Source organism: Lissotriton helveticus, chromosome 10, assembly GCF_964261635.1.
Source record: "Lissotriton helveticus chromosome 10, aLisHel1.1, whole genome shotgun sequence".
NCBI lineage: Eukaryota > Metazoa > Chordata > Amphibia > Caudata > Salamandridae > Lissotriton > Lissotriton helveticus.
In genome coordinates, this window is record NC_136071.1 from 1465084 (window position 1) to 1536673 (window position 71590).

The 71590-nt window shown below is 49.7% G+C and overlaps 1 protein-coding gene across 2 annotated transcripts; it reads right to left on the reverse strand.

Moving 5' to 3' along the window:
• Positions 1–14868: 14868 nt before the first annotated feature.
• Positions 14869–38110, reverse strand: SLC10A3 (solute carrier family 10 member 3). Of its 2 annotated transcripts, XM_078664494.1 has the most exons (3): positions 37994–38021; positions 35827–35895; positions 14869–18065 (listed from the first exon to the last, which is right to left on the reverse strand). In XM_078664494.1, the coding sequence occupies exon 3, from the start codon at positions 17767–17769 to the stop codon at positions 16417–16419; it is 1353 nt and encodes a 450-aa protein (XP_078520620.1). In that variant the 5' UTR covers positions 17770–18065; positions 35827–35895; positions 37994–38021; the 3' UTR covers positions 14869–16416. The 2 variants fall into 2 exon arrangements, with proteins under 2 accessions (XP_078520620.1, XP_078520621.1); XM_078664495.1 differs by lacking the exon at positions 35827–35895 and having other exon boundaries at positions 37994–38110.
• Between the last annotated feature and the right edge of the window lie 33480 nt (positions 38111–71590).

Below are 71590 nucleotides of genomic sequence, written 5' to 3' on the forward strand. Positions count from 1 at the left end.
ATACTGTTTATTACCCCCCAGTACAGTAGGAAGCTTCCCTCATCAAAGGACCCCCGAGTCAATCAAAGCCCCCACCCCATGAGATCCGATCGAACCCCACACATTCCGCGAATCGGCGGAATATCCAACTGCGCGATGATCACCACCTGTTGTGACCGGGGTGGGGACTTCAACTGTAACTATGTGTGGGAACGGACCTGAAGGGGAGATTCCGAGGATGTCTTTTCATACATCAAAGTATAAACAAGAATGCGTTTCATGCAATAAAGTGATTAACTTGTGTATAAGAGGCCAGGCCTCAGAGATGCGGGCAGAGCACCTCAGAACGATACCTGCTGTCTGTTTTGCTGTGTTCTCCTCCGGAGAGAATAAAAACCTTGTTTCCTGCCTTCCAGTCTCCAGCGCCTGCCTCTTCAGTAGTTTAAACTTCCTTGTGGGTTCAAGAGGCGACACCGCCGGGCAATACTTAAGGATCTTATATTCTGGTTGGTAGTGTCACCCTTTTACACCTGGCCCAGCCTTGCCCCCCCTGCCTTGCTGCATTCCAAGGACTTTCTCTGGACTTGGGCTGTCCTCTAGCGCTGGGAGCGCTGGAATTGCCTCCTAGCGCTTGGAAGCGCTTGATTTTCACCTCCAGCGCCTGGGAGCGCTTTACTTATCCCCCATAGCGCTGGGGAACGCTTTATCTGCTGTTACCGCTTGGGAGCGCGTTATGGTCTTCTAGCGCTGGGAGCGCTTCATTCTTATCTAGCGCAGGGAGCGCTTTATTTTCACTTGGGCCTTCGTTGTCCCATAGCGCTTGGGAGCGCTGCCATCGCTTTGGCCGGTGTCCACCCGGCATCCTTCACCCCATACTGGTGGTGGGAAACTAAGTGCACGGCTTCAACAGCGCGCCCCGGAGCTTGGAGGCTCGCTTGAGGGGCCGCGCTGCCATTTGCACCCACTTCAGCCGCCGAAGCTGCCCGCGCCTAAGGAGTACAAGTACGGCTCGTAGCTGCCCCGAACGTGCCGTCAGTCGCACTCCATTACTACGACTCGCACCGCCTGTGTGACTTGAGGCCCCTGGTAACCTCGAGCCGTGCGCACACCCTGCTGGCATTGGTGAACGTTCTTGGGCCCATCCGCCTGAAGGTACGAGTCGCACAGGCTTAGTACAACTCGTAACCCTTGTCTGGACCGGCTGCGGTGTACGCATCTCACGCGAGATGCATGAGATTTGGTAGGGCCCATTGCCGGTAATCGTACGGAGCGCACAGGAGCGTTCCAGAGGGCCCAGACTTTGAAAACACAGTACCTGGGCCCTAAAGATAGTGCCTAAAACATCAGAGAAGGGGTCATTGCCTTTTTGAGTCCCAAGGAGGGGGACTCCAGCAAAGAGGCTCACAGCAGCAGTTGTTGTCAGAGCCCTGAGAGGCTCCCCCAACGTGAGGTCATTGTTGTTTTGGAGCCCAGAGAGGCTCAGGGGGGCATTTCTCTGTTCTTGAGCCCGGAGGCTCCAGAGATGGCCGCATTTTGTGTTTGAGCCTGAAAGGCTCAAGGGGGCATTTTGATTTACTGAGAGCCCACCGAGGATCCAAAAAGGGGACAGTCATTTCTACAGAGCCTGTGAGGCTCCCACATCGTGTTTGCCCCATCATCTCCAGCTGCCCAGCACTTCGTGGGCAGCTGCCACGTTTAGGCCCCCTTGACTTTGGGACACAGGGCGTCCTAGCCCCACAAGGCCAGTTGGCCTAGGGACAGTCACAGGTGGTGACTTATGTGAGTTTGGCGCAATTGTTCTTTTGATGCACCTCTGAATGTGTTATTAATGCGTCATGTGCCTTCTTCCTTACACCGCTGAATGTTTTTAGGCATCATGTGTTTTTCCTTCCTTACACCGCTGAATGTATGTTTATGCATCATGTGTTATGTGCTTACACCCCTACAGGTATTGTGATACTTAGGTGGTTGTTTTTCTCCTAGTGCAGGTGGTGCTAGTGAGGTCCGGGTTACCAGTAGTTACTGGTTGTGTGCTATTTTGTGCTACAGTGATTTTACCTTCTATGTTTTATATTCTAAGTGCTATTTCTAAAAGTGTTACTTCTAAAAGTGCTGATTCCTGACAGTGGTCCATGTGGCCCTGTCTTGTACATATCCCCTGTAAATTCTGCCCGTGCCTGTTGGCACATTGTAAAGTGTGTGTTTTTATCTAATGTGTTTTGGTGTAATACAAAGGCTATTTTTTTATATAACCTTGTGTGGAGTTTCCTTTGTGGTGGGCCCTGGGTGTTGTTGCTGGCGGTGCATGCGCAAACACTTAACTCACATCGCCTCCGAGTTTAGCCTTGCTGTTCGCGCCACGTTACCTAGAGGGTGAGCAGGGGTTATCTTGGCGTGTAACTCCCTTGCCCTGACTTGGGAGTGGTGGTCTCTGACTGACTTTGGCGCAAGCCCTGGCCAGCCAGGGTTCCCATTTCTAACATTGGCGGCAAGCGGTGAGGATGAGGATTTGTGTTTGCGTTGTACCGCAGTGGCAATTGGCCGCACTACAAAACTCTGCATTTTGGGGATTATTGTTTTTGAAGTTCCATATTTCTTCTCCTGAAGGTATCATTCTGTAATTGTGTCCAGTACATTTGTCCCCCTCCCTGCGCCCAGAGTCGGTACCTGTATCACGTGTGGTCAGGTTGAGGAATCAGGGGTGGTAGAAACTGCCTTACCAGTCCGAGGGGAGGGTTGTGTGTGGATGAATGCTGTGTGGCACTAGACAAGTGAGTGTGAGTTCCCTGGGGTAGAGAGCTTGCTGAATCCTTTGTGAATTGTGTACTCCTGTTAAGCTCAGACCCCTAGGTTCCCTGTGTAATCTTTTCTCACGAACGTCCGCCAGAATTGAACCTGCTTTTGATTTCTGTGATCTGTTTAGATACAGTATGGGAGAGTTGGTAAGGTTCTGTGAAGAGAGAGACATAGGGGTGGATGAGTCAGACACTCAGTCCGAACTTAGGAGCAGCCTGATCCTATGGCAAAAGGGTCAGTGGGATCTTGAGCGCAGTGAGGAAAGGGCCCGGGCCACACGCCATGAGGGTGGTGGGTCTGTGGGGAGCCCTGAAGATTCAGAAGAGAGAGAAGATGACAGTACCTGGACGCCAGTAGAGAGTGAAGACCCCATAGGTAGGGAGTCCCTTGCTGGGTCCAGCGGAGGAGGTAGCGCCTCATCCCCTTCCCTTTCCCCAGAAGAAGATAGGAAGTTAGCCTTAGAGGAGAAAATGGCATTATGGGCTCATGAGTTGAGTCTTAGGACATTGGCCCTTGAGCAACAAAAGCTAGAGACTGAGAGGGTCTTAGCGCAGGAAAGGATAGAGGAGGCTGAGAGGGCCTTCACCAGAGAGAAGTTAGCTCTGGAGGGTAGACTATCCCCTGCACGCAGCTTTAGTTTTCTGGACTCCCCAGGGCGGGTTGAGTCCAGTGGTGGCAGCTATATAGATTTCAGTGTAGGAAATCCCAGTCCCAGTTCCCCCAGTCTGGTACCTGTTTCCCAAGAGGAGGAGTTAAGGTTGAAGTTCAGGGACAGTAAGAAACTGTCTCACCAGTCTTGGGAGGAGTTTGAGGATGACTGTTGTGATACACTGTGGGCTTGGGTACAGGTTCACACGAAAGATTATTTTGACGTCTTGTTTGATCTGATTGTCAAAGAGCACCTGCTCAGTTGTTGTTCACCAGGGTTGCGCCAACACCTGTTGGGGTGTGGATTGTCTGAGGCATGTGAGCTTGCAGATGAAGCAGACGGCTGGGAGAGTGCCAGAGGTTCTTTAGAGTCCCTAGTGAGTGAGTCCAAAAGTAGTGGTTCAGGTATCTTCCAGCCCAGCGTGGTGGAAGAGGCTCAGTGTAGCCCAGCTAGGTCCCAGGATAGCGAGGAGGGTGTAGGGGCTTACTGCCTGGCTCAGTGGAGCAGGAGTAAGTGGGTGACCGAGGGTCCCCAGACGCACGAAGCCCTGCCTCAGGACTTGGATGGTTTCTTTAGGGAACACCAGGTTGGGGACCTAGGCTGTCCTGTCACTCCATTTAAGGAGGATCTCCTAGTGAGTAGAGGACCTGGAGCGTCTGTAACCAGAGCTCCTGTGGTTCTAGAGTCTGGCAGTACCGCTCCGGTAGGGAGGGTACAGGAGTCCAGAGTGAGGAGTGATTGGGGGAGTTCCCCAGTGGAAGGACCAGTGGGTCAGGGACTACCCAGTTGGGCTAGGTTCCCGTGTAGTGATCATGGTGACACCACTTCTGTTCTGGGGGATCTTCGCCCCCTGTCAGGTGGACAGGGGACGGGAGATCTGCGCCAGACAGACAGTCACACGATACATGGGTCATGTGTCAGCCTCAGGGGGATGGCGTGTGAATCCCCAGAAGTCCTGGAGCGCCAGGCAACTATTCCACCAAAGGTTTTAGACCAGAGATTGGGAGGCCAGGTCCAGGATCAGCCTGACCTGAAGGGTAGGACGACTGTAACCAGTGTCCTGACCGGTTCTTCTTCCAGAGGTACCGCCCCAGTTGGTAGGGAGCAGGACTCTGGAAGTGGGTGCAGAGGGTGGGAGAGCCCACCTCTGACCCCGGTGCAACCTGAGTGGATAAGCCCTGGGTTGGAATGGCGTTCTAGGTGTACCCCTCGTCGGAGGTGGAAGAACCCTAGAAGAAGAGGTAGGGGGAGGAGAGCCTTCCCCGAGACTCCTGGTCCGCCTGAGGTTGTAGGCCCTAGGCTGGAGAACCAGTGGCAGTCTAGTCCTGTCTTGCTGACAGGATGAGTGGAGAATGGCTCCTATGTGCCAGGGGTTACTACCCCCCGCTCTGCGAATAGGCAAGGACCGGTGGCACCTGGGTGGCCCAGGGCCTGGTCCTGGCCGTGGACAGCTTGGGAGTACCAGTGGGGTAGCCCAGTTTTTCCAGACAGTGGTTTTAGAAGGAGTCCCATGGGTTCACCGTGGCGTAGAACAGGAGGGTGTCCCTGCAGTTGCGGGCCCGCGTCCGTGTTCTATCGCCCCAAGCAGGGAAGTCCATCACGGTGGTGATTGGTCTACCCTGCGTTTTGGCTGGAAGGGGGTTGTGTTGGACTTGGCCCTTCTGGCAGGTTCACCCCTAAACTTTTTGCTCTTAATGGTGACCTGGTGATGGTGATTTTTGGGTTCTGCGCACTTTCACTGTGTCCCAGTGGAAAGTGCGTGCGCACTCTGAGTGCATGTGATGAGGTAGGCCTGCCCTCCCATAGGAATGCATGGGGAATGTATGTGTCCCTGGTAGTTCCTGATGCGTGGGGTGTACAGGCTCGAGTCTGGTATGTGTGGACTCGAGTGATTGAATGCTTTGCAATGATGTATGTGGCATGATTGTGTCTTGTGCGGAAGTGCCACTTCTAGGAGTTGGCATATCAGTGTAAAATATGCCTGGCGTGTGATTGGCTGGAGCTGGCTGGTGAGCCTGGCTCCAGGAAGTCTGGATGGGTCTGCCCGGTGGTGAGTGTGAGATTAGCATGCTGATGGCTGGGGAGGAGTGCACCTGTGTCCTGAATGAGGCTGGGTTTTCCCCCACACAATGCTGGCTCCGCCCCCGGTGCGTCTAATGACCCTAATCCTGCCAGTGAATGAAAAGGGTGATTGAGCACATCAAGAGTGCTCACCAACCAGCTGCGACTGGTTTCTCCCCTCACCCTGTGCCAGAACAAAGGATTTACTAGTATAAGAAGGGGCTGTGTCCCCTTAGAAGTTGTTCTTTTTCTGATCCTACTTGAGGGGGGGGGCTGCTGCTGGGGCCAGGAGGAACCTCCACTTGGACCGCCTCCCTGACTGGAGGGCCAGTGAGCTGGCCCCTGGCCCAGCCTTGCCCCCCCTGCCTTGCTGCATTCCAAGGACTTTCTCTGGACTTGGACTGTCCACTAGCACTGGGAGCGCTGGAATTGCCTCCTAGCGCTTGGAAGCGCTTGATTTTCACCTCCAGCGCCTGGGAGCGCTTTACTTATCCCCCATAGCGCTGGGGAACGCTTTATCTGCTGCTAGCGCTTGGGAGCGCGTTATGGTCTTCTAGCGCTGGGAGCGCTTCATTCTTATCTAGCGCAGGGAGCGCTTTATTTTCACTTGGGCCTTCGTTGTCCCATAGCGCTTGGGAGCACTGCCATCGCTTTGGCCGGTGCCCACCCGGCATCCTTCACCCCGTACTGGTGGCGGGAAACTAAGTGCACGGCTTCAGCAGCGCGCCCCGGCGCTTGGAGGCTCGCTCGAGGGGCCGCGCTGCCATTTGCACCCACTTCAGCCGCCGAAGCCGCCCGCACCTAAGGAGTACAAGTACGGCTCGTAGCTGCCCCGAACGTGCCGTCCGCCGCTTCAAAAACCAAAGGTACTGTAATGAATCGCGGTACGAGTCGCACTCCATTACTACGACTCGCACCGCCTGTGTGACTTGAGGCCCCTGGTAACCTCGAGCCGTGCACACACCCTGCTGGCATTGGTGAACGTTCTTGGGCCCATCCGCCTGAAGGTACGAGTCGCACAGGCTTAGTACGACTCGTACCCCTTGTCTGGACCGGCTGTGGTGTACGCATCTCACGCGAGATGCGTGAGATTTGGTAGGGCCCATTGCTGGTAATCGTACTGAGCGCACAGGAGCGTTCCAGAGGGCCCAGACTTTGAAAACACAGTACCTGGGCCCTAAAGATAGTGCCTAAAACATCAGAGAAGGGGTCATTGCCTTTTTGAGTCCCCAGGAGGGGGACTCCAGCAAAGAGGCTCACAGCAGCAGTTGTTTTCAGAGCCCTGAGAGGCTCCCCCAACGTGAGGTCATTGTTGTTTTAGAGCCCATAGAGGCTCAGGGGGGCATTTCTCTGTTCTTGAGCCCGGAGAGGCTCCAGAGACGGCCGCATTTTGTGTTTGAGCCTGAAAGGCTCAAGGGGGCATTTTGATTTACTGAGAGCCCACCGAGGATCCAAAAAGGGGACAGTCATTTCTACAGAGCCTGTGAGGCTCTCACATCGTGTTTGCCCCATCATCTCCAGCTGCCCAGCACTTCATGGGCAGCTGCCACGTTTAGGCCCCCTTGACTTTGGGACACAGGGCGTCCTAGCCCCACAAGGCCAGTTGGCCTAGGGACAGTCACAGGTGGTGACTTATGTGAGTTTGGCGCAATTGTTCTTTTGATGCACCTCTGAATGTGTTATTAATGCGTCATGTGCCTTCTTCCTTACACCGCTGAATGTATGTTTATGCATCATGTGTTATGTGCTTACACCCCTACAGGTATTGTGATACTTCGGTGGTTGTTTTTCTCCTAGTGCCGGTGGTGCTAGTGAGGTCCTGGTTACCAGTAGTTACTGGTTGTGTGCTATTTTGTGCAACAGTGATTTTACCTTCTATGTTTTATATTCTAAGTGCTATTTCTAAAAGTGTTACTTCTAAAAGCGCTGATTCCTGACAGTGGTCCAGGTGGCCCTGTCTTGTACATATCCCCTGTAAATTCTGCCCGTGCCTCTGGCACATTGTAAAGTGTGTGTTTTTATCTAATGTGTTTTGGTGTAATACAAAGGCTATTTTTATATAACCTTGTGTGGAGTTTCCTTTGTGGTGGGTCTTGGGTGTTGTTGCTGGGGGTGCATGCGCAAACACTTAACTCACATCGCCTCCGAGTTTAGCCTTGCTGCTCGCGCCACGTTACCTAGAGGGTGAGCAGGGGTTATCTTGGCGTGTAACTCCCTTGCCCTGACTTGGGAGTGGTGGTCTCTGACTGACTTTGGCGCAAGCCCTGGCCAGCCATGGATCCCTTTTCTAACAGGGGGGGTCAGAGGGACAGAGACACTGGGGGAGCAGAGAGAGACAGGGGGGATCAGAGGGACAGAGATACTGGGGGAGCAGAGAGAGACAGGGAGGATCAGAGGGACAGAGACAGCGAGGGAGCAGAGAGGGGGGTCAGAGTGACAGACACGGAGGGAGCAGAGAGAGACAGGGGGGGTCAGAAGGACAGAGACACTGGGGGAGCAGAGAGAGACGGGGGGAGCAGAGAGAGACAGGGGGGGTCAGAGGGACAGAGACAGCGAGGGAGCAGAGAGAGACAGGGGGAGCAGAGAGAGACAGGGGGAGCAGAGAGAGACAGGGGGAGCAGAGAGAGACAGGGGGAGCAGAGAGACGGGGGGAGCAGAGAGAGACAGGGGGGGTCAGAGGGACAGAGACAGCGAGGGAGCAGAGAGAGATAGGGGGGGATCAGATAAAGACAGTGATGCGGGAAAGGGCCAAAGAGAGAGAACCAAGAGGATAGAGACATTGAGGGAGCCAAGGACCAGGAGAGACAGGGAGGATCATAGGGACGGGGACACGCATGAGGCAGAGGGCCAGAGAAAGGCATGGGAGGCTGAAGAAAAACAAAGCTGAGGACGGAAGGCAAAGTATGTTGTGGTGTAGAGAGGCCTGGTCTGGGTAGGGGGCAACAGATAGGCCGGGGGCCAGGGAGATGTAAGGGGGCAGTGTTGGACTTGGCCCTTCTGGCAGGTTCACCCCTAAACTTTTTGCTTTTAATGGTGACCCAGTAGTAGTGATTTTTAGTTTCTGCTCACTTTCACTGTGTCCCAGTGGAAAGTGCGTGCGCACTCTGAGTGCGTGAAGTAAGGTTGGCCTGCCCTCCCATCGGAATGCATGGGGAATGTCTGTGTCCCTGGTAGTTCCTGATGCGTGGGGTGTGCAGGCTCGAGTCTGGTATGTGCGGACTCATGTGATTGAATGCTGCGCAATGATGTATGCGGCGTGTATGTGTCTAGTGTGGAAGTGCCACTTCTAGACATGGCTGTGCATGTGCTGGCGTGTGATTGGCTGGAGCTGGCTGGGGTGCCAGGCTCCATGAGTCATGATGGGTCTGCCCGGTGGTGAGTGTTGAGATTAGCATGTGTGATGTGAGGGAGTGGTGCACCTGGGTCCTGAATAGGGCTGGGCTTTCCCCCCCACAATGCTGGCTCCGCCCCCTGTGGTGCGTATAATGACCCTAGCCCTGCCAGTGAATAGAGTGAGGGGCTGAGCACATCAAGAGTGCTCACAAACCAGCTGCGACAGGTTTTTCCCCTCACCCTGAAGCCAGACAAAGGAATACTATGTATAAAAAGGGGCTGTGTCCCCTTACAAACTGTTCTCGTCCAGGGTCCTAACTGAGGGGGCTGCTGCTGCTGCTGCTGCTGCTGCTGGGCGCCAGGAGGACCGCCACTTGGACTGCCTCCCTGCCTGGAGGCCCAGTGAGCTGGCTCTGGGCCCAGCCTTGCCCCCCTGCCGGCCTAAGAACTTTGCTGGAGCACTTTATTTTTGTCCCTAGCGCTTCATAGCGCTTTATTTCGCTTATAGCGGCTGGGAGCGCTTTTCTTTTAGCCTCCTGGCCCCCCTAGCGCTCGAGGGCGCTTCACTTGTTCTTCGCCGGTGCCCACCCGGCATTTGGCTTGTTTTTGCTGATTTCGTGCCCCTGGCAGGTGCCCAACCTGCCAGGGACCTGGTGCCGTTCTTGGGGACCCGAGCGAGTGCCAACCTCGCTTTATATTTTAATTAGAGAGGGTGCCTACCCCTCGTTCAGCAGAGATTGTCCCCGCCGCCCGAACCGGAAGACAGGCAGGCCGGGGGCGGAACCTCTGGACAACCGGAAGCAACTTCCTTCCCCCTGGGCTCCAAGACGAGAGGCGAGCCCCGGGGTGAAGCAGCCGAGGCGCGGCCGCCGGCGAGGCCCCGGAGGGAGGGAGCCCCGCCCGCGGCCCCTGAGGAGAGTCCAGCGAGGCCGGAGCCCCCAAGGAGAGCCCCGGGGACACTGTCTCCCCCGGCCATCAGAAGAGGAGCAACGCGAGGGGAAGCATCTGCCCCAGGAGTGCCGGTGAGTGCTGCTCCGGTTCTCCAGTGTCAGGACCCTTGCTGCATATTGAGCCCGGAGAGGCTCAGGGGCATAGCTTCGTTTTAGAGCCTGAGAGGCTCTTGGGGGCAGTCATTTGATATTGAGTCCCCTGAGAGGGACTCCGACAATCCAAGGGGCCAGTCATTTGTTTAGAGCCGAGCCAGGCTCAGAAGGCCCATTACAGTCAGAGCGAGAGGGAGGCCATCGGGGCGCATTGCCGGTGCCCGGCCCCCTCCACCAGTAGGGACGATTTTCCTGAGGGAGGCTGGGAGGGTAGAGCAGCCCCAGCAGTCAGCTCCCCCAGCAAGGCCGCATTCTTTCTTAGAGCTCCTGAGGCTCCAGTTATTGTTTCCAGAGAGGCTAGTGGGGGCATTTGTTTACTTTGAGCCTGAGAGGCTCCTGAGGGCCCCATCAATTTATCCCCAGCTGCCCAGCACTTCGTGGGCTGCTGCTCCGTTTAGGCCCCCCCTGACATTGGGACACATGGCGTCCTAACCCTAGAGAGGCCAGTTGGCCTAGGGACTGTCGCAGGTGGTGACTAATGTGAATTTTGCACAATTGTTCTTTTCTGCACCTCTGAATGTTCTTATGCGTCATGTGCCTTGTTCTTACACCTCTGAATGTGTTGTTGATGCATCACGTGTTTTCCTTCCCTACACCTCTGAATGTTTATGCATCATGCGTAATGTCCCTATACCCCTAAATGTATGGTGATACTTAGATGGTTGTTCTTGCTAGTACAGGTGGTGCTAGTGAGGTCCTGGTTCCCTGCGCAATATTCTCCTAAGCTGGTTAGGGTTGTGTGGGTGGTACTTACCTGGTACCAGTAGTTACTGGTTGTGTGCTATAGTGATTATATTCTATGTTCTAAGTGCTAATTCTAACAGTATTTCTAGTTCTAAAAGTGCTGATTCCGGACAGTGGTCCAGGTGGCCCTGTCGTGTATATATCCCCTGTAAATTCTGCCCGTGCCTCTGGCACATTGTAAAGTGTGTGTTTTCATCTAATGTGTTTTGGTGTAATACAAAGGCTATTTTTATATAACCTTGTGTGGAGTTTCCTTTGTGGTGGGTCCTGGGTGTTGTTGCTGGGGTGCGTGCGCAAACACTTAACTCACATTGCCTCCGAGTTTAGCCTTACTGCTCGTGCTACGTTACCTAGAGGGTGAGCAGGGGTTCCATTGGCGTGTAACTCCCTTGCCCTGACGTGGGAATGGTGGTCTCTGACTGACTTTGGCGCAAGCCCTGGCCAGCCAGGGATCCCATTTCTAACAGGCAGCAAGAGGCAAGAACGAATGAGCGTCACAGGGACACAAAGGGAGCAGAATGATAGAGAGAGGTGGGGCAGGGACAACAGATGTACAGTCCAGAGAAACCAACAATACATCCCAGGCAGAGGACAGAGAGAGGAAGAGATACACAGGACCAGAGAGGCGTAGACAAGCAGAGGAGCAGAGACAGGGAGGCCGGGGGTCTGAGGGACAGAGAGAGGGGGCCTGAGGGACAGAGAGAGGGAGGCAGAGGGACAGAGAGAGAGAGAGGCATGGGGAGTCTGAGGGATGCGGAGGGACAGAGAGAGGGGGTCTGAGGGACAGAGAGAGGGGGCCTGAGGGACAGAGAGAGGGGGCCTGAGGGACAGAAAGAGGGGGCCTGAGCGACAGAGAGAGGGGGCCTGAGGGACAGAGAGAGGGGGCCTGAGGGACAGAGAGAGGGGGCCTGAGGGACAGAGAGAGGGGGCCTGAGGGACAGAGAGAGGGAGGCTGAGGGACAGAGAGAGGGAGGCTGAGGGACAGAGAGAGGGAGGCTGAGGGACAGAGAGAGGGAGGCATTGGGAGTCTGAGGGACAGAGAGGGATGCGGAGGGTCAGGGAGGGACAGAGAGAGGGAGCCTGAGGGACAGGGAGAGGGAGCCTGAGGGACAGGGAGAGGGAGGCAGAGGGACAGGGAGAGGGAGGCAGAGGGACAGAGAGAGGGAGGCAGAGGGACAGAGAGAGGGAGGCAGAGGGACAGAGAGAGGGAGGCAGAGGGACAGAGAGAGGGAGGCAGAGGGACAGAGAGAGGGAGGCAGAGGGACAGAGAGAGGGAGGCAGAGGGACAGAGAGAGGGAGGCAGAGGGACAGAGAGAGGGAGGCAGAGGGACAGAGAGAGGGAGGCAGAGGGACAGAGAGAGGGAGGCAGAGGGACAGAGAGAGGGAGGCAGAGGGACAGAGAGAGGGAGGCAGAGGGACAGAGAGAGGGGGTCTGAGGGACAGAGATAGGGAGCCTGAGGGACAGAGAGAGGGAGACATGGGAGCCCGAAGGACAGAGAGAGGGGGTCTGAGGGACAGAGAGAGGGAGGCTGAGGGACAGAGAGGGAGAGGGAGCCTGAGGGACAGAGAGGGATGCTGAGGGTCAGAGAGGGACAGAGAGAGGGAGCCTGAGGGATAGAGAGAGGGAACCTGAGGGACAGAAAGAGGGAGCCATGGGTAGTCTGAGGGACAGAGAGAGAGAACATGAGGGACCGAGAGAGTTAGACTTAGGATCAGAGAGAGCCAGAGTCATGGAGAGCCTAAGGGACAGAGAGAAGGAGGCTGAGGGTCAGAATGAAACAGAGGCATGGGGAGTTTGATGGACAGGGAGAGGGAGGGAAAGGGAGAGGGAGGCAGAGGGACAGAGGGAGGCAGAGGGACAGAGAGAGGGAGGCAGAGGGACAGAGAGAGGGAGGCAGAGGGACAGAGAGAGGGAGGCAGAGGGACAGAGAGAGGGAGGCAGAGGGACAGAGAGAGGGAGGCAGAGGGACAGAGAGAGGGAGGCAGAGGGACAGAGAGAGGGAGGCAGAGGGACAGGGAGAGGGAGGCAGAGGGACAGGGAGAGGGAGGCAGAGGGACAGGGAGAGGGAGGCAGAGGGACAGGGAGAGGGAGGCAGAGGGACAGGAAGAGGGAGGCAGAGGGACAGGAAGAGGGAGGCAGAGGGACAGAGAGAAGGAGGCAGAGGGACAGAGAGAGGGAGGCAGAGGGACAGAGAGAGGGAGGCAGAGGGACAGAGAGAGGGAGGCAGAGGGACAGAGAGAGGGAGGCAGAGGGACAGAGAGAGGGAGGCAGAGGGACAGAGAGAGGGAGGCAGAGGGACAGAGAGAGGGAGGCAGAGGGACAGAGAGAGGGAGGCAGAGGGACAGAGAGAGGGAGGCAGAGGGACAGGGAGAGGGAGGCAGAGGGACAGGGAGAGGGAGGCAGAGGGACAGGGAGAGGGAGGCAGAGGGACAGAGAGAGGGAGGCAGAGGGACAGAGAGAGGGAGGCAGAGGGACAGAGAGAGGGAGGCAGAGGGACCGAGAGATGGAGGCAGAGGGACCGAGAGAGGGAGGCAGAGGGAACGAGAGAGGGAGGCAGAGGGACCGAGAGAGGGAGGCAGAGGGACCGAGAGAGGGAGGCAGAGGGACCGAGAGAGGGAGGCAGAGGGACCGAGAGAGGGAGGCAGAGGGACCGAGAGAGGGAGGCAGAGGGACCGAGAGAGGGAGGCAGAGGGACCGAGAGAGGGAGGCAGAGGGACCGAGAGAGGGAGGCAGAGGGGCAGAGAGAGGGAGGCAGAGGGACCGAGAGAGGGAGGCAGAGGGGCAGAGAGAGGGAGGCAGAGGGGCAGAGAGAGAGAGGCTGAGGGACAGAGAGAGAGAGAGGCTGAGGGACAGAGAGAGAGAGAGGCTGAGGGACAGAGAGAGAGAGGCTGAGGGACAGAGAGAGAGAGGCTGAGGGACAGAGAGAGGGAAGCTGCGGGACAGAGAGAGGGAGACTGAGGATCAGAGAGAGACAGAGTCATGGGGAGCCTGAGGGACAGAGAGAGACAGTCATGGGGAGCCTGAGGGACAGAGAGAGGGAGACTGAGGGTCAGAGAGGGACAAAGGCATGGGGAGCCTGAGGGACAGAGAGCAGGAGGCTGATGGTCAGAGAGGGATGGAGGCATGGGGAGCCTGAGGGACAGAGAGCAGGAGGCTGAGGGTCAGAGAGATGGGAAGCTGCGGGACAGAGAGAGGGAGACTGAGGATCAGAGAGAGACAGTCATGGGGAGCCTGAGGGACAGAGAGAGAGAGAGAGAGGGAGGCTGAGGGCCAGAGAGAGGCATGCTAAGGGTCAGAGAGGGACAGAGGCATGGGGAGCCTGAGGGACAGAGAGCAGGAGGCTGATGGTCAGAGAGGGATGGAGGCATGGGGAGCCTGAGGGACAGAGAGCAGGAGGCTGAGGGTCAGAGAGATGGGAAGCTGCGGGACAGAGAGAGGGAGACTGAGGATCAGAGAGAGACAGTCATGGGGAGCCTGAGGGACAGAGAGAGACAGTCATGGGGAGCCTGAGGGACAGAGAGCAGGAGGCTGAGGGTCAGAGAGAGGGAGGCTGAGGGTCAGAGAGAGAGAGAGAGAGAGAGGGAGGCTGAGGGCCAGAGAGAGGCATGCTAAGGGTCAGAGAGGGACAGAGACATGAGGTACCTGAGGGAGAGAGAGGGAGGCTAAGGGTCAGACAGTGACAGAGCCATGAGGAGCCTGAGGGTCAGATAGAGGGGGGGCTAAGGGTCAGAGAAGGATAGAGGCATGGGGAGCCTGGGGGACAGAGAGCAGGAGGCTGAAGGTCAGAGCCATGGGGAGCCTAAGGGACAGAGAGAGGGAGGCTGAGGGTCAGAGAGGGACAGAGGCAAGAGGAATCTACGAGACAGAGAGGGTGAGGCTGGGGGTCAGAGAGGGTCAGAGAGAGGGAATCTGAGGGTCAGAGAGAGGGAGGCTGAGGGTCAGAGAGAGACAGGGCATGGGGAGCCTGAGGGACAGAGAGAGAGGCTGAGGGTCAGAGAGAGTGAGGCTGAGGGTCACAGAGGGACAGAGAGAGGGAGGCTGAGGGACAGAGAGGCAGAAGGACAGGGAGAGGCACCAGAGAGACAGCAGGGCAGAGACTTGAGGTGGTAGAAGAGGAGGCACAGACACAAGGGCATGGACAGAGAGAAGATTCTTACCAGGTTCATGCACTTCTGTAAAGCACAGGTACAGCACACAGTGGGTTAGATTTGTACACTTTTATTATTATTAAAATTCTGCACTTATAAAAAGACAATCGCGGTCAATGGTCATCCTGGGACACCCCGAGGTGTCCTGTAACATAGAAAATGTTTCATTAGTAGAGTAACCCGGCTCCGTTAGTGCAAAGTGCTTGCTGGCCAAGGGTCTTTGGCATCCAATAACTTACATGGCGAAAAGGGATCCGGAGAGACCAGGGAGCCAGGAGGGAGCCGGGGAGAGGGGGAAACCAGGAGGGATGAGGGAGCAAGGAGAGGAGAAGGAGCCAGGGAGAGGAGGGAACCAGGAGAGGAGAAGGAGCCAGGGAGAGGAGGGAACCAGGAGAGGAGAAGGAGCCGGACAGACCAGGGAGCCAGGAGAAAGGAGATAACTTGGGAAAGGAGAGAGCCGGGAGACCAGGGAGTCAGGCAGAGGGGAGACCAGGGTCAAAGGGATATGAGAGAGACAAGGGAGATGAGTCGTCGAGTCAGGAGAGAGGAGTGAGCCACATGGAGGGAAGCTTGAGACCTGGGTAGAGGAGGGAGCAAGGGGCGACAAAGGACCGAGGTCGAGGGGAGAAGTATCAAGGGAAGACCAACGATCAAGGCTCAGGAGAGAAGGAATCTAGGGAAAGATGAGGGATCCAGGCAGAGGGGAGAAGGAATCTAGGGGAAGATGAGGAATCCAGGCAGAGGGGAGCTTGAGATCCAAAGTAGAGATCGAGCAGAGTTGAGGGTTCATGGAAACAGCACAAGGAGAGGAGGAATCCAAGGGAGAGGAGACATTCATGGAGGATGAATGCCGGGAAGAGAGAAAGGATCGTGGAAACAGAGCATGAATAAGAGGGATCCAGGGGAGAGGAAAGACCCAGACCAAGGAAAGACCCAGGCCAAGAAAAGAGTGATCATATGAATGGCCCAGGGATGCACAAGAAGTTAGTGGGGATTGGTGTATCCTGGGAAGAGGAGGGACCCAAAAAGAGAAACCAGAGTACGGGAAGGTTTCTGCAGGATTGTCACATTGCTTCAAGCTAAATTTAAATCGTCTAGTGGCTCCTGAAAAGTGACTGCTCCATCAGACTCCAGTAGATCAGGTCCTTGCTGAGGGCGTACAGAGACGCGTGGCAGCTCCTGTACAACGAGAGAAAAGAACCTCTGCAAAGAGGCAGGGCACGGTCCAGGGAGAGCTGGGAGATTTCTGGGATAAACATGGGAGGAGGGAAGAAGAGGCGATGTTTATTTAAGCGGTGAAGGGTCCAGATTGTAAATTCTGTTAAACATCGGGATAAGGCCTGGGACAGAGGTCTTGAACATGGATTCATCTGGTATGAGGGCAGCCCTAGAGATTATAGGTCGGGCAGGAGGAGAGGAGGCGGGGACAGAAGGCCCACAGGGTCCATCGAGGAGGAGAGTTGATGGCTTCAGAGATGGGTCTTTGAGTGAGCTTAAGGCTTGGCAGGGGATAGTGAGATAGACTATGAGACAGGTACCTGGGGATTCATGGAGGGAGGGAGATGGTGCGAAGGGAGACTTGGCAAGGGCAGCTGGGAGTACTCATGGGCTGGGGAAAAATCTCTTATACACCAAGTGAACAATGACAATGACCAGCATCTCAGAGGTGCTGCTCAGGGCTACGATGAAGGGTGCCTGGGAGGCGTAGTCTGCCTCCGCCCGTCGAAAGGAAAGTTGCAGGACAGCCAAAGCCAGCAGGCTGTTCTGCACTCCCACCTCAATGCTGACAGTCCGGCGATGGGGCAACACGAGCCCAAAGCAGCGGGCTAGCGTATAGCCCAGCACCAGTCCGAAAAGGGGCACCGAAATACCAGCAAGCACAATGGAGGGACGCACGTCGGCCAGGATGAAGGCCCCCATCTGGTAGGCCATGAAGAGACCCCCCACTATTAGCATAAAACTGAAGGGCTTGATCAGCAACAGCAGACCACGTGACACGCGTGGCAGGTGGCACTTCACAAGCAGTCCTGTGGAGATGGGGATCGCGATGAAGAGCAGAGTGACCAGGATCTTCAGGAATGGCACGTGGAGAGTCTCGTGCACGCCCAGCAGGCGGCTGTAGATGGCAGAGGACAGCGGCATGAGTCCTGTGGCTGCCACGGTGGAGAGCAGAGTCATGCATATGGCAAGTGTGACGTCCCCGCCCAGCAGGAGGCTGTACAGGTATCCTCCACCCCCGCCAGGTGAGGAGCAGGTCATGACCAGACCCAAGGCCAGGGGCTTATCCAGCGAGAAGAGCAGTGAGAGCACGTAGGCGTAGAAGGGCATGACGACGAACTGAGAGACGATGCCCAGCAGCACCGGCTGGGGCTGCCGCAGCAGGCTCCGGAGCACCTCCTCTTCCACCTTGCAGCCAAAGGCGCACTTGTTGACAAAGATGAGGGGCAGTAAGACATACAGCAATGGGTTCTCTGAGAAGTGGCCCAGTCCCCCAGAGCCCGGGGGCACCGCGTCTTCATCAGGCGCCACCTTGATGCGGAAGTCTCTGCGCTCCTCGATAAGAACAGGCTGCCCAGAGTCCTGCTGCCCCCCCAGCAGCTGCACCAGCAGTGGCGCCATTCCAGAAGTGCCGGACCGGATGCTGACCACGTAGCTGCTGCCCTGCTGCCCAGCCCGGCTGGTGTCGCTCACGTTCTCAATGGTCAGCACGGCTGGGTCCAGGGATGCGACAGACAGCGAGAGCCGGTATGAGGGGCCCCCCTGGGTCGTGTAGTGGCTGGCAATGACTAGGATGCCTTGCTTCTTCTCTGGGAATGAGAACTCCTGCGAGCTGCCATCACCGATGTGCAGGTAGCCTGTGTGGCTGACATTGTCCCCAGAAGAGCCCGGGCTGGTGACTGTCTGGCACTGACTGCGCCAAAGGAGAGTGGTCAGTAGTAGGACAGTCACGACCATGGTGGGGAATGACGGAGGCAGTAACCACAAGCTGCCCGGGAGTCCACCCACCTCTCCTGGCCTAGCACTGTTGAGGCCGCTCTCTCAGAGCATGGGTCGCATGGCTTCAGGGCTGCGGGCGGGTAGCCACAGCCAGTCCTCGCCCTCTTCTTCCAATTGCTCAGTCATTTCTGGCCTCAGATACTTCCTGCATCTCGAGGTAGCACTGGGGGAGGGGGAGGGGGAGGCTCAGTCCTCTGCACCACTTCTGCTTTTCAGGTCGGTTGAATGCCTTCACCATCAGATGTGGGAGACGCCTGCAGAGCAAACACAAGGAAAGTTACTCAGAGATATTCTGGGTTAGCACTGGAGCAAAGGTGTGGGCGGAGAACAGCAGGGTTGTTATCAAGCACTCGTGAAAGGATTAGGGCAGCAGTTAGAGCTTCTTCTGCTGGGTCCACCCTCAAGTAAAATGTCACAAATCCTAATTCTTACCAGAGCCCTGGGCCACTAAGAGGGCTCGACGATGGTAGACACTGAAGTTCCCCTGGGTAGGGTCCATGTTAGGGCAAGACACCAGTGGACGGTTTACAGTCCAACACAGAGGAAACACCGGGGGCATCAGAGCCAACATCGGAGAAAGGTTTAAGGCAACACTGGGGAAAGTTTGTGGCAACACACAGAAAGGTGAGAGACAACATAAGGTAAAGTTAGGGCAAAACACAAAGGTCAGAGGCTAGAGCCAACTTGTGTGAAAGATTTGAAGCAAGAGACACAAATGTTAAAGCCAATATTGAGGAAGGGGTAGGGGAAAGACACTGGACGTTCAGAGACAATATCGTCGAAGGTTTGCAGCATTATCGGGGAGGGGCTAAGGCAACACACAGGGATGTCAGAGGCAACATTGGGGGAGGGTTAGGGTCAAACCCAGAGGACGGGTTAGCTTAAGACGCAGGGGTATCGAAGCCAACATTGGGGGAGGGTTAGGGCAACACACAGGGAGGTCAGAGCCAAAATTGAGGCGTGGAAGGGCTACAAAAAGGGGCGGGGTCAGAGTCAGCAATGAGTAAGGGTTGTGGCAAGACACGAAAGGATTAAAGGCAAGACATACAAGGGTCAGAGCAAGCACTGGGGAAGAGTTGCGGCAACACGCAGGGAGAGGTGACAGAGCCAACACTGTGGAGCAGTTATGGGAGGAAGGGTTAAGGCAACACAAAGGGCGGGTCAGAGTTAACAATGGGGAAGGGCTGGGGCAACACACATGGGGATGGTTGTGGGTTACAGCCAGCACAGCAGGAGGGTTAGGCCTACACACAACAGGGTCAAGGCCAACACTGGAGGAAGGTTAAGGCAACACAAAGCAAGTCCGAGCCAACACCTGGGAACAGTCAGAGCCAACATCTGGGAACAGTCAGAGCCAACATGGGGGAGGAGTTAGGGCAACAAACGGGAGGGGAGAGCCAACACCAGGGATGGGTTAGGGCAACACAGGCGAAGGGTTAGAGCAACACGCAGGTAGGTCAGACAGCATTAGGGAAATGTTATGGCAGCACACAGGGGGTTCAGAGACAACATGGGGAAAGGATAAGGGCAAGACACCAGTGAAAGAATTAAGATCGAACACAGAAGAACGGTTTGGGCAAGACACACAAGGGCCAGAGCCAACAGCAACACAAAGTGGAGATTAGAGCCAACATTGGAGAACGGTTGGGGCAACAAACGGGGGGAGGGGGGGTTCAGAGCCAACATTGGGAAAGGGTTAGGACAACACACAGTGGGGTTGAAGCCAACTAAGGGGGAGGGTTATGGCAAATCAAAGGGGGTCAGAGGGTTATGGTAACACAATTGTGCAAAAGCCAATATAAGGGATCAGGCGGGCAACTAGAGCCAATATTTCGGGGGGGGGGGGGGGGGGGCTAATTCTTCCACCTTAGACAGAGTGGCTGTAAGAAGGCGTCAGCACACAACAAAAGCCTCATTTGCAAGTAAATGGTCCTTTAAAGACCTGTTAAGTACTCGGGTGCGGCTGCAATAAGATGTCTCTGCCCCGGCTGACGGACACGACGCGGGGGGGGGGCTGAAGCCCCGTGAGCCCAATGGGTGTTGCGCGCCTGTAAGGGATGGGTAGGGCAAGGGGAGCTCAGAGCCAACATGGGGAGGGTTATGGCAACACGTGACTCATGACAGTAAAAGGGGAATTAGGTTACCAGAGGGCCCCGTCTAAAGGAGGGGAAAGGTTCATCCAAGGCACAAGAGGATTGGATCAAAAATAAGAACAGTCCTGTGACAATACTCGGGATAGGTAAGAGGAGCGTCAGACCCAACAGAGTGAGATGGGTGATATTTTGAAATAGAAGTGTGGGATCCCACTCTGGGGTGGGGGGAGGGAGAAGTTATGACAGGACAGATTGGAGCCACTTGCAGCACTAGAGATGTCTTAGGACAGGACAGACAAGAGCCTATAGGAACACAGGAGAAGTGTTTGAGCAGGATTGACAACAGCTAATCAGGACACCAGAGATGCCTTTGAACATAATCAAACTCTACTTACTGTAAATGATCTTAAATCTGCAACACAAGCGCTGGTGTTGTCTAGATTAGACTGCGGGAGTGCCACCTGCACAATCCCCCCTTGCTCCCCTTAGAACCACTCTCAATACAGCAAAATTGTCAGGAGAATCAAAATATATGACTACGTCTCCCCTGCCATGAAAGAACTGAACTGGCTCCCACTTGAAGCTCGCTGCCTCTTCGGAACTGATTGTCTCACTCATAAAGCCCTTCACACCGAGAAACCAGCCTACCTCGCCTCAAAACTCAACAAGACAGGTCAGACAAGGAACCTAAGGAGCTCCAACTCCCCATCTCTTCATTCCTCCCAAAGCCCACAAACAAAAAACCCAGGCACGCTCCTTCTCGAGCAACGCACCAAAAATATGGAACTCCATTCCAGTACATATCAAGACAAACCTCTTGTTCCCAGGTTTCAAGAGACGGCTAAAGGATCTTCTCCTCAACCAACATCTCAACTAGCAGAACATCAGTCGCCCTTCAAGACATGACCTCAACCCTTAGCTCTCCTTCTACCCCTTCCCTGTTATTTTTCCTCCATCATGCTCAACCTCGGACTTGTTTTGATTTGATTCAGCTGTTCTGATTATACGCATTATTTGTTGAACATGTACTGAGGCAAAGCACTTGGATACACAAAAATACAGAAACAAGGGAAGACTTCGGGGGCATGGGCAACAAAATGGCCGACAAACATCTTCTTGCTTTGGCTCCACTGGTCTGTCGTTAGCCTGGCAGAACTGTCAGCCTGGCTTGCACTCAGTGAGCCGACAGAGAGCCACAGCCCGCCACAGCCCACCTACCTACTGTTGAGGACAGAGAGGTGCAGGAGATGTGGGGTGAGGCTCTGGCATCCTTCAGTGAGGTTACCACACCCGGTGCGGACTAGGCACATTGGGCTGCCAGGAGAGAGAGTGAGGCCTACCTGCAGAGCCCGGAGAAGCGGGAAGTACACGGAAGGTGCTCCAGTACATGTATTTTGGGAGGCTCCTCCCTGAGAGACAGCAGCAGATGAGCTTAGGGGATCTGCAGAAGCGCCAAAGGAGAAAAATGAAAGCCTACCCCCAACCTCATTCCAAAGGGACAAGGAAAATCCCTGACACGCCAAACACCGTGACATGGTACAAAAGGGGGTGGTGATGGACGGAGCATCTGAATCAATCAAACACTCACACCCAGTCAAAAGATCTGGGTTTAATCCACCACCGTTCTTTAGCCCACTCTGCCACCCCAGTTCAGACATGGCTATATGCAAATCAGTCTGACCCTGTGCCTCATGGGAACAGTCCAGCCCGAACTGCCAAGCCATGCCTTCCCTGGACCGGAAACAAGCTTCCCAGGACTGGTTTCTGGCATTTCTGGCATTCCAGCCATCTTCAGCCTGGCTTGCTTGAATCCAGTGGCAAAGTGAGCAAGGGACTCACGTCTGAGCATACCCTGCCACACTTATGGCGGCCAAAGCGGTACAAAAGGGGGTGGTTATGGACGGAGCATCTGAACCAATCAAACACTCACACCCAGTCAAAAGATCTGGGTTTGATCCATCGCCGTTCTTTAGCCCACTCTGCCACTCCAGTTCAGACATGGCTATATGCAAATCAGTCTGACCCTGTGCCTCATGGGAACAGTCCAGCCCGAACTGCCAAGCCATGTCTTCCCTGAACCGTGACATGAGCAGTAAGGAGAGGGTGCGACTGGGGTGGGCCGATCGAGTGGTGAGGCTGGCTATTGGGAACGGAGAACAGTGGGGCTGTGCCAAATGCAGCAGCACCTCGGAACAGACCTGCTAAGTGGTGCTGACTGCGGCCCTGTTTCTCGGAGACGCAGACCAGTGGTCGGTCCAAGACTGGGACTGTAACAAGGGACCGTCAAACTGAGGGTGCTCAATGCCAGCCCGGGGGATAATTCTTCAGCTTCTCACTGAACTTCTGAATAGAGGCCACTTATGAGGAGTAGAGGGCTCCACATAACCCCATCAGGAGAGAATAGAGGAGTCTGAGACACTCCTCCACACCCCGGTTGCTGGCAGAGATAGAGACACTGGGTTCCCCATTGTGGGACCTCAAAGTGGCTCACTCAACTGTAGCCTGAAGACATGACCCAACACAGCCATTTACGAAGGCCACATTTAGGACTCAAGCCTAGGCGAGCAGTAGTCAATTTGGTGGATGAGACAACCTCCCTGAGAAATGCAGAGGCCCTTACGGGTGTCCTTGCTCTGGGAGACCCTTGAACACTCTGGAGCCACACGACTCCTTGGCAGATACACCTACAATCACCACAGAGGGCAACAGTACACACCCTGAGGAACAGAGGGCACTGGGGGTGGAGAACGCCTCGGCCTGAAAGCACCCTGACACCTAGCTGCTAAATCCAGGGGGTCGAAGAGACCTTAAGGTACAGACAGACCTTCAGCCTGCGACTCCTAGTCCGCCTTGTCCAACTCTCATTATGACATCATTCAGGAACCTCCGCCCCTCTGCCCCACCCGATGGAGATTCTGAAGCCAGATCAGACATACAGGGGCACCCACAGAAATTAACTCCAGCATCCTGTCTCACGAAAGGCATTTAAGCTACGAGATCTTGACAGCGGGTGATGTGCAGGAGAGAGGGGCTGGTCTTGCTGAAGAGACCTCATAAATAGGGTAAAGACTCACAACTGGACAGACTCGCCCCACCCACAACCTACAATAACTGAAGGCCCCCGGTAACCACAGGCTCAGAGTGGCCAAGGATAAGGACTCCAAGCAGCAGAAGCAAGGCAAGATGGACAGGTACACAAAAATGGTGGCCCCTTAGAGAGGCGCAGAGAAAGAGTTATCTCATAGGCCGGATAATGCGGTGTCTCTGCAGGCCATCCGCGCTTCGAGGGAGACCCTAGAGAGCAAGATAGGCGAAGTCCACACAGATGTTAACCTAATTCGCCAGGATCTTCATATGGTTTCAGAGAAAGTACCACAAACGGAAAGCAGAATCTCGGAGGTGGAAGATGCGACCCATAATAGGCGCAAGGAGCTCATGGATCTACATACTACCCTGAAAGAAGCGGCCTGGAGAGTGGATGACCCAGAGAATCATACAAGAAGAAACAATCTGCAATTTGTGGGATTTCCGGTGGGGGCTGAGTAAACAGGGGCTTTTCTAGAGAAATGGCTGAAAGTCTCACTCCCTTCGGAACAATTTTCAACCGGTTTTGTGATTGAGAGAGCACATAGAGCTCTCAGCGCTAAACCACCTGTGGGAGCATCTCAAAGACCCCTCATTGCCCGCGTCCATAACTACCAAGAAAGGGACTTGATCTTGAGAGAGGTACGACAAATGGGAGAAATTCGATACAAACATGCAAAAATAATGGTCTTTCTTGATTATTCACGAGAAGTACAAAAGCAAAGGCACACTTTTGACTCTGTCAAAATAAAACTCAGGGCCATTAACATACAGTACATCCCAGCAAAACTCAAAGTAATATATGAGGGGATAACAGCATTTTTCCACACGCTGGATAAGGCCTGTTCACAGCTAAACTCAAAGTAATATATGAAGGGAGAACAGCCTTTTTCCACACGCTGGAGGAGGCCTAGACCTAGAATAGAGGAATGCCGACCCATTAGACTTGAGAGTTCGGTCTGGATCCAATGTCCTACTGCTTCGCAACAAAGCACATGGCCCAAATTGCAAAGAATAAACAGGCATCGGCGGGAGACCAATTTCAGCAAGAAACTAAATAAAACCCCTCTTATACCTCAGCAATGCCCTTCAAAACCTGGCCTATCTTCAGACACAGAGGCTGGCAAGACTCCGAACATGAGAATGAAATTCCAAGGAGCACGCAAAGGACATGCCCATACAGACTTTTCCGACCAGGTCCAGTCCATAGATTCTGAAACAGACCACCCAATGCTGGTATCCATTGTCAACATAGAAACAGGAACATTGGGCAAAGCACCCAGTGAAACTGAAACAACTGCACAGAGAGAGGAGAAAATTGAGTGTCTGCTTAGACTGGCCAGCGGAGCCTTAGTGGAGATGTCGGCACCTGGTTCACTACCTGAACTGTTTGGAACAGCAGAGCCACGTCACAGTGACCATTGTTTCTTAATAATAGTTTTTCTTCCTCTACCCCACAGGTTTCAATTAAGGTGGGAGGTCTCTAGAGTTTAAAAGGGAAGGAGGGTATTGTTAAGAGGAATGGGTGGGAGACAGTCTTCTACGACCTGCCCGCGACACAGTTGTTATGTTGACGAATCAAAGTAAGTAAGTGGGGGAGAGTGGGGATGGAGGGGAAGAGGGTTGACTTTTTGCTGTTGGACAGGGGATACAGAGTATTGGCACACAAGCAGCAATGCTGACAGGCACACCAATGCAGACTAAATGTCCAACTACAGAGGCCGGAGAATACCACTTAGATGAACGAGTCCGGCAGGACTGACTGACCAAGAGCGGTATTTACTGCTGTCATGGAACATTAACAGGCTGAGGAGTAAGATTAAACGTGGCCTGATCTCTGAATACATCAAGAGGTTAAAATCCGACATAATCCTATTACGATAAACATACCTCTGTGCCATCCAATGTGGATTTCTTGGTAGAGGTGCATATAGGACCCTGGTCCATGCATGGGAGAGGATGACTGCCCAGTGGAGGGAGTCTGTTCCTTGCTTCCTGCACTACACCTGAAGCCCAACTGGCACAGAACAACTGTGAGCAGCAGCTCAACGGGAAAGACCCTGTGTTGTGGAGACCGTCACGGCCATGTCTAGTTCCAGACTACAGCTAGTGTACTCTACAACAAAGAAGAGGAGGACTGCCTTGAGTGGGGAGAGCCTCTTCCTACTTGAAGACCAGCTAACAAAGACTCTCCTTGCACCTTCTAGTTAGTTTGCATAAAAGTATAGCATTACACTCAGCAAACATTTAGCCTACAAGTATCCGCTTCTTGTAATTAAAACGATGCTCCTTTTATTCTGAGCATCTCCATTATGCTTAATACCGTTCTTTACTTTTAGGGTTTGCACCAACTATGCCTCTGGAAACATCTTTTTCAAGAAAGAGCCCCGAAGAACAGTCTTTTATCATTACAAAGTTTTATGTAAAAGTCTCACTAGGAGGCAATTTAATATTCACCCTTAGTTAGAGATACAGAAAGTTTGGGGTTCTTCTAAATTCCATAGTATCCTATTCAAATAACTGTGACTAAGAGAACAGTTTGTGGCGTAAAGACAATGTTGTATGAATGAAACAAAACATGCTCATGTCAAAGAAGGAATCATAATTTCCGCTCTGGTTTGAATTATATTTAAATATGTTGGGTTTATGCTTCTTTCTGCATAGAAAATCCTTTCCCCCAGTACATTAAATACTATCTGGACAACAGTATCACCTATTTAGTGACTGAATAAAGTATTGAACAGCTGACAGCGAACTGCTGAAAAGTGCCCAGACCTATGTTGCATCGCAATTGTAACAATAAGAAATTGTGATCCATTTAAGCTACACAATCGCAACCATGGCCTACCACAGGACCTGGAGATAACCCCATGTGTTTAAGACAAAAAGGAAGGTGCACTACATAACAAGCATTGGCATAGCCAATAGGTCTCGCCTTTGGGACCTTATAAGTATTTAGTTATGCAGCACAATATCCTTACTGCAACGACATTAACTGTTGCATGGCTAAACACTTATAAGGTCCTAAAGGCGAGACCTATGGGCTATGCCAATGCTTGTTACAACCTGCATGCCAAAGAGGAGGAAAGTGAAGGAGCGAATACAAGAGAGAAAGAATGGAAGAAGCAATGGCAGATTGAACTCAAGTGGGGGAGTGAGTGAGAGAAGAGAGAACGATAGGAGAGAGAATGAAGGGGGAGAGAGAGAGAGAGAGAAAGAAGGGGGGAGAAAGAGAAGGAGAGAAAGGGAGGAGACAGAGAATTAAGGAGAGAGAGAGAAAGAATAGAGATAGAGAATTAGAGCGGGGCGAGAAAGAGAGAGGGAGAGACAGAGAGAGAGAGGGAGGGGGAGATAGAGAGCGAGAGAGAGAAAGAGAGTGGGGGAGAGAGACATAGGGAAGAAGTAATGCAAAAAAAGTAATAGCCAATGGAATAAACTTGTGATAGTAATTTCCAAGAAACAATCCCAAATTAAATTTGGAAAATCCCTTAAAACCTGGCTATTTTTTTCTTCAGAATATTTTATGAATCTTCAGTAAATACAGTAAAAAGGAAACCCCTACAAAATAAACATAAGTAAAAATGCAGTCTGTTTGTTTTCCTATTTGCGTGTACCTTAAAGTAATCATAGTATGCGAGCAAACAGGGAAAGATCCGATACACAAGTGTAGGGGCATTTTGTTACAGCGATTTCTTGATTGTATGCCTTAGCAATTGTTAGAAATGGACAAGTAGGAACAAATGGAAAGTGGTGGGCATGGCTGACCAACGTGACTAAATACAACAAACCTCGGAGAGCAGCGCATGCCTGCTACCAGGCTCAACGTAAAAAAAAGCAAAAAAATTTGGATCATGGAGAGGAAACCCCAATCTAGTGTTCTTTTGATGCAGCCCCAATTGCCCAAGCAGTTCAGAAAAATGCGTGGGTGCTGTTCTTACTGTCAAGGCTATGTCGTTCCAAAGATTGGGGCTGGCAGCAATCAGTGGGTGGGAGCGAGTGTAACGCAGGTCTAGCTTGCCAAATGATCTGTAGCGGATAATAAGTAGGATTAGGATATGTGACTGACCAACAGCAGGGGCATGCTTGAAGAGAACCAGAGACGAAATTACTGGACGAGCCGCAGGGACTCAAGTAGGTTGTAGCGGTGTCTAATGTAATCAGACCGAGGCGTCTTAGGGAAAGAATCCAAGTGTGGTGGCGGCAAGCTGGGGAGGAGGCACAGCATTAATGAGGGTATGCGAGGCGCCGAGGATGGCTGCGTGAAGAAGCGCGGGGGACTTACTTAAAAGACCGCAGGGGGCCATGCACGAGGTGCTTCAGGTCCCATGTTGCATAAATCACCGGGGAGGACAGGCTCTTGACTGGCGTGTGTGTGTTACAATTTCTAAAAGAATGGAAGACGATTAGTGGTAGATGTGATGAGCGCAGCAGGGGATGCTGGGCTCAGCCGAAATTACTTATAGTGGCGCCGGGTTAGTGAGCGTGGTGCACCGGAGGGGTTCGGTGTCACCGAGGGAGAAATCCTCACAAACTCTTCTACAAGGGCGGAAGGGAAATAGGGAGGTGCGGGTGGAAGGCACATGAGTGAGTCGGGGCAGAGGCCGATGCACATGTGCAAGTTAGTATAGGGCATGGTGTGCACCTGGGCCAAGCTGCAAGGGCGCACAAGAGACACCATGTTGTGTAGTAGAAGGATGCCGTAGATAGAGGCATCTGAAGTCAAATAGACATGGAGAAAGGGCTGTCGTGAATAAGCAAGTTAATTAGAGGGGGCAAAATGCATTACATGGGGAGGGATGCAAAGTATACAACGGGCGATGCAAGATTGAACAAGCAGAAACACGAGAGACGGCCTGCGGCCGTCAAAGTGAAGTGGACACGGCGGGCAGGGGAGGGGGCGGAGCGGAGCGGGGAGAGCGGCATGAGGGTGTGAAGCAGCAGGGGCCTGAGACGAGGCCACCTTGCCTTTGATGTGGTAATGCGAGGCAAGCGGCTGGTGGCATTGTGCACGCGCTTTCACGTGCACTGGAAGAAATCGCCTGGGAATCGCCTGATCTCGGTAAGCTCTGTTTAAGCCGCAATAGATCGAGCTCCCGCTCTCAATGCGCATGCGCATTGAGATAGGTCGCTCGACCTAAAAAGCCAATAAGAGGTAAGTTCTTTGGAGGTTCTTCTTTTTATTGAATTTCTGTTGAAAACAACAACGGCACACAACCAACGCGTTTCATTCCCCCGTGCCATGGGAACTTCGTCAGGGCTAATAGAATGAAAAGAGGGGTTTCCAATAGCAGGACCAAGATGTGGTGTGTATCCGTACGTAGAAGCCAATGAGCGTCACACTAGAAAGGCGATCGTAACCCTATTGGAAAGAAGAAAATCTTTTGCAATGCAAATGAAGGGAACCTGATGATTCATAAAGGTTCAAGTAGATGCTATATGAGACCTTTTTCAGGAATCCCAAATAAAGTAAGATAACAGGCAAACATATATATTCTTGTGACCCCACTGTAGGTATGATCTCCTTCTTAAACACGTAACAATGGGCAGCAATATCAAAGAAGTGGGGTCCCAAAAAGTTGAAAAACAATGTCCGTACAAGTACGAGTCAGCAATTCCATGATACGAAGCCGACCGGCATAGTAGCACGTCTCTCCAACGGCGCTGTGTGGAAGGACTAAGAGCAAAGGGCCCGAGACCCCTTGCTGAATAAAACAAATATGGAGGCTGTTGAATAGTGGAACGGGCCACTGGAAAAGGTTGTCCTTTTGTGACACCTCACTGGGGGCTGCCTTGGATGAGAAAAAGGAATTGAACTTTTGTGATGTCCCTTTCATTCTCGGAGCTGGAAATCAACTGTGCAATAAGCTGCACCTGGAGGCATGGGACTGACCATGCCTGGATAAAACGCAGCCAGTCCACACTGCGAGGAGAGAGTGCAAGATGTCAGTAAGTGCTCTCACATTTCAGGAACAAGGGAGGACAGGGCCCCAGCCTCTCTCAGAGCCATGCCTATTATAAAGTAGAAATGCAAAAAGAATAGTTGATGGACAGAATGCAGAAGAATGTCCTACATTCACCCCAGTACAGAGATCTGGGTCAAAGTCCAGCCGGAACTGAAAGGCCAGGTCCTCCCTGGACTGGAAACAAGCATCCTACAGTCTAAACATTAGTGATGTTAGAAGGGCAGGAAGTGTCCCAGACTGTCTTTCATTACTTATACCAGCTGCTGTTTTAACAGAAGATTGCAGGCCTCGGGTAACCTTCTCTTTGATCATCGGCTGGTATATATTATTGTAAGCAGTGGGACCAGTTTAAACTGCCTTTAACTGAAGGTAACCAGAGGCTGGTGAGCTATTAGCACCACTGGTAATTGGCATGGGATAAAGGGCGCTCTGGGATTGCAAGCCTGCTGCATATTTCTTCACCTACTGATACCAGTTCTACGGAATCTCCTCTGTCGGTCAGAAAAACAGAGGCAAAGCGGGGCAGGCTGTTGATCTTCCAGAAAGGCAAGACTTTCACCATTTATTTACGACCTGCACTAGATCGTGGGCGAATGCATAGAAGCCTGCTAACAAATTGTACAGTTTCAAAGAACTACAAATAAATAAGTTAAACCAGCAATTTAATAATAACAAACTAACCTGGTGTCGAGAAGTGGCGGCTACTGTCGGAGTTCAAGTAGCAGCACTGATACCTTCTCAAAGAGCTCCCAGGAGGCCACATCCCTAACCCAGTGTATCAGGGGGTTAAGTTTGATCAGGGACGGCTGCTGAAGACACCACCCAGTGAGAAGTTGGTAAACGAGCACCCTTCTGATTGACACACAGCCTCCGGAAGCAGAGGGCGGAAGCATACAGCGCCCATGCTGTGGTCATCAGTGAGGGTTCTGGTCACCAGTGGGTGTTGCTCCAAGCATTGCAGGATGCAAGGCTCTGGGCTGGTAAAAGAGGGCGGAAGCATACAGCGCCCATGCTGTGGTCATCAGCGAAGGTTCTGTGTCACAAGTGGTTGTTGCTCTAAGCATTGCAGGATGCAAGGCTCTGGGTTGGCATATTACGAGCACAGAAAAAGCTGCAACAGGGGCACCTGCCACTAGTGCACTTGTCTTAAAGAAGTGCCCTGTCTCTGCCTGACCCTTGCACAGAGCAAGGGTCAGAGTGACTGAAAGGAACCCTTTAAAAGAAGTAGGAGGCAGGAAGGAGGCAAGGAGAGTGTGTGGGGCAGAGCCTTGACACTCCTAATAAGGAACCGCTGCTGGCAGCCACTCCCTCGTTACCCAGTGTGTTATGTTGGTGGAAGCAGCTTCCAGTCCTAGTGGCTAGGGTGTTGTCGGGGGGGGGGCTCAACTGCCAGTTCCCCTGGCTAGTGTGCAGATGGGAGCTGCATACCCAAGTCACACAGATTTCCTGTGGACACTAAAGTCTTCAGAGGCTGCGAGGGAGGGCTGTATTGTGATTGTTCAGACAGGGTAATCATTGTGTCGTAGGATGCTATTGACACACAACAGACAAGTGATCAGAATTTAACTTACAAATGGAAACCACAGAGAATCTGGAGTGCAAATGGAGACTTCAGGCAGTGGTATTCCAGAATGTAGGGGAATCTCTAGTCGAGAGATACTCCTAACTGCAGAGTGAGACATGTAGAGGGTGAAACCCTGGATATCCCTGAATGAAGAGGATGTCTTGAAACTACATGTCCCAGCGAGTATACTATAGATTTGTTGTCAGCATCTTTGATAGCAATTGCACTGTGTCCTCATCTCAAACAGGATTTGGAGGCACTTTGTACAATGTATACACCACGGATTGTTCCTAAATGTCCTGAACCGGGGTCAGATCACACCGCTCTTAAAGAAACCTAGCTCAGATCTAAACCTTCTGTGCAAACACTGTTCAGTTTCAACGTGCCCTGGCGGGGAAAACAACGATATATGCGATTCCTCCCAAAGCATGACCTACAACATGCCAACTTCCTACCTGTTGATCGCCGGGGAACATCAACAACATAAGTGATTCCACCCGATGCATGACCTACAACATGCCAGCGTCATACCTGTTGATCGCCGGGGAACATCAACAACATATGTGATTCCACCCAATGCATGAACTACATAAATGACAATTTCCTACCTGCTGATCACCACAGAAAATCAATGAGATATGTGATTCTCCCAATGCATGACCTACGTAGACGACGATTTCCTACCTGCTGCTCACCAGGGAAAATCGACGTAAGTGATTGCACCCGATGCATGACCTACGTAATTTACAACTGCCTACCAGCTGACAACCAGGGAAAATCAACGACATATGTGATTCCACCCGATGCATGACCTACGTAGACGACGACTTCCTACCTGCTGCTCACCAGGGAAAATTGACGTATGTGATTCCACCCGATGCATGACCTACGTAATTTACAACTTCCTACCTGTTGATCACCAGGGAAAATCAATGATATAGGTTTTTAATTTAATAATTTTATATAGCGATGACAAGACCCTAAGGTATCGGAGTGATTTACATCAGTACATGTTCAACAAATAACGCAGATAATCAGAACAGATTAACTGAATGAAAACAAGTCAAAGGTTGAGCACGATGGAGGATAAATGACAAGGAAGTTGTAGAAGGAGAGCTAAGGGTTGAGGTCATGTCTTGATGGGCGATTGATGTCCTGCTAGTTGAGATGTTGGTGCGTTGCTCGAGAAGGAGCGTGCCTGGGTTTTTGTGTGTGCGCTTTAGGTGGGATGAGGTGCAGGGTGTTTGAGTTTCCTAGGCTTCTCGATGACCTGCCTTTGCGAATTCTGAGGCGAGGTAAGCTGGTTTCCCAGTGTGAAGGGCTTTATGAGCGAGACACGCAGTTCTGAAGCTACAACAAGCAATTGGGAGCCAGTTCAGTTCTTTCAGGGAAAGGGAGATGTGGTCATATTTTTTTATTCTTGTCACCATTCTGGTTGCGGCATTGAGAGTGCTTCTAAGGGGAGCAAGGTGGGATTTCGCAGTGCCTGTGAGGGTGGCATTAACACGTCTAATCTAGAAAACACCAGCGCGTGCGTGGCAGATTTGAGTTAATTCGGCAGTAAGTAGGGGTTGCTATTGTTCAGAAGTTTCAGGTTGTAGAAGGTACTTTTCGCGCTAATCTTTATATGATCTTTCATGATCAGCTTGGAGTCCAGTGTGATTTCTAAGGATTTGGTGGAGTCATCTAGGGAAAGCTTGCACTTAAGAGCGTCAATGGAGTTTAGCCATTCTTGCATCTGGAGGCACTGCTCAGTCTGATCTTGGTTGAGCTTCAGGGAGTTGTGAGGTAGCCAGTGTTGGACTTCTTTGAGGGTGGCAACTAACCGGTGTACATCGCCTAGTGAAGACATTTCCATGTAGAGCTGGGTGTCATCTGCGTATAGATGGAAGGGGATGTTAGCTTGGTTGAGAATGACGGTGAGGGGCTCCATGTAGATATTGAACAGTGTATGCAAGAGGACAGATCCTTGGGGGATGCCCCGGCTGATTGCCGTTGTGTTGGAGGTCAGGTTGTTTACTTTTATTTGCTGAGCGCTGTTTTGTAGAAAAGATGAGAACCAGCGTAAGACCACTCCGTCCACGCCAATCCTTCTTTTGGAGAGACTCAGAGAGGAGATTGTGGTCCACTGTGTCGAAGGCCAACTATAAGTCTAGGAGTAAGAGTATGAAACATCGGTCTGTATCCAGGGATTTGTGTAGGTCGTCAACTATGTTCAGAATAGCGGTTTCCATGCTGCATCCTTTTCTGAAGCCCCACTGAAAAGGATCCAGGAGATTGTTGTTGTCGAAGAGTTGCTTTAGTTGCGTGACAACAAAGCTCTCTAGAGTTTTGGCTAGGAAGGGGAGATTGGAGACAGGTCTTAAGTTTTCAGGATCGTTTGGGTCAACAGTGGCGTGACTTGACCGAATTTGAGGCAGTCTGGCATCACTCCAGTCATCAGGGAACTGTTTATAATCTTAGACCAGAGGAGGGTTAGGGTATGATTGAGGTTTTCTTACTAGGGCTGCTGTGAGGGGGTCTGCAAAGTGGGAGGAAGGTTTGGACATAGCCAACAGAGCAGATATATCTGCCTCTGAGAGTGGGTTGAAAACCTTCCAGCTTGTAGGAAATGCGTGGGGCCCTTGGATTAGATTGCTCCAGTTATTTTCCTGTGGCGAGAGCGTTGGTAGGGTGGCAGTGCGTGGAAAGGCTGGTTATTTTCTTTTCCGGGAGGGAGGTTTCCCTTAGATGACTGGTTGTGATCGTCAAGGGAGCGCTCAATCTTTGAGATTTTATCATTGAAGAAATTGGCACAGTTGCCACACCATTCTTCAGAGGTCTGAGGGGTTTTTTTTTAGGGAAGGCTTAGTGGTTTGTTGTTTGATGATATTGAAAAGCTCTTAGGGGCTGTATTTGGCTTTGTGTAGAACGTTGATGAAGAAGCGGGCTTTAATTCCTGCGTTCCCTCCTGAGTTGGTCCAGTTGGGCTGTGGATGAATTTGTTTTCCAGAGTCTTTCTGCAGCTCAAAGCTTTCTTCTTTCAGTTTTGAGGTTTTTTTTTAACCAGGATCTTGAGGGTGTGTCTCACCCTTTTCACTTTCAGAGGCCCTACTTGGTCCAGTTTGGAGGACATTGTTGAGTTGTAGTGGGTAATTAGTTCAGTTGTTCAGAGGTTATCTGATGAGGGGAGTAGTGATTTCAATCTTTCTTCGAGGTCCGCTAGGTGAATATGCCTTAAGAGTTTTTCGTCCACCAAAGGATTTTTTATGTGTGGGTTGGGAGGTGGACTGTATTGTTACTGTGGAACAGAATGATGTGGTGATCCCACCAGTCGACAGAGAGGATGTTGTCAATAGTTAGTGTTTCTTCCTGAGCTATGATCGCATACAAGGTAGAACCTTTGTTGTGGGTTTGACCTTTGCAAAGCTGAGAGTGACTCTTACTGAGTAAGAGGTCCTTTAAGGACCGGATAAGAGTTTTGCTTTTGTCGCTTCAGTGAAGGTTGAGGTGCCTTAGGATGATGTTTTTGGCGTGCGCGAGTGAATGAGCAGTGGGTTATCAGATCTGCTAGGAGTTCACCGAAGGAGCGTACGGTACGTGGTGGTACTTGGGCAGGTTGCAGTTTATAGTCAAGTTGTCTCTACTCCCAATGCTTGACCTACATACATGACAACTTCCTTCCAGAAGACCACCAGTCAGGTTTCAGATCGGATCTCAGTCCCCAAATGGCAACCCTAAAAGTCCTCCGGACGTCCACCAAATCCTGGACAAACAGAACAGTGACTCACTATACTGGACCGGTCTGATATATTCTTGATATGGCTGATCGCCGACAAATTGCTAGACATGCTGAACTACAGAATGGGACCCAAAGTTAAGTCATACATCGGCCTTCCTTCTTCATGTTCTATCAGAGTCAGATAGTGAAGACTGACAAACGCATCTCAACAATATGTGGCATGACACGCAGCGTCCCTGGAGGATCCATACTCCCCCTGAATCTATTCAAAGTACGTTTAGAACAATTCAGCACTCACTTGTCTGACACAGGAGTCAAAATTCCCCAATATGCAGGTGATACACAACACCCAAAGACATCATTAATAAATAACATTGATCAATCACCAATGATAACATCATCGGATTTCACCCTGGATAATGTTCTACTACTCACACAAATACCCCAAAGAGACAAGACAGTTCAATCATTAAACTTATACTTACATTTGCTAAAGCAAATAAAAATACTTCTATTCCAGAATCAATTAAAAACAGCAATTCATGCCCAATCATCTCCCAGCTTAAATTTGGAAATGCCATTCTAGACAGTAACCAGCTCTCCTCAGCTCTGCACGTCGAAGTGGCCTTTCACTCTAGAGCCAAACTAACCTTTTACAAGAAAAACAAAAATCAGACATCTCGCCTTTCTTACGAGACCTTGACTAGCTACTCCTAAAATCAAAGATCAAATGTAAAACCAGCTGCTTGTTTATAAAGCCGTTCACCCAAGCCAGCCTCCATATTTTGCCAACTTACTTACAATCTCCTATGGTCTGCTTCTACTAAGATACTCACTATAACATGCGACCACTAAATTCAGTACTTATCAAGCAACACAGCAGTCCTTCATCGGAGCAGCAATCAACCTCTCAAACTCACTGTCTGTGTAGCTGAGAAACTAATCCACCCTCCAGTCTTTCACAAAGAGGCTAAAAACTCACTTTTTGAATATATTCTTAAACTAGCTCGCAAAACACAATTCTCTCATGAATACATACGCCTCCTCAGCTCACATTTATGAACGATTACTTCCCTCATCCACTTCCCCAACAACAACGCGCCCTATGTATGTCCTGCTAGAAGCAGAGTTGCTAGTCCACTGGTCAAAGGCTAGTTACAACTGCTCAGAACGCGCCAAGACTTTTATTAATATATTCAAAACCACTAAAGCATCTTCTAAGATATGGCCTGTGAAGTGTTGCATTGTCTTAACCATCTCTAAGTAGACCTAGAATGGGATGAATTGCTATTTGCATAATCATGGTACATGTTTCCCAAACTGTTTGAATAAGAACTGGCTTTCCATATCCTTTTATGTGTGCCTGATTACAGAACATATTCTCACACACACCTTTCCAGCTGTTCCAGTCCTGTGTGGGGTGTCACACAAGGGTGAGCAAGTCACACAACTCTTAGCTCACTGAAGAGAAAAGTCACTTTTTATCTGCTCATACAGGAAATAGCTACCAAATGTCCCAAGAAACAGGAAGCCCCATGCAAAGAGTACTGAAAAGCTCTAGGGTACAAATAACAGCTTGATGAGGCCTACCATGTAACTAGAGCTCTTGAGAAGGAAGATCACAGGAAGGTCAGATCCAACGCTGAGATACAATCTGAGCTGAATAAAAAGCAGAACAAAAGTCACAGAAACCGTAGGTATAAGAGGATTAATCAAGTAAAGCTTAAAGGACAATCAGAGGGTCTGCCCAATGAGGGGACAACATATGAACTGTAGAGAGAAGCTATCTGTGGCACAATGCAGTAGTTTTAAGAGATCAAGCGCTTTTAATTATCCAAACATGCCATAACTCTGGAATGAAGTTCATTCTTGTCATAATGTGGCTGCAGAAGAGATTCTGATTTCGAGACAAAAAAACTCCAGGACATAGGAGAGTTGAATGCTACACACATGGGTGTGACCCACCACTGGGGAGGGACACAGGATTGTCGGATCTAAAATTGGAGATGGGTCGGGTTAAGGCAGGTGCAGCATCAGCAACTGTTATCGCAGGAGACTAGCACAACAAGCATTTGCAATACAACAGGTCTCTCTTTGAGCTATAGGCATTGTAAATGACAATGCCTTTTATTTAGGTGTTGTTTTTAAAACAGATAAATAAAAGGTATTGTCATTTTCAATGCCAATAGCCTAAACTCTTGGAAATGCGAGACCTATTGCAATGCAAATGCGTGCTATAAAAGTTTTTAAAGGCATTTGGAGAGAGCGTGGTGCCAAAGCTATTTGAGAAAATAGTGCTTGGAGGCTGTAATTAAAGCCTACCGAGTAACAACACAAGTAACAGGAGATGTTGGCATGGGTGGTTACAAAATGAGACACGGTGGTACTGAGGAGGGAATACTAAGCCTTTTGACCAATGAACAGACACAGTTTACGGTGGACAATGACGGGAAGCAATAATATCGGAGAGTAGGCAAAGCTTCAAGTCCCTACTTCAATACAGCATGCCTCGCAGAGAGCTACCCAGGCTCGACCTGAAACACTGGGATGGGGTTGTGGCAGGACAGCGGAGAGTAACATTAATCACGAGGGCAAAGTTAGAGCAGGATGGAGCTGGGTCTAATTGAAGAGATGGGAAGCGTTAAACAGGAAGTAATACATGATACGAGGTAGAGGGCGAGTAACCAAAAGGCCCCTTACAAAGAAAATATATCAGATAAAGTCATGATTGCGTGAGTAAGATCTAGCAGAAGGGGTTGGAGAGCAGTTGATTATTTAATAACAAAACCCCTTGAGCAGTAACAAAGGAGCAGATGTACTAAGAAGACACAAGTAGAGCTGTGGGAAGAGTCTGACCCATGTGTCAGGGAGAGGCACACGTGCAGAAGGGCTGGACATGGTGTCTGGGTGTGTTCCCAGACTGACCTTTCGAGTGTCACAGGGCCGCAGCCCCTCCTCTCTCGCTAGTCTTGCCCTCTCTGGGGGATCCCTGAACTCCTTTGCGGTAGCCTCTCTCTGTCATCTCCCTCTCTCAGTGTGATTTTCTCTCTCCCTGTGATCTTCCTCAGTGCTTCAAAGTCAATGTAGTCTCTCTCTCCTGGCTCTGGACAGATCTCTGATACTTGTTGGGGTGGGGGGGGGGGGGGGGGTCGCTCTCTCTTTCCACGGGATCTTCCTCTCTCGGGGGGGGGGGGGGTGGGGGGGGGGTGAAGGGGGCTCCTGGGGCCGGGTGTCTCTCCCGCCAGCTGGTGATCCCTCTCTGGGGGTGGGTCTTGCTCTCAATCCCTGTATCAGGGTCCCTTCTCTGGGGGCGGTGTGAGGGCTTCTCTCGCTCATCCGGTGGGGGCCCCTGTGTGTTTATGGGGGCTCTCTCTCTCTCATCCAGTGGTAGGCTCTGTGTGTGTGTGGTGGGGAGGGGGGTCCTCACCCTCACTCCCTCGGCGGGGGTCCTGTTTCTCGCTCTGGAGGGGGGGGGAGGGGTCTCTCTCGGGGGGGGGGGGGGGGGGGGGGGTGGTCCTCTACCTCGCTCCCCGGTGGTGCTCTCAGGGGGGTGGGCTCTCTCTATCTCTGTTGTTTTCTTTTCTTCGGGGGGGGGGGGGGGGCTCTCTCGGGGGGTGGGCTCTCTCTATCTCTGTTGTTTTCTTTTCTTCGGGGGGGGGGGGGGGGGGCTCTCTCTATCTCTGTTGTTTCTGTTCTTTCGGGGGGGGGGGGGGTGTCCAGGTCTCCCCCCAGCTCTCGGGGTCTTCCTGTCACTCACCTTAATCCACTCAGGCTGAGCTTCTCTTTAATCGTCTGTTTCCGGCTGTCAGGCGCATTTCCGGCGCACCTTCCCTTTCAACCAATCAGAGAGCTCCACCGTCTGCGTGACTCTGCCCCACTACCGGTCATTTCCTGCCGCCATCTTGTGTGTTCCCGGTCTCCAGGCGGTGGATTAACAATGCGAACCAGGATGGCGGACAGTCAAACCCCCCCCCCAGGTCGGGGCACCCGGGTGCCGCTTCCACGAGTTGATTTTCTTAACATGGCCGTTTCGTAGTTTGTCTGCTTGCTCTAGAATGTGCCCATTCCAACATGGCCGCTGCGTGTACACCTTGATGTGGAATGCACAGAACGTTTAGTGCATGAGAGGAACGTGAGCGCTACCGTTCCAAAATGGCCACCGCACTCAGTGGGCAGAGTGCTGCCGAGGTGCGTTGGCTTTACCATTCCAACATGGCCGCCACGTTCAGTAGGCATAGTGCTATGTCAATGCCCAATTCAAACTAGGCACAATGAGCTCCTTTTCTGACACCTAAGTAGAATGAGAAATTTCCTAGTTATCACAAAGGAAAGTTTCAATTCTATTAAGGACGCGGAGGCGAGGATTATGCATGTCCTTTCTCCATTTTAATGACAGCAAGTTGGAAGTAAACAGAAAAAATACATAGCCAGAACTACATAACCCATGAGGCACAGCAGTAGCCATGGGAGCCAGGCCACCACAGTCCAGCAAACAGCATATAGGTAATTCTATTACAGGACCGGAGGCTTCAGATTATGCTTCTCTTATCTTTACTGCAAAACACAGCAGCCAATGAAAATTCATATTTTCTTGTATAAACAGTATAAACAACTGCACTGGTTAATAAAACGATTAATGTGATGTATTACTGACTTATTCAAGTAATTTCCTAGATTTTGTCACGAGTTACATGCTTAGAAGCGAGCGCTTCGATATTACTGGTTACCTGCCCCCCCGCAGGTTCGCTGTCATTCACGCGATCTTCGCGCAGACTTCAGTGCCCTTGATGGTGATGAGCGACGCTTGATCGCATCAGTTAATGTGGTCTTTGACCAGGTGGATCGGCGGCCGCGTCACTTGAGCCTTGTTCCCGGTAGATTTCATTGTCCCCGTAGTTGCGCGCTGAGCGCCGGCGTCTGGGCTCCCCTGATCGCCCTCTTCCGCCATACGCGCCGGGTGGCTCTCCGCTGACGCGCGTGCCTAAACGCTGTGCATTTGGGCTCGTTTTAAGTAGCGTTTGGGTGGCGCGCCTCAGCGCGAAATTCAAGGCTAAACGACCACTCATTTTCATGCGGTTTTGCCGATCTGCTCAGAAGCGCCTTAGTAGGTTGTAAAATACAGGCCATTAGAGTGTGCACACGCTCAATATATCATATGTACTTGGCCTAGGTCACTGACCTGCGACTACAGCTTTGCTGAGGTGGTTTTTGAACACTGCTAGAGTGGTTTTAGTACTGTGTGCTTGTGGGCTGACCCCCCCACTACCCCGCCTGGTGGTTTTGAACCTGAGATTGCATTTTACATATCTTCATACCACCTGTCAGTATGGAAAACTGGGTTAGATACCCTAATGAGAATGACGAAAAGGAGGAGGTTTATGATGGACAGCAGGAGGCTGTTCTTGAGGATAACTTGGTGGAAGCCTTGGACGCCTCGGTCCAGTCTTCAGTAAATAGGGCAATGGAGACTACAGTGCCACAGACCATTCAGCAGGCACTGGCAGAAGCCCTGCGGCCCATTAAGAAACAGCTAGAGAGTTTTGCCAAGCGTCACAGGTATAGCAAGCAACCCCAAAAGAGGAAGTCTGAAGCTTCAACCTCGGGTGAGGGCATGCTCCCTACAAAGCAATGGCCACACGCCCAAGCACTGTCAACGCTGCCCGCCAGTGGGGCAGGCGACCATTCCTATTCACGGGTCAAAGCTGCGGCTAAACAGCGTGTGCATACTGACACGAACACCACCACAACCGGCACGGATACGGATACTTCCGAAGAGCCTCCTCCCCCAAAGAAGGCAAAAACATCGCTTTACATTCAATCCCACGGAAATCATGCATCCCCGTTCTTCAGACTGGGCACCGCCTCCTGCGGTCTCAGATTACTTGCATGAGAATTTAAGGAAATGATTTTCCCGAGAAGTTCGCAACCGACGGAGGTCGGAATGTCCGCGCCCGGACCTGCCGGACAAAGTGGCGGAAACGCCAGAAATTGATGCAAGTCTCCTGACCTTCTTAAAAAAGTTCTCTAAAGACCCCAAACGAGGCATCGACAGGATGTCAGGATAAGATGTTGGACGTCGTGGGCCCCTTAGCCAAAATATTAGAGATGGCGCTGGCAGCCAAGGAGAGTGCTACCCCGGTAGACCCTGATATCCTGGCGGGCTGGACCCAACGAGCCATTTGTCTGATTGGTAATGCCAATTGCGCGATATCAGCGGAACGTCGGAAATCGTTGCTTATCCGGATGGATAGCAACCTCACTGATTTGGCGGACGCCAAACCGGGCCCCCTGGTGGGTGGACAGCTCTTCGGAGAGCGTTTTGTGAAGGACGTTTCGAAATATGTTGGCACCTTTACGTCCTTGGATAAGGCGCAAACGGGCATAAAGCGTGTTTTTCAACAGGGTGTTTTTAACCGGGCCGGACGAGGCAGGGGCCGCTCGTCTGGCCGTGGTTTCCAACAAGGCTCCCAGAGAGGTGACTTCGGTTGCGGAAGAGGGGAGTGGGACTCCACACGTGGCGGTACATTCTATCCTTCGCGCAGACGATTCAACAAGGGATGATTTCAGGACGGCAACAACAGGGCAAACTTCAAGACCCAACAACAAAATAGAAGGGGGTTCCCCGTGGGGATTTAGGATGCTGGCAGGCCACAAAAGGGGTATAACAGTACAATAGAATCAACAGAATACCCTGCCAGAGCATATATCACAGTCCCATACGGGATCCTTCACTTTAAATACAAGGTGACAAATGAATATCAGAGCCCAATACATATCACACAATTTTCATTTAGTTCTCTTTAGTTTATCAATTCTTTTTGTTCAGATAGAATGGATCATAATCAGATCGCCGTGATATATTTAATAGCAAAAAGTAAAAAATCTCTCATGGTGTGAATATCGAATTTTACACAGTACGTACATGTCCCACACACTCCCAGGCAACCATACTCAAGTCACACTTACTTTCACACTTAAAAAAAACAATCACTGCCACATACATCTGTGCATAACATTCATACTGGTACAATCGGGCCTGCAGTGAAGATGAGATGTAACTGCGTAGACACAATTCAAATTGTGGACACAAAATATGTTGGAAAAGATTATTAACAATGACTAAACTTCTGCCATCCACAAGTATCACGCCCTCAAGACCCAACATTTCACAGGTGAGTGTAACAGATCACTCTCATCTTCCTTTTGGGGGTCGTACTCAACACTGCTTTCTACAGTGGCAGCAGCTGACTCAGGACACGTGGGTGTTGCAAACCGTCAAAGGTTTTCACTTAGAATTTTATTCTCCTCCTTTTCAACGCGACCTTCCCGCAGATCTCCATTTTTCCCAACAAGATCACAGTTTTATAACCAAAGAAATTGCAGAGTTGCTGCAGAAGCACGCGATAGCACCGAGCATAGAGGGGCCTCACGGCTTCTGCAGCAACGTCTTTATTGTACAGAAGAAAGAGGGTGGGAACAGGCTTGTTCTGAACCTCAAAGTCTTCAACCAGTTTCTCACCTACAACCATTTCAAGATGGAGGGGATACATCTGTTAGCAGACTTGTTGCAGGAAGGGGAATGGCTGGTCAGGTTGGACCTCAAGGACGCCTATCTCCATTCCGATCTTCCTGCCACACCGCCGCTTCCTCCAATTCCGGTGGAACGGTCAGTGGTACGAATATCTGGCCCTTCCTTTCGGGCTCTCATCGGCTCCTTGGTGTTTCACCAAGGTGATGAAACCAGTGGTCGCACATCTACGAGAGCGAGGAGTGAGACTGATAATCTATCTGGACGATATTCTGATCATGGCGCAGAGTCCAGCGACGCTCCTTCAGCACCTGCGTCTTACAACGAACCTGCTCCAGAGCCTAGGGTTCGTGATCAACCTCTCGCGCCGTCAGTGGTTTACCCAACGCAACTAGTAGACTTTCTCGGTTTCACGATAGACTCCAAGGCATCTCAACTGTGCCTTCCCAAAGCGAAGTTGAGAGAGCTCACGAAGGAAATACTTGCTGTACTCAACAAACAGACGGTATCTCTCGGGGCCATTGCCAGAGTAGTGGGGATTCTTGCCTCGTCGATCCAGGCAATATTTCCGGGTCCTCTGTATTACAGGGCCCTCCAGCGTCTGAAGATCAAGCACCTTCAGAGAGGGTTGTCTTACGCAGACAAAATACCATTGTCTCAGGAAGTTCGGACCGAACTGCAGTGGTGGCTGGGCCACGTCGACGCCTGGAATGGCAGGGCCATCTTTGGCTCCCAGCCAGAAATGGTCATCGAGTCCGACGCCAGTCACTGGGGCTGGGGCGCGCGCTGCGGCGATATCTCCACTGGTGGAAGACGGTCTCCGCAAGAGTTGTCATTGCACATAAACTGCCTGGAGCTGCTTGCCGGGTCCTTCGCAATTCGGACACTGTCCCGGAGGCAGACCTCCTGTTGCATTCTTCTCCGCATGGACAACGTGTCCGCAGTGTGGTACATCAACAAGTTGGGAGGCACGAGATCGTCTCTACTAGTTGAAATAGCCAAAGATTCTGGCATTACTGCCTCAATCACCAGATATCAGTGATTGCGGAGTACATACCGGGCCAGTCCAATCAGGTGGCGGACTGGAATTCCAGACACCTCAGGGACTACAGCGACTGGAAGTTGCTTCCCAAAGTGTTTCGGTGGCTTCAGAGAATTTGGGGTCCTTTTCAGACGGACCTCTTTGCGTCAAGGCTCATGTGCCAGATTCCTCAGTTTTTCAGCTGGAGGCCGGATCCGATGGCACTGGCGACCGATGCTTTCCTTCAGGATTGGTCGGGCGCGACGCAGTATGCGTTTCCCCCATTCTTGCTGATCCCCAGGGTGATGTCACAGGTGATCAGGCAATGGGCGGAGATAGTCTTGGTCACACCGTGGTGGACGTCTCAGCCGTGGTTTCCGAAGTTGTTACAATGGAGTTGCGACCTGCCCAGGTTGCTCCCAGAGTCAAACTCGTTGTTGCTGGGCCCTCTTCAGGAGCAGCATCCCATGATTCTGGAAGGTGGCTCACGCTGATGGCATGGAGGCTTTCAGGGAACAGTGGCACTTGCCAGGAGTTTCGGACAAGGCTTCTGAGTTTATCAGACAAGCCTGGGCACCTTCCACCAGGAAGCGATAATCCTCAGCCTGGAAGAGCTAGGTGGATTGGTGCTTGGAACGACATTTGGATTCCGTGGGGGCAGAATTACCCCACGTGTTGAATTTCTTGTCAGACAAAGCGGCGGAAGGTCTGGCTTACCGATCGGTCAATAACTTTCGATCGGCCATTTCAGCGGGGCATACACTGGTGGATGGCAAACCGGTGGGTATGCACCCGGTTGTATGCAAACTCCTTAAAGGAATTAGAGTTGCTAACCCACCTAAACCCAAGTATTCGGGTCTGTGGGACGTTTCCTTAGTTATATCCTTGTTCAACCGTTGGCCGGTTAATGCCCTCCTGTCTAGGAAACAGCTTTCGGCCAAGTTGGCTATGTTGCTATGCCTGTCGTCGTGCAGACGTTCATCGGATGTGAGAGCACTCGACGTTACAGGTAGAGTATTTACCCCTGAAGATAGCGCGTCACAAGTTGATGAGGATACTCCTGACCCTGACGCAGACACTTCCAGAGACACGCCAGGCACATTACACACCTAGACTGTCATTAGCTCCTGACAACATTCACAGATGCAGATTACGCGAGCTCTCCTGCGTAGGTGGGGGGGAGGGATTTGGGGTTTTGGGGGGGGGAGGGTGGGGAGTTGGGGTCAGTTCAAGAGATGCAGACGGGGTGCGAGGATGAAAAACTAAAAGCGGACATGCGTACTCCTTGAACGGGTTGCCACTGTTAACACACTTATGCTTCTGACATTTCCTTGCTTGACGCCGCCCGACCTCCGGGTTGTGGGCTTAACGGCTGTTTACGGAGATGACCGAGAAACGGTGTACTGCGAAATCGAAACTGTAGTGCCTGTATGGCAGTGGAATGTTTATCGAGAGTCTGCAATAAAAATAGTTAAAAAAAAAAAATAGAGTATTTACCCCTGAAGGGGTTTCTTTCACTATTACTGGACGTACCAAAACATTGTCTCGTCATATTGATTACAATGCTTTCCCAGAAAATGAAAAATGATGTGTGGTACAATGTTTAAAAACGTATGAAGACTGTACAAAGGTCTTGAGACCTCAGGCTTTTCTCAGCTGTTGATTGCACTGCAGAAACCATTTAAACCAGTAACAGCTGTGTAACGGGATGGGACGGGGAACACCGGTACCATGGTGGATTGTTGCTGATACTTCCCCTCCTTCTCCTCAGTCCGAATGGGACACCAGTCCGCTGCTTTCCGAGGACGGGGATGAAATCCAGGAGGGCGCCTTTAACTGGGCCTTCGCAGAGGAGGAGACCACGCCCCCTCATGACGTAGGCGGACCCGGGTTGGAGAAAAGCCAGGAAGCCCTCTATTCGGGGTGTGTTTACACCCACGAGGAAGTAGAGCGGGAGAGGCGAGACGAGGATCGGGAGAAGGACGGAGAGCCGAGGAGAGGACGAGAGGAGACTGAAGGAGAGAGAGCGGGAGATGGAGGAAAGCCAGGAGGCCAATGACTCTGCGAACCGCCGTGCCACACTCCAGAGGGAGGAGTGTGGCTGTCACAGGTATGGCGGCGTTGGGCAGCTTGGGTCAGGGCCAAGGGGGCCCGTGTTACATAGTGTAAATAGTCCACTCCGCACCTTCCTGTCCCTTCCATCACTTCCTACCTTCCTAAACCCCCTCCCCTCGAATCCTCACTATCTCCCGAGCACCGAGCACCGACAATACTCTGTGAAGCACTGGTGTTCCCTCACTACACTCGGGTCCCGAGGGTTGTTCAAAATCAGATAATGTGACTGACGGTGTCCCTCTGTTGGTTTCTCTTTTCTCGGAGCCGACTCTGCATACGAAGCCCCAAGCCCCTTGAGGAGATCCATATGAACGAGGGGAAGAAGAGGACAGCTCATTCAGTAAGAGGCGCTATGGTGTCAAAATCCTATATGTTGGGTTCTAACATTCAGGACATTATGCGTTGTGCAGATTGGTCTTCTGAGTCAACTTTTAAAACGTTTTATTATAAGCTGGTGGGTGATATTACTTCTGTGGGTTTTAATGAGCGTTAAACTAGCATAATCTGAAGCCTCCGGTCCTGTAATAGAATCAAAAATTTGCTAGCATTCGTGCCAAGAATTTTCAATTCTATTAAGGACACAGAGACGAGGATTATCCCACCCGGCTTTGTTAACAGTAAAAAGCTTACCCGCCCGTGTTCACTGTTATGGCGTATTGGTTTATACAGTGGTTACGGTTGTCTCATTTCCTTTATTTCAGGATCAGACAAGAAGTCTGAATAGAAGACGATGGATGGCACAAGCTTATGCTTGAAGACTTGGTTTATTCTTCCACATTGGAGGAGATTGTGGACTTATTCATGTCAATGTTTGGACTTGCGTTCTCTGCAAAGAAAGAGGATGATGGGACCACGCAGAGGGTTCTTATGGACTATGGAGACGTGGCTAATATGTGTGCATCACGGGCAATGTAGTTGTTTATACTGTTTATACAAGAAAATATGCATTTTCATTGGCTGCTGTGTTTTGCAGTAAAGATAACAGAAGCATAATCTTTGCCTCCATGTCCTTAATAGAATTAGAAATTCTTGGCGCGAATGCTAGCAAATTTTTGATCCCTCGATGTAGTCCTTCCTCTTTCGATGCTGCAGGAAGTTAAGTCGACCACAATCTAATAAGTCTTCTGATCCGAGCCTAGGAGTACAGAAAACGTTAAGTCTCACATCCATAAGGAATCATAAATGAAATCAGAAAAGAACCAAAGGGTAAGAGCAATGTAAATGCAAAAGGCAGTATCAGAAGCAAACAGTATTCATGAACAATAAAGCAAAGGTAAGAATACAATAGTAATACAATGTACATAAAGTACTCAGAGAAATATTACTCTCCTGAGACGCAGAAAAGAACCTCCAGGAAACATGCGATCTCGAGGGAGGGAGGCAAACAAAGCCAGGGGGGGATAATCCTCGCCTCCGCGTCCTTAATAGAATTGAAACTTTCCTTTGTGATAACTAGGAAATTTCTCATTCTATGTCAGGAAGCGGAGGCGAGGATTATGCAAGTTCAAAGCTTACTTACCACCAGCGCAGCGGCTTCATGAATTGGCTTAAAATAGAACTTTTTAAAAGTTGATTCTGAAGAGCAATCAGCCGCATTCATAATGTCCTCCAATCTGCCACCAACCTGGACAGCCTTGGAGGCCATAGCTCCCCTAGTAGAATGTGCCCCAAAGTGCCTGACATCAATCCCGGATTCTGTCATACTCCATTTAACCCACCGTGCAATGGTAAGGGAAGAGACCGCCTGAAACGTTTTTTTAATGGCAATCAGGAGTTGCCGTTCACCAGGAGGTCGAACCTCCATAGTCATATCCTCGTAAGACTTCAGGCATCTAACCACACACAACAGGAGAATCTGGAAAAGCAGGATAGGTTACTGACCTCCTACTCGTCTTTGTCCTCCTAGAAATGGTAAAAGTAACCCCTTCCAGGGGGAAAAACACGGGCAGAAATATCAAGAGCCCTGACATCCGACACTCTTTTACAAGAAATAAGACAAAGGAGAATAGCAAGTTTCGCTGAAATTTCCTTCCGGGATAAAAAAATCATTATCCTGCCAAGATAATGTGGTTCTGAAAATTCTGGACTCGTGTAATAAACTTTGTCATAGTATGACGATTTTGGTATCAAAAGACCGAGAATGGCTAGTACACTATGTACAAGCATTTTCGTCATATTCGAGTGACGATTTCACCTCGAAATCGTAATTTGCGTCCTGAACCCTCGGCTTCCATTCTGTGTACGGCAGCCATTTTGTGAGTTGCCCTCACATAGGCCAAACACGATTCTGAAGGACACGTACACCTTTCCTGACTTATCTGCAAGCTGACTCCACTGCCCAAGGCCAAACCTGTTTGGTCAGTTCCTCTCCCAGTGGCCGAACGAGATAGCATCAAGGCACAACATGCCATAAACCTTTTCATCACACACACACCCTGCCTAATCTTGCTCACACCTGTCCCTGTTTCTTTACATATGTCTTGCTTTACGAGGAGGAGGTGCCTGTTTTTATTGGGGGTCCACCGATATCTGATGAAAATGTTGGGCCTTGCCGGGTAATTTGTTGTGGGCTGGACAAACTGAAATGTGGGTTTGTCATCATGACTCTGCTTTTTCTTTGTAGTGAAAATATGTGAATAGTCTACTGTAAATCTAAGAATGTTTGCCTGAAGCATAATATTTTGTATAAAAAGAGAAGACTGGCTTTGTAAGATTGAGCAGTCTCCTGAGAATATACATACGTTGTACTTCTAGGACGCCTGTTACTTGGTTGCAGCCAATAAATTCGATCTTTGACTTCACCTAGAAGACTCTGAGTTTCTGTGTCTGAATCAGGAAAGTACTCGAGGTCTTAGGGTGTACCCTGACACCACTGGGTTCCGAAAAACCCAGTACCTCAGCTGGCGCCCAACGTGGGGCGATACCAACGGTACCGGTCCAAGCCAGAGGTTCGTGAGGAGCTTCGTGTGAAAATTCTGGAGGAAGGCCGCCACTTCATCGACCCCTGCATGTCGACATGGTCCGAAAGTCTTTGCTGCGAGGTTCCCCGCTTCCCGACGGCTACAAAGGACTGCTGTCCTGGCTATCGCCCTGATTTGGACCCTTGATGTTTGGTAGAGCGAAACGATAGACGAGTCTTCTGGTGATGTCATCGATATCTCAGTTAAGTATAAGTGGAGCGTCTCCCAGTCCTTAGTTGGTTCTTAGTTTGGGTATCCCCTTGGGATCTTTGATTTGGAACTTGCAAGTACCAAAGCTGAAGGACTCGTGTATTCACGAGACTATCGTAATCGATAATCCTTTGAAGTTTGAAGCTAGACTAGTGAGCGAAGATGCCTGGTCTTAGCAGACTTGGAAATTTGTTTTGTCTTGGTTGTAATAGGGATTCCCGATTGGAGGACTCGTGTCCGGTTCCTCCGATTGGAACTCCAACTTATGAACTGTATGTGAAACATGGAGTAGGCCCCATCACATATAATGAAGTGTGGATCAAATACACCAGAAAGGATGGTGTTTTAAAATGGCTAAGGAAATCAAGGGGGGGAGTGAAGAGGTGATGCCGGTGGGCACCGAGGTGGGCACGTCCTCCTCTTGTCAGGGTTTAAGGTTAATCAGAAAGGGCCACCTCACAATGGGTGGATGTGTATCCAGATGTCATTGGAATACAACATCTTTGTTAAAATACCCCTCACACACCAAAAGGGCCCTTGGTGTCATGCTTCATCATCGGGGTCTTCCCGTCCCGCTGCGGGGCGGGGCAGTGCTGCGACAAGCGGATACGCCGGAGCACCTTTTAGATGGAGGTGCTATGTGTTGGGAGTGAGTGTCAGTGGGGTCAGGGGTGATATCTGGTGTAAGTTAAAAAATACCTGGCCTAGTGGAAAAAAAGAATTTTATTAAACACTGGCTGGTATTATTAAAAGAAAAAGTGAAGCGGAGAGATAGAGCAGGTTAATGGGCTCTCTCTCCTAAGTGGGTCAACATGTTTCGAGGCACGGGGCCTCTTCGTCAGGACCTAGGGGAGATCCCCCTGTCACTCACTAATGTATTCTCCACAAAGGTAGAAAAACAGTGTATATACAAAAAAGTGAAAAAAACTATGTGAGTAACTACCAATTAATAATTACAGCACATCTATGCTACCACACTAATAATGTAGTATGCTTATCAAGAGAGGGATCAATGCCTCATGAGCCAGCATAAGACTGAAGGGTATGGTGGGGTATCAATGTGCCCCTAGCACGATTGTGCTTCCTCCTTCGTCCGCGGCTTCCGTGACATATGAGCTAGAGTCTGTTATGGATGTCTTCCATCAGAGAGAAGCATCGAAGCAGAGTTACGTTTTTGAGAAAATGTGTACTTTCCTTTGTAAGGATAGAGAGGAGAATGATTTGGAGCCCAATACGCCTGAGTTGTGTCATGTACGGTTCGAGTTTGGGAAAGGCGCAATTGTGGGTTCAGATGTTAAGAAAGCAGTTGCGACGTTGTTGTCGTTGAGAAGTGAGGGTGTTTCTCGGTCATTGTTTGAGTCTGATTCCTCTGTTAAGAAGAAGGTGAGACAGTATCCGATGAGAGAAGTTCCTCCGGTATGGAAGGAAGCAGTGCAGGCCGATGTGGGTCGTAATATTGATGCTGTCCCAGCACATTTTCAGCGTGTCTGGGTACATGTTCCTTGGAAGCGAGCTGAAGTATTGGCCCTTAAGCAGACATTGCCTGATCCCCGTAAAAATCCTGCAGGGTATTACAAAGAATTGTCACAGACTGCAGGCTCTTGCATTATGAATTTAGCAGACATAGACATGTTGTTTGGAAATGTTGTTCCACAGCCTTTATGGGGAAAGATTCGTCATGCAGATCATGATCAAGAGTTAGGTGACTCATGGGCTAATATTGCTGCTGCAGATGCCCGACAAGTTGGTGGTGCTAAACCTGAGCCTTTAGTAGCAGATCTCCCTGGTAGGATCATTAATTACATGAAAACTTTAATGCCTGCTATGAGAGTAAATTGGGATAAATTGTCTGCATGTAAGCAGAAGAAAGATGAAACGGTGTCTGATTTCTTCACCAGGTTTGAAGAAACATTTATCGACCACAGTGGTCAAGATATGAGTACAGAAGGTGGTCAACGGTTGTTCGTTGACAAGTTTGTACACAATTTGCTTCCCGAATTGTGTAAGAAATTGAAAGATTCAGAAAGTTCATGGGCTGTATCCTCTTCAGCACAGATATTGGCTACTTCACAGTATTATGAAAATCGAGATAAAGATGAGAAAGATAGAGCAGACAAGAAAACGAAAGAGTTAAAAACAAAGGTTCTGTTACAGCAGGCGTACCCGCCTCGTGGTGGTCAGAGTAACTATCAGCAGTCTCAGCAGTTTCAGAGAGACACGCAAAAACCGAATATCCTCAACAACGTTTTCCTATAGGCCCTAATCAGTGTGCATATTGTAAAGAGGAGGGCCATTTAAAAGTAGTTGCCCTGCTTTGTTACAGCGTATGAATGGTGTTTCCACCGCAAGAGGTCGAGGTATTTCACAAGCACCTAGAGGTAGAGGACGTGGAAATTTCCCCCAAAACGCGCGTTCCTTTCCGCCTCAAAATTCAATGAATAGTTTTGAGCAGCAGAATAACGTGTCTGGTAGGACGGCTCAGTACTATGCTGATGATTACTATGCAGAAGATGAGCATATGGACGGTAATGATTGCTAGGACAGCCGTAGACAAAGAGAGGGAGTTGTTTCAGTTCCAGTAGATCAGAGTGGACCTTACGTTGAGGTGATTACATCAGGTGTGTCAGAGCCTTTTCTGTTGGATACTGGTGCAACAAAGAGTTCTATTATGCACTCAAAACTCCCTGGCACACCTTTGTCTGGCAAAACGAATGTATCAGTAGGTTTTTCTGGCGCCCCAGTTAGAAACCCGATTTCTGACCCTTTGTCCCTTTCTGTTGGACCTTGTGAATTCGAAGCACCCCTTATTTTAACAACAGGTTGTGGTGAAAACTTGCTAGGATTGGATCTGTTGAAAAGATTGTATGCGACTTTGTACTGTTCTCCTTCGGGAGTACAACTTACACTGGGTAAGAAAGTGGTTTCTCCAATGTATTTGTCAAGGGATAAACTTCCGACAGAATTGTCGTTTCTTCCTAAAATTCTTTGGGCTACTGGTCCTAATGATGTAGGTCTTCTAGAAATACCGCCATATGTTGTAACATTGAAAGCCAATGTTAAAATGCCACGCATTCCCCAATATAACATTTCTAGTGAAGGTGAAAAAGCTTTACTAGCGATCATTTATGATCTGATTGAAAAAGATGTGATTGAAGAGACAAGAGGCAACGTTTGCAATAGTCCTGTTCTGCCTGTTTTGAAACGAACTGATCCTTCCCAGCCACCTGTTTACAGATTTGTGATCGATCTTAGAGAGGTCAATAAAATAGTTGTGCCACAATTTCCAGTTGTTCCTGATATCACTGCCCTATTGACTATGATTCCAGCTTCCGCGACCTGGTTTTCGGTGATTGACTTGAAGAATGCTTTCTTCAGCATCCCGATAGCCGAGGAGAGCAGGGATATTTTCGGATTCAGTTTAGGAGGTCGCAGCTTCCGCTTTAAACGCGCTCCCCAGGGCTACTGTGAAAGTCCATCGATATATAGTCAAGCCTTAAAAACACAGCTTGATACGATTGTTTTACCTGATGGTGTTACCCTTGTCCAGTACGTCGACGATTTACTTATCGCTGCAGATACTGAGGAAATCTGTAAAAAAGCCACGTTGTCATTGTTGCGTCATTTGTGTGATTTGCATCACAAAGTGTCTCTTTCGAAATTGCAATATTGTCGACACGAAGGTCATCTCTTATCGAAGGAGGGAAGGAAACTGACCCCAGAAAGAATTCAGGCAATAGCGAAGTTGAGTGTGCCAAGAACACAGAGAGAAGTGCGTGCTTTCTTGGGCATTACATCATATTGCAGGCAATGGATACCAAATTTTTCGTTATTAGCCAAACCTTTGGTGGCATTAACCTGTAAAGATACACCGAATCCCGTTCCATGGTCTGAAGATTGTCAGAAAAGTTTTTCCGAATTGCGCACAGCATTATGTTCGGCTCCTGTGTTGGGTACCCCCCAACTACAGTAAGCCCTTTACATTGTATGTCCATGAGAAAGAAGGTTGTGCATTATCAGTGTTGACACAGTTGTTCGGAGACAAGCAGCGCCCAAGTGTGTATTTTTCGTCGACTTTGGATCCGGTAGCTAAAGCATTGCCGAGTTGTTTAAGAGCAACAGCGGCAGCAGCTGTTTCTATTCGACAGTCTGCTGGTTTAGTGATGAATAATACGTTAATTGTGATGGTTCCACATGCAGTGGACACGTTGTTAAACAGAACCAAGACACAGCACTTAACTAGTGCTCGATTGTCAGGTTACGAGTTGTCATTGTTAGCGACCCATGTGCATATATAAAGATGCAACACACTTAACCCAGCTACGTTGTTGCCGATTGTAGAGGAATTAGATGATTCAGAACAGCATGATTGTTTTCTTAGAACAGAAGGAGAAACGAAAGGGAGAATAGACCTCCAGGATACTCCCCTTGCAAAGTGTGATGGTACCTTATGGGTGGATGGTTCATGCTTCAAGCTTCCGAATGGTGATACGACTGCAGCATATGTTGTCACGACTTTGCATACAATTGTTGAAACTGCACGTATCCCACATAATTCAGCTCAAGCAGCAGAATAGATTGCACTTACGAGAGCATGTGTGTTGTCGAAAGGAATGAAAGTAACCATCTATACCGACAGCCAATATGCATTTGGTGTGGCTCACAGTTTTGGACGATTGTGGAAAGAACGTGGGTTCCTGACTTCGCATGGATCTAAGATACAGCATGGTCAGTTGGTGAATGAGCTTCTTGAGTCACTTACTTTGCCGTTGCAAGTTGCGATTGTGAAATGTAGCGCACACAAGAAGGTGACTGATGATGTTGGTCGTGGAAATGCATTTGCTGACGAAATCGCAAAAGAAACAGCGAGGAACGTGATGAGCCGAATGTATGTTGCAGGCCCTGCAAGATGGATTGGTGACGTTGGAATGTGTGAAGACACGATAGAGAGTGTGAAATCGATTCAAGCTGAAGCTACAGAGAAAGAGTTGAGTGTGTGGAGAGAAAGTACGGGTAAATTGGATGCCAATGGTTGTTGGATTGAATTGTCAGAGCATCAGAGATGGTTGCTACCCGATGCGTATGTGCTTGCAGTGGTTACAATGGCTCATGGAATGGTTCATATCAGTGTGAAAGGGATTTGCAAGTTGTTGGATCCAGTATGGAAAAATGCTGGAATTCCCAAGTGTGCAGAAAACGTGGTCAAGAATTGCATGGTGTGTCTGAAACACAATCCTGGTAGGGGAACCCCAACTTCAGCTGGTCATTTTGCACCTCCTACATATCCGTTCGAGGTTTTGCAGCTAGATTTCATCCACATGGAGAGGTGCAACAATTTAAAATACGTACTCGTTGTTGTTTGTGCCTTTTCAAGATGGGTGGAAGCCTACCCCCTAAAAGACAACACTGCCTTATCCACAGCTAAAGCCCTTGTGAAAGAGTTCTTCCCTAGATTTGGAATGCAGAGAATGGTCTGGAGTGACAATGGGAGTGAATTTGTGGGCCGTGTGATGAAGAAAGTATGTGAAGGGCTAGGCATCCAGCAGAAATTCCACGCTGCAAACCATCCTCAATCAGCTATACTAGTAGAATGCTACAATGGCACGCTAAAGCTAAAACTGGCCAAAATTCAAGCGAGCTCTGGTCTTAAATGGCCTGACGCTCTACCCCTAGCACTCCTATCCACCAGAATGACTGTGCATTCGCGAGTGGGACTTAGTCCTTATGAAATTGTTTTTGGCCGCCCGGCCAACATATGGGGAGTGCCAAGGCCTACAAAGTTCAGTGAAATTGAATACCCTGTTTTGCTTGACTATTTGTACGAATTGACGGCTAAATTGTGTGTTTTACACCAACAGGTGCATGATACACTGCCTCAGGTCTCTGAAGCTCCAGGACATCAGATCGTTCCTGGATCCTGGGTGCTGGTCAAGAACTTTCAGCGAACAAAGAACGACCAGCCCAGGTGGACCGGCCCACACCTCGTCCTTCTTTCAACGAGATCAGCTGTTCGAGTGGAAGGAAAGAAGCACTGGATCCACGGTGTACATTGTAAGAGGGTGCCTTTGCCTCTGCCGTACGACCGGTGGGTCCAGGAGGGTGTCGCCGACTCAGAGACTGAAACCGTGCCTCGTTTTCTGCCTTTCAGTGATGCACGTATAAAAGGAACACTTACTGAAAAAGAGAATGACAATATTTTGCAACCAGCTGTATCACCGTCAGTTCGATTGGACACTACAGAACCTAAACTCTTGTTCGAAGACCAGTCAATACCGGGAAAACAAAGATACAATCTGAGGCCGAGAACTATGAACTAATAAAAAGATATTCCTTTCCTTTGCTATTTTTTAAAGTGCAGCTCTCCCATCTGAGAAACTTTTTTATTTTTGTTTTTCGAACCACCATCCGGGTTCCGCTGTAGGGTCGCGGTTGCCCAAAGTCTTTGGGGTGCAGCTGAAGACGTTAGGTCGACAGTTCTGGTTGGTCTAAGGGAGTTGCCCTGGACTGACAGACGCATTCCTTAGCATAGAACACCCAACCATCGCGAGCAGCATATTAGAGAGGATGGAGTTTTTCAAGATGGAGAGACCTGCCAAAGAAATGAACTTTAAAGCTAAAATATGTAGAATGATGACCAAGAAAAGCTTTTTGATATTGTGCATTTTCATGTTATTCAGTGTAATGATATTTTTAATAGGATATGTTTTATTCTCTTTTCGAGTAACATTTGCACCCACTACATCGCCCATACCTCCTCCTTCTACTGTTTCCCCACACTCTTTTCAACCCCTTCCTGAACATGAATCCGCTAGGAGATTAGAGTTTATTAATAACTCCTTCGTTCAGCTTTTGCACCAACACCAACTAGTAATGAACACGACTAACTGTTGGGTGTGTGGTCTTATGCCTCACACAACGGATAAAGGTATTCCCTATCTGGTCCTGCCATTTAGCCACAATGGTTCTGTGTGGGCATACAGAACAATTTTCATATATGCACATGAAGTCTACCCCCTACGTTCTGTAACAGACAATCCTAAGAATAGTGCTCTAGTTAAGAGTATAGTAGATATGATTAAGGAAGATATTTCCTATGAGACTATCCCGAGAGATGAGACACTAGTATACATAGGATGGAACGTAACCGGATATGGAGCTACTCTGAGTGAGAAACAGCAAGCTAAGAGATCTTCCCCGATTTGGATTGTACCCCATCAGGGTCACCTGTGTCTGCAAGGTAATGGCAAGAATCCCAGAGCTCAGTTAGGGAAGAGTATCTGCACTAAAACGTATGTTTTTGCATCTCAGACTTCCCCTTCGTTTTTAGAAGCTAAGGGTACCTATTTCATCTGCCATGATAGAGCCTACACATGGTTGCCCCCTGACTTTTCGGGCACATGTTTTGTTTCGTTCCTGCTGCCTCCCACCTACACAGCTGCGGCAGATTACCATAAGACAAGGATAGTTAGAGGTGTCGTCAGTAAAAAAGACACTGCAAGACAAGAATTTGGGGACTTCGTCAAGGGTTTTCTGCTGTTCTGGGGACCCATGGTTAACAGCAGGAACATAAGGCAATTAACAAAGGTGGTTGAATCCTCCGTGGTTGAAACTGCCGGTGCCCTTAGTAACTTGACTGCTGAGCTCCAGTCGGATCGTCTCATGACCCTTCAGAACAGGGTCGCATTAGATGTCATACTTGCAGACCGAGGTGGGGTATGTAAATTGATCCAATCGAGTTGCTGTGTTTTCATTCCAGATAACGCTCCAACAGTGTACCAGGCCATCTCCAAACTGCATAAGATTTACGAATCTATTCATGTGGATGAAGGAGATTGGTCGTTGATGGGATGGTTTTGGGAACTGGTATCCGCCTGGGGATGGAAAATTCTGATGGTCATTGGGATGGTCTTAGCCATTCTTTTCCTGTTCTGTCTGTGCGTACAGTGTGCTCCTGCACTGTGTGGCCTCTGTGCTACATTGTGTGTAAGGAAACCTGTATCAAGAGACGAGCTAAGTACTAGGATGATGTTACAGCAACATCTCAATGACTTTAGGAATATAGACCTGGACTCAGATTAGCATGAGGATAGGTTAATTGCCTATGTAAGGGCAAAAGGAGGGTTTGTGGTTCTGAAAATTCTGGACTCGTGTAATAAACTTTGTCGTAGTATGACGATTTTGTTATCAAAAGACCGAGAATGGCTAGTACACTATGTACAAGCATTTTCGTCATATTCGAGTGACGATTTCACCTCGAAATCGTAATTTGCGTCCTGAACCCTCGGCTTCCATTTTGTGTACGGCAGCCATTTTGTGAGTTGCCCTCACATAGGCCAAACACGATTCTGAAGGACACGTACACCTTTCCTGACTTCTCTGCAAGCTGACTCCACTGCCCAAGGCCAAACCTGTTTGGTCAGTTCCTCTGCCAGTGGCCGAACGAGATAGCATCATGGCACAACATGCCATAAACCTTTTCATCGCACACACACCCTGCCTAATCTTGCTCACACCTGTCCCTGTTTCTTTACATATGTCTTGCTTTACGAGGAGGAGGTGCCCGTTTTTATTGGGGGTCCACCGATATTTGATGAAAATGTTGGGCTTGCCGGGTAATTTGTTGTGGGCTGGACGAACTGAAATGTGGGTTTGTCATCATGACTCTGCTTTTTCTTTGTAGTGAAAATATGTGAATAGTCTACTGTAAATCTAAGAATGTTTGCCTGAAGCATAATATTTTGTATAAAAAGAGAAGACTGGCTTTGTAAGATTGAGCAGTCTCCTGAGAATATACATACGTTGTACTTCTAGGACGCCTGTTACTTGGTTGCAGCCAATAAATTCGATCTTTGACTTCACCTAGAAGACTCTGAGTTTCTGTGTCTGAATCAGGAAAGTACTCAAGGTCTTAGAGTGTACCCTGACACCACTGGGTTCCGAAAAACCCAGTACCTCAATAAGAGTAAACGAAGAACCACGTTTACGTCCCAGAGGCCTAGATAGCGAGGCTCAGGTGGACGCGAAAGCCGAATTCCTTTCAAGAGCTTACAGACCAAAGGATGCTCACCGACCGGAGCTCCATCCACAGTGCAATGACCAGCAGAAATAGCTGACCTAAAAGAATTAATAGTGCAATAAGCCAGCTTCTGGTGAAAAAGCTCTGCCAAGAAGTTCACAACCTCGGTAACGCAGGCGCCCACGGGATCCAGGTGTTTCGCCACACACCAACGAACCCATCGACTCCAAGCTGATCTGTAACGCTTGGTAGTACCCGGGGCCCAGGCCTGCTGGATGAGGAGTTCAGCTTCTCGCGAAATTGAGACGTCAGTCCATCGTCTCCTGAAATCCTCCAAGCCATGAGATGTAGATGGCCTTAGAAAACCAGGGGGTGATGATGACCCAGGGAATCCGACAGAATGTTTTTGGAAGACGGCAACCGAAGAGGTCTGTCCCAAGACAATTCCAGAAGAGATGGGAAGCATATCTGGGCCCGCCAAATTGGGGTGACCAGGATCAGTGAGGCTTTCTGCCTGCGAACGTGGGCTGCCACCCTCTGGATGAAAAGGAAGAGGGGAAAAGCATAAGCCGAGAGGCCCGACCAATCCTGAAGGAAGGCATCCACCGCCTCCGCCCCCGGATCCGGCTTGCAACTGAAAAATCGAGGAAGCTTGGCGTTCCAACTGGAGGCAAACAGATCCACCAAAGGAGGGCCCCACAGGGACACAATCTGAGAAAACACCACAGGATCCAGCTTCCAATCGCTGGCATCCTGGAAGTGTCTGGAGTTCCAATCTGCCACACAATTCAGGTCCCCCGGAAGATTCTCCGCAGTCACAGAAATCTGACGTTGGAGGCAGTAATGCCAAAAGTCCTTGGGAAGATGCGCTAGGATCTTGGAATGAGTGACCCCCAGACGGTTGATGTATCTCACAGCCGTCGTATTGTCCGTTCGGAGGAGTACACAACGAGAAACCCTGCTGGTAGCGAACGACCGGATTGCAAAAGAACCCGCTAGGAGTTCCAGGCAATTGATGTGGAGGTGAAGTTCCTCCTCCGCCCATTGACCCCCCACTGAGAGGGCACCACAACGGGCTCCCCAGCCCAGGCGACTGGCATCCAACTCTATTACTAGATCCGGACGGGAGCCGAAGATCACTCTCCCATTCCAGGCTTCCATGTGATTGATCCACCAATGAAGCTCCGACCTGGCCTCCGAGGAGAGGGAGATTAATTGCGAATAAGTGAGACCCCTGCGAAGGTGAGAGGCTTTCAAACGTTGAAGAGGCCCCGGAAAGATGGTTTGAATCGAGGACGATAACAAACCCACAATCCTGGCCAATTGGCGAAGAGAAATCCTGTCTTGACGAAGAACCGTTCGAATCTCCTTCTTGATTTTCAAATTCTTCTGAGAAGGAAGATTCAAGGTGGCATCTTTGGAGTCGATGCGGAAACCCAGAAAAATCATGCTCTGTTGAGGAATTAGATCCGATTTCTGGGAATTGATAGTGAATCCCAGGTTCTGTAGAAGGGATACTGTGATCTGCAAGTGGAGAAGAAGCTGATCCCTGGACTGATCCATTAGGAGGATATCGTCCAGATAAATAATCAATCGTATGCCCTTGGTGCGGAGATGTTCCACCACCGGGCGAAGAAGCTTGGTAAAACACCAAGGAGCTGAAGACAGACCAAAGGGAAGAGTTCTGAACTCGCAAGTCTGGCCCTTCCAAAGGAATTGGAGGAATCTGCAATGGGGCGGGAAGATAAGAACTGACAGATAGGCATCTTTGAGGTCCAACCGAACCATCCAATCGTTCTGGAGAAGGAGATCCCTGAGCAGATGGATTCCCTCCATCTTGAAGTGTCGGTAAATCAACCACTTGTTGAAGGACCTGAGGTTGATAACCGGTCTGAACCCCTTTTCTTTCTTTTCTACTAGAAAGATATTGCTTAAGAAACCTCTTGGATGAAAAAGAGAAGGGATTATAGCACCTTTGGAAAGAAGATCTTGAACCTCTTGATCTATCAGATCGGTGTCTGAGTCCGAAAAAACAGAGGGCGGGGACAAGAGGATTGAAGGGGAGAGCAGTAGAATTCTATGTGAAAGCCCTGAACAGTCTCCAACACCCAGGGATCTGACGTCAGATCTGCCCAATTCGCTAGAAAAAGAGAAATCCTGCCCCCGAGACGGACCGGGGAAAGGAGATCGAAGCTTACCGTTGAATCCTCTGGAGTTGTTTTGATTTCCTCCACGGCCTGTGCTCTGGGCTTTGCCTCCACTGGAAGGATAGAACGTTCCCTGTCTTCCATTGTTCCAGCCGTTGTTTCGCTTCGCTTGGGCTCTATTGGGGCCTTGGTTGTACTGCCGGCTGGAAGAGCGACCCCTGCCTCGTCCAGCCCCTCCAAAAACCTTTTTAGGGAAAATCTTTTTCATGGATGCTTGGGCTTTATCAAGGGCGGAAAAGGTGGCTACAAATTTCCCTAGCTCCTTAACGAAGGGGTCACCAAATAAAGTACCCTGAGCAACAGAGCCAGCCTCGGAGGAAGAAAGTTCTCCTAATTTAGGATCAATTTTCAAGAGCAAGGAACGGCGACGCTCGGCAGAGAGGGCACAGTTGGCATGGCCAAGGAGGCACATGGCCCGCTGCGCCCATCCCGCAACGTCATCTGTTGGGAGCAGTTGCCCTGACTCACGCGACCGCTCCGCCAACTCAATTATTTTAGTTAGGGGCCCCACGACATCAAGAAGCTTGTCCTGGCAAGCCCTCCAGGAACGATCTATACCCTTCTTAGGTTCCTTCATATATTTGGCAAAGAAGGTGCATAATTTGGGATCAATCTCAGGTGTAGAAGCAACTCCGTTAGGGAGGGAGGGTCTAGGGCATTCTGACCTAAGGCGTAAACACACATCTTGTGAAAGGGGTTGCCTTATTTTAGCGGCAACATAGTCCGCGGTCTTTTTTATCAGGGACCCAGTCAGAAGAGCGCGGACGAAAAATACAGGTAGAGTCAAACATATCTGAATGGACCTGCTCAACATCACCACTATCTGAACAAGAAGACCTAAGACGCCAAGACCTGCCTGCATCCAACAGATCATCCGAGGAATCCTCATCATCCTCAAAAACATCCTCATAGTCACCCTCTCCGCCTTCGGGAAACCCTTGTTCAGGGTCAAGGTCTGGGATGGACTCGCCACCAGTATATCCGGGTAAGTCTTCCTCCCGGTAGGGTGCGCTTCTCAGCGTGCGCGCACTCTTATGGAAAACCTCAGCAAGTTTGCTGAAGCCCTCCAGGTGCCCCGCGTCACACTTGACGGCCGTACGTGGCACCACCGAGTGAATGCCACTAGGCCCAGCCCCACTGTCTCCCAGTACACCAGAACCCTTGAAAACATGAGCAGACAGTTTATTCACGCTGTCCTGCAGAGGGGCAAGCGCCTGGGCAATAGCCGAAGAAAGGAGCTTGTCCACCTCTGCAGGAGTGCGTGCCTGGGGGGGCTGTTGGGCAGCTAAGGGAGCTGCGACATAGTCATGGTCAGTGCTAGACTGCATTTCCAATGAGGGTTGGGCACCCATAAACTGACACACCCTATAGATATTTACAAGGGTTCCCCCCTAACACGAGTGCCACAAACAACCAGCCTTATGATAGGAGTACAAAGGCTGTTAGAAATGTAAATATACAGTTGTGCTAGTTAGTTGAGCTTTGATTTTTTTTTTTAAATAGCCAACAAAACTAGGAAAAAGGGCAAATCCTGTCGTAACCTACCGCAAACACGGTGTCTGTGCAGGGGGGAGAGGCAGAACCAAGAAAACAGGAAGCTCTAAGCCTCTAGCGCATATTCTCTACACGCGCGCAAAGGGCACTGTGGAGAAAGCAGAGCACCGGTAGCGCGTCAAGAAAAAACGACACCACACAGCGCACGCGCGAAGGAAAGACGCTCGAGCAGGAAGCCTACCACGTCAAGCACCAAGCGGGAGAAACTCCGTAATGATAAAGGCACAGCAACACTGTCAACAAAAAACTTCCCACATCAATAAACCCCTGAAGTACGCAGTAAGATAAAAGGGACTTAACTGGCGGGGCAGAAAGGGAGAAAGAGGAAGGACTACGTCGAGGGATTACCTATATGCTGTTTGCTGGACTGTGATTGGTGGCCTGGCTCCCATGGCTACTGCTGTGCCTCATGGGTTATGTAGTTCTGGCTATGTATTTTTTCTGTATACTTCTAACTTGCTGTCATTAAAATGGAGAAAGGACATGCATAATCCTCGCCTCCGCTTCCTGACATAGAATGAAGAATGTCCTAGCTCACATTAAGGAAAGTTTAAGTTCTATTAAGGACGCAGACGCAAGGATTAGGCATAACTTTCTTCACTTTTTATTATTCAGCAGATTCAAAGTTAAACAGAAAAAAAACACCTAACACTACAAATCCAATGGGTCCAAGGGATAGTGTCTTGAAAAACCAATAGTAACCCTGACCTTAACAGTCATGCACGCCCCTGCGTTCAGTTCAAGCAGCATCTATCCACCTTGGAATCAGAGCCTGAGAAAGAAACATAACCATTAAGTATATACTATTGTATTAAGGACTCATTACGAGCGCAATATAGTAATTAGTTGCATTAAACGATCTGTGATTCTAAATGACATAATTGAACCTCCCTGATAAGGAAATACCGGGTAATATCTTGAGACACTATCAAGCCTCTAGTAACTCACCAAGAAGCCTATCCTAAGCAGAAATTCACTGGTCATAATAACGCTCAGTAAACACATTTACAAATCACATCATAAGAAGCATCTTGAATATGATATTTTTATTTATTTATTTATTTATTTTTAAAATTTGTAAAGCACGACAGCTACCCATGAGGGTTTCCCGGCGCTGAAAGACAAGTACAGCAAAAAACAGTCCAAGGAAGTTATTGGTCGAAAAGCCAGGTTTTAACGGCTCTGCGGAAGCAAATGTGGCAGTTCTCAATCCGCATGTCCAAGGGATGTGAGTTCCAAAGTCTGGGTCCCAGAGTTGCAAAGGAGACTCTGCCCATTCTCGAAAGTCTAAACTTCGGTATGCAAAATAGGTGTTGAGACGAAGAATGGAGTAAGCTGGCAGGGGTATAAGGAGTGGTTAAGGCCTGCAGATACAGGGGGGCAACTCCAGTCTTAATCTTGTGCATAAAGCACAATGCCTTGAATTTTACACGACTATCAAAACGGAGCCAATGAAGCTCCCTCAGGCGTTCAGTGATATGATCTCGTTTCCGACAACCACATAGAAGCCGGGCAGCAGCGTTTTGGACCAATTAGAGACGGTGTGTGACCGCCTTGGTACACCCCAGGTAGAGCATGTTGCCGTAGTCCAACCTAGAGGTCACCAAGGCACTCACCACGGATCTCTGGGTGTTGGAAGGTAGTATCCAAAAGATTTTTCTCAGCCACCGTAAGATTGTAAAACAGGTGGCTGCTACTTTGTTGGCCTGATCTTTCATGGATAAGCCTCTGTCAATAATCACCCCAAGATTACGCACTCATTGTACCGGGGTAGGTAATGAGTCCATGGCAGATGGCCAGTGCCTCGGGCCCCAGAGGTCAGGTTTATTTCCAAGAACCAGAACCTCGGTCTTTCCGCTATTCAATTTGAGAAAATTACGCTTCATCCAACAAGATATTTTACTGAGACCAGATTGAAGTTGGGAGGAAGAGGTAGGGTCAGCTTGGGATAAAGAAAAAACAAGCATAAGTGAATAAATCCAAACCAAAACTTTGTGCAATGTGGGCCAAAGGAGTAACGTAAAGATTAAAAAGAAGAGGGCTGAGAATAGAACCCTGGGGCACACCGTGGGGGGACAAGTAGGTATTAGAAGTAGAAGTAGAAGAAAAGATTTGGAAGGTACGGTCCGTGAGGAAGGATGTAAGCCAGTCCAAAGCTTTGCCCCCAATACCGAAAGAAGCTAGGTTGTTGAGAAGGATACTGTGCGAGACAGTGTCAAATGCTGCACTGAGATCAAGTAGTATCAGTGCAGCCGTTTCACCTCGATCCAGTAGCAGGCGGAGATTTTCTGTGACTCCTAGGAGGGTGGTTTCTGTAGAAAAGCCTGGCCGGAAACCGGACTGGGAGGGATGTAAAAGATTGTTTGTTGTCACGAATTTTGACAAATGTAAATGAATATGTCTTTCTAGGATTTTGGAAAATGTGGGTAATAACGAGATGGGACGAAAATTGGAGGCATCATTAGGGTCCGCAGTAGGTTTTTTTAATAGCGGGGTGACCATTGCGTGTTTCCAGCAACTGGGGACAATGGCCGAAGTAAGTGAGTGGTTAAGAAGAGTACAGATGTTAGAAAGTTGAGGGAAATCTAGGACACGTAATATCGAAATGGGTAGAGGATCAGCTGGAGAGCCCGGCCTGATCTTACTCAAAATCTCCAAAAGAGTTGAAGGGCAAAGGTCAGGCCAGGACAAAAGAGAAGCCGGAGGCAGACAGTCTGCCAAAGGAGGCGACAAGAGATCAGCACCCTTCCCCGTAGTAAGAGGTGGACTCGTTACGGCATTGCTGTCTTGGGCAGAGATGTCCTGGTGGATGTTCTCAATTTTAGAAGTAAAGTATTGAGCAAGTTCATCGCATTTGCTGCTCGATAGAGGAGGAAGTACAGCAGTAGTCTGTGAGCCAGCAAGGTCTCTAACCACACTAAACAGTACTTTGGATTTAATAGCTTCTGTAATTGTTTTGGTTACATGGATAGCCCTGGTATGGGCACACTCCTTGTGATAGAGTTTCAGTTCGGTCTTGTAAATGAGACCGGCTGAGATGGAATAATCCCTTCTCCAGACCAGCTCCAAGTTTTTACATTGGGATTTGTGAATAACAGCATGAGGGTCCGTGACATCTGGGAGGGTTGGCATATAACGATATGATGTGGGTAGGATAATCATTTCTTACGCGTCCTTAATAGAATTGAAACTTTCCTTTATGTGAGCTTGGAAATTTCTCATTCTATGTCAGGACCCGAGGCAAGGATTATGCATTTTTTAAAGCTTACCTACCACCAGGGATGCAGCATCAAATATAGGTTTAAAATAAAACCTTTTGAAGGTGGACTTTGAAGACCAATCCACCGCACTCATAATGTCGTCTAGTCTGCTGCTAACCTGATCGACCTTGGATACCATAACCCCCTGGCTGAGGGGGCCTCAAAAAAGGTGAGTATCGATCCTGGCCTCTGTCATTAGCCATCTTAACCACCTGGTAATGGAGGGAGAAGCAACAGCCTTGAACAGCTTCTTAATTGCAATCAATAGCTGTTTTACCTCCACCATCATGTCCTCGTAAGCCTTTATGCACCTTACCGCACAGAATTTAGGAGAACCTTCAAAAGACGGGTAAGTTGCTGACCTGGTATTAGTTTTGGTCCTTCGCACAATAGTGAATGTAACCCCTTCCAGGGTGAAGACACTTGCCGCGATGTCCAACACCCTGCTATCAGAAACTCTCTTGTAAGAGATAAGGCACAGTAGCATCACCAGTTTCGCAGAAATCTCTAGAATACCTAGGTTCCAGGGGTTGTGTCATTCTGATACCTTTTAGCAGCTTACAATGCTCCAGGACATTGTTGAGGAGGGAGGTGCTGCCCAGTTGAAATCGCTGATGTGAACAAGTTCACTGCAATAAGCGAGCCCTGAGCTAGACAGTTCCACCAGGAAATTCAGGACGTCCGTTACTTGCGTCCCCAAGGGATCCAGATGTCTCTCCATACACCCATGAACCCATCTTCTCCATGCCAATCTGTATCGCTTGGCTCCTCCTGGGGTCCATGCCTGCTTGATAAGTCTTTCAGCCTCTTTCGAAAGTCTTAAGTCCTGTCACTATTGCCTGAAATCATCCATGAGATGGGGATCACCTTGCAATATCATAGGACGTGGACAGCCGTTGGGGTTCCATAGGATCTAAGGAAACAACGGAACTCGTATCGGTTCCATCCATGACAGCTCCAGAAGGGAGGGGAACGAAGCCTGAGATTTCTAGATCGGAGTCACCGCACCAATAAAGCTCCCTGACACCAGACTTGTACGAATCAAAACAAATGGCAGGAACGCATATGCTTGACCTGTTGTCCAATCCTGTAGGAAGGAGTCCATTGCCAATGCATCCGGAGCTGGTCTCCAGGTGACATATCGAGGAACCTGAGCATTCAGTCTGGATGGGAACAGGTTCACACAGCAGGGAACCCGCAGGGCCATCAGCGTCTGAAAGGTCGCCGGGTCCAGCTGCCAGTCGCTGGAGTCCGTGAAATGTCTAGAGTTTCAGACTGCCACTGAGTTCAGAGAGCCCGGAAGGCACTCTGCCGTCATGGAAATTTGCTGTTGGAAGTCAGTGACCAGGTCTTCCAATGCTCTCAATCGGGTACCATCCAACCGGTTGATGTATGGTATTGCTGTCGTATTGTCCATCTTAAGGAGGAAACAACATGAGACCTTGTCCCTTGTCATTGATCAGATCGCAAAAGATCCCGCCAGCAGCTGAGAGAGATCCTGTCTCTACTCGGTACCTTGGCCAATTCCTTCTTGATCTCATGAAGCCTTCAATACCTGAAGGTTCTGTGTGGCTGTGGTGGAGTCTATTATTATTATTATTATTAATAAATTAAATTTGTAATGCGCGCAGCTACCCAAAAAGGGTTTCCTGGCGACTAGCAAACAAATCGCTAGAGGGAGAGTGACCAGAGGAGCATTTACTGCAATAAGAGCCAAGTCTTAAGGTTTCTTCGGAAGCTGAGATAGGAAGAGTCGTTCTTCAGAGAGACAGGAAGAGAGTTCCAGATCTTAGGACCAAGAAAGGAAAAGGAACGGCCACCCATTCTTGGAGTCTATGAGAAACCCCAGCAAATTCATGGTCTGCGTCGGCATCAACTCTGATTTCTGCGAGTTGATGACAAAACCCAGATTCTGAAGGAGCGCAATACTCGTGTTCAAATGTGACACCAGATGCGAGTGTGATTGGTTCATCAGGAGGAGGTCGTCGAGGTATATAATCAGCCTGATGCCCTTCATCCTCAGTGTCTCCACCACTGGCCAGAGGAGTTTTGTGAAGCACCAAGGTGCTGAGGACAGACCTAAACAAAGAGATTGGATTTCAAAAATCTGGTCCCTCCCCTGGAATTGTAGAGAACTGCGATGAGGGAAGAAAATAGGAACCGCGAGGTCCACGTCCGTGAGATCTAGACGCACCATCCAGTCATTTTGCTAGAAGAGATCTCTGAGGAAGGGAATGCCGTCCACCTTAAAGTGACGGTAAACCAGCCACTCACTGAAACTTCTTAGGTTTATCACAGGGAAAAAACTCTTGTATTTCTTTTCTACTAAAAAGAGGTGCTGGAATTGTTCCAGGGTCGCCGGGGTGTTAACTGCGGTTAGACAGCTGGGCCCTGCCCCTGTGTCCTTGAAGATCCCAGTGATGCTCCAGACCTGGGAAGTCAACTTGTCCACGCTTTCCTGCAGGGGTGCCAGAGCACTAGTTATATCTTAGGAAAGGAGCTTGTCCACCCCTGCAGGGAAACGGCGTTGTGGGGGCCATCCCTCCTCAGGGGCCAGCTCAGGTAAGTAGTCGTGGTCCCTGAAGGATGCCACATAAACCAGGGGGTATGAGCTCAAAATTCAATCATTCAAGTCTTGTGTTTCCAAGGGCAGCAACCTTTGCAGGTGCTTGATGCCACTCAGAAAAAAAACCAGAACACACTGTCAGTTGGCCTAAGAAGGGGCTTAGAGTCTTCCTGCCGCAGCTGGGTCTTGCGAGGGTTGGGAAGGAAGGGAAAAGCCCCAGCAGTCAGTCCAGGGCCGGCTTTAGCGCTGGTGGCGCACGGTGAGACAATCCTTTTTGGCGCCCTCACACCCCATGATCGCCTGCTCAGAATCTCTCACTACCACCAGGAAAAAGTGCCCATCCTCTCCATTCAAAAGTTATTGATAAAAACAGCCCCCCCCTGAGGATAGCGCCCCCTTCACTGGTAAGCGCCCTGTGCAGCCGCACCTGTACCACTGCCCTAAAGCCGGCCCGAGTCAGTCGCTATGTATTTGGGAACCTGACCCACACCGCAGCTCCCTAACGCGTGGTGTGTCTGTGGAGAGCAGTAAAATCTGTCTAGAAGTGCTCAATATCTCCCAAATCACCCAACAACCCAAGAGTCGTCAAGAGAATGAGGGATTTAACTGAGGCAGCAATGAAGAAAGAGGAAGGGCTGCATGCAGCAGGGCCTTATGGGACAGTTACGGACAGTGTTACCATTGGCTAATGGTTGCCATGGAAACTCTCCCTTGGACTCATGGGATTTGTAGGGTGGAATGTTTTTTCTGTTTCACTTAGAATCTGCTGAATAATAAAAGGTGAAGAAAGTTATGCATAATCCTCGCTTCTGGTCCTGACATAGAATAAAAAAAAATTACCACGGCAAAGACTAGCATTTTGTATTATTGTAAAGACTTGCAGCTAGATTTATGAAAGGAAATTGCGCTCGCAAAGTGCCAGATTCTGAGAATCTGGCCCTTTGCGAGTGCAATTTTTGCATTTGGGATTCATCATCAAAATTCGCTATTAAAGAATTCGCACATTTGCGAGGAAATGCATTTAAGGAATCTCTATTTGAGATTCCTTAAATGCAATTCATTAACCATTTCTACCTTGTGAATTCGCAATTTCTGGTCGCTTTTTACCACCAAGTCTGACTTCGTGGTAAATAGCGAAAAAATAGAAAAAAGCACTTTAGTGCATTTTTCTCAATTGCATGTTACACACACACATGTCCTTTGGACATGTGTGTGCGCAACACCTGTGTAAATTTTCATTTCATGGGTGCTACAGGGTGTCCTTTGGACACCCTGGCACCCTTGAAATCGCAATCTTATTTGCGATTAGCTAATTGCTAAGAATGAATGGGGAGTTATTCCTTATTTGCAATTAGCAATTAGCTAATCGCAAATAAGGAATCAGTGGGAATCGCAATAAATATTGCGATTCCTACATGAATTCCGTTTTGCGAGTCTGTAATAGTGATTCCTTATGAATCGCTATTATAGACTCGCAAAACGGGTCTTTCATGAATCTAGCTGTTGATTCTAAAGGTTTTTCTTAGGAGTGTTGTTGAGAAACCATTAATACATTCTGATCTAAAGAACGGAGGACACCATTCCTTTATTGCGTAAGGTCTATATATTATGAAAACATTTTGTAGTTTGAAAAATATTTTAACAACAGTTACAACTACTTAGCAGCCTCTGGCAGCATACAACTGAACCCAGAGACCAGATAAATGGTCTGACACTGCCAAGAAAGCTTCACCAAGGCCTGCTGTCAGCTGGCAGACACTGTTGAATCTCAGAGCCTGTCCTGCTGCACAGTCTGTCTGAGCTTATAGGATCCAGTCCATGGCAGATGCTGGCCAGATGTGTGCTGTCCAGAGAGAGAGGCTTCTAACCAGGCTATTGTTTGCTCCTGCAAGCTGTTTTGGGGTTTAACCCCTTGCCTGTGGGGTTGATTCCCCCGCTGTGCTGGGGGAAGGGGGTGCGCGTACAGCGCCCCCATGCTCGTGACGAGCTCAGCTCGTCATGACCCACGGTGGCCGTGTGCTCATGACGACCTGAGCTCGCCACGGCCACACCCGTTTCTGTGGAACGTTCAGCACAGCGGGGGAATTAGCCCCACGTGCGAGCGTTGTGGCCGTTAGGATGAGCACACGGACACCGTCGCTCATGACGAGCTGAGCTCGTCATGAGCATGGGAGGGGTTAATCAACATTTTCTGCCTGCAAAAGATACATTCAAATCGTAATTGTTCCTACTGGATCTCACACATTTTCTGATAAAATAGGGGTTTTGTATCCCGGCCTCACCCGCTTGGTTTAACAGGTCACCGCTGCAGAATGGCGTCGAATGCAGATAAACACACGGAGCTCCTGGGTGAACCCAGTATCGATAGATTCTGCCTTACTGGCAGGGTAGGGTCTTGGCATGGATGCCGGGCATCCTGGGATGGCACACGATGGTCTCTGATATCTGTTCCATTGAAAAACATTAATATTGATAACTTATTAAATGTTGAGTGTTATTGCTGTCCATAGATGCGATCATTTACTGTTGCATTTGCCGCCATTAAAAGAAAACAACCGCTAAAATGAAGCCATTTTTGGCGTACAAATCAAGATTTTCCCGTCTCCTATGGGTATGTTGCCCGTATTGAGGAAGGCGCTGGTCATCCATGGTAGATTGCAGATTTTTTGGTAAATCACTCTAGGCCACCAAGATGAATTATGTGCTTATCCTCATTATACAAATTATATTGTTTGATTACAGATGTATTTAATGTCGCTGCTGGGTAAATGCTGTTCTCAGTAACGTTTCATCCCAGGCTGCGGTGAGTTTTCCCCATCTCCCGTCTTTCATAGAATTAAATTTTCGGATGCAAAAGTTGGAAATGTTGTATTTCCGCGTACGTTCCAGTGGATTGGAGGTAGAACGTGAACATTTTTGCTTGAAAATTGAGATTCTCTGACCTAAATTAAGAGTGATGTCATGTATGTAGTGTAACCAGATTTTCAAAACCAAAAACCAATACAGTCCACTCACACAGAAGTGGGACTGTAATTTGACATCAACCAAGCGACACACAACGACATAACTGACAGCACTCCCAACAAAGAAGCCACATAGAACGACACGCTAAGGGGAATTAATTGCAATGTGTACCTACAGTATCATCTGTTTTAACTAAATTGATATAATTCAAGTGCTGCCAACGAATAAAACTCGCCTCCTTCTGTGTTTAATTCATTCTCTATTAAAACCCAAAAAAGTGGCACATTTACTTAAATTTGCTGGGATAGATTGTCCCAAAAAAAAAAAAAAAAAAAAAAAAAGAAAAGGACTGTCCCTGGAAACGCAGTATGGGTATTCCACATGTAAGCTCTGTTTCTACGTCCGCCCATGTTAGATACCATTTATCTGCTCATTTTTGTGTTTATTGTTTTTTATTTTCACTAGGTATCCCGCAAGGTGGTAGCCAATGTTATGCCCTGAACCTTTAGGGCGGTCTACTTTCTAATACCATTCACAGGACACTTTATGCACACAAGCCTGTTTTTAAGGCTTTTTTTAGGACCTGGGGCAACATTTTCTTGTGTGCTAGGGAACAGATTCGCTCTCAAGGAATTGTTGTGGCGAGTAGCACCGGTCTTCCAGACACGGGTGATGTCCTGTCGTCTCTGGGAAGCCGACTGTGAGGCAGACCCCCCCCCCCTCTGGCTTCACAGCGGTCATCTGCAGAGCTCTCCCTTAACTGCCAGAGAAGACTTGGAACTGGAGTGAGGTCCCACCTCTATACGCCAAGATCACACCACTGTCTGCAGCTTCAGGAACTGTTCCAGGTCTTTGTCCTTGTCACGTGTCCTCTCCATGCACATCCTTTCTGCTCAGTGATGCCTCTCACAGCAGGACTGTCTTGAGCCTGGACAAAGGCACAAAGATATCTGCGTTTGCTGTGCCTGGTCGTCTTCAGCCAACTGAAGGAGTTAATCAGGAAAAGACAAAAAGGCAGATTTCACCTAAATATTTCCCTCACCTTAAGTTTTACTCCCTTTCGCCTACTCTACCATCTACCACACGGCAGGTTTCAGGAGGACTGAGCAGCAGCTCCTGGCCAAGACAAGGATCTGAGCCAACGTTCTAAAGCGGCCATGTCCCCCCCCCCCCCATCCGTGTTTGGGTCTATTCCCCCCAACTTGGGGAATGTCAGCAATACACACCCACTGTCTGGAAAAGAACCAACCTCACCTCCAAAATGGATCTCACAGGCCTCCATCACTCTGGCTCACTCACACGTACACCAGGTATGTACCACACTGGGTACACACACATACATACATACGTGCACTACATACATACATACATACATACATACATACATACATACATACATACACTACATACATGCAGAATGTCAGTGATACGAATGTGGAAAGTTCATAGTATCAGAACCTCACACAGGTGGGCCGTAGGTTTCCACCCCAGTGATAGATAAAAAGAAGTCTAGTCACAACTATAGATTGATGAAACAGGGGACACTGCCAACACCCCTGAATGTGTAAACCCACAATCGGGATTGGGTTTCAGCGTCAATTAGGGCAATATTGGGGCACCGCTCGAGGTCACACGACGAGTGCAGGACCGTACAAATATCAAGGGACAGGCCTAGGGCTCTGAGCACACTGGGTTGGCATGACACTAGGGCCAAAAGAAACACAGGATACCAGATACAGCCAGCCAGACTCCAGGATAGGGTAGCACACCTGAACACCATACAAGGTGCATTCTTGTCCCATCACAGCGCTCCACCTCCATGACTCCACAATGTGCCGGAAGACGAACCCTCAGTGGCTCCAACTCAGACAATCACAAATGGGTCAGATTCTCACAGTATCTTTTCAGAAACCGTTCATCAGCAGTAAACTCCACAAACAGACCTGCTTAGAACTA

What these genes read in the sequence shown, in the direction of transcription:
- SLC10A3 (XM_078664495.1), bottom strand. Translation starts at nt 17,769, where the DNA reads ATGGTCGTGACTGTCCTACTACTGACCACTCTCCTTTGGCGCAGTCAG.